Here is a 70598-nt window from a genome sequence, read left to right as displayed (position 1 = left end):
TTTGGTTAAAATCTCATTTATGGTTCATTTTTGGCTGCTTTTTTTCTTTTTTTTTTTAATTTCAATTTTTTTCAGCTTTTTTTTTTACTCAATTTTATTTAATTTTCATTTTCATTTAAATTCCAATTCCAATTTTAATTTTAATTTCATTTTAATGTTAATTTTAATCTTATTAATTTTCATTTTACTTGTATTTTTGTCTTTTTATTTTACTTATTTCCCTTCTGGTGTTATTTCTATTTTATGTTGCATTTTTATTTTTATATCTTACTCCTGATTTTAATTCTTTTACTTTTTATTTCTCTATTCTCTTTCATTTTACTTTTATTTCTGTCTTTTTATTTTCTTCTTTCATTTAATTTTTCTTTATTCCTTTTAAAAATTTCATTAATTTTTATTTTATTTTTACATCTGACTTCCTATTTCATTGTTCTTTTGATGCCACTTCTCTTTCTAATGTATATTATTTATTTTTATTTATTTTAATGTGATTTCAATTTTCATCTTATTTTGTTTATTATTTTATTTTATTTTATTTTATTTTATTTTATTTTATTTTATTTTATTTTATTTTATTTGGGAGTTTTGTTTTGTTTTCAAATTTTAGAGTTCCACATTTAAAACTTTGGGGTTCCAAATTTAAAACTTTGGGATTTCAACTTTAAAACTTTGGGATTTCAACTTTAAAACTTTGAGGTTCCAACTTTAAAATTTTAGGGTTCCAACCTTAAAACTTTGAGGTTCCAAATTTAAAATTTTAGGGTTCCAAATTTAAAACTTTGGGGTTCCAAATTTTAAACTTTGGGGTTCCAACTTTAAATTTTAGGGGTTCCAAATTTTAAACTTTGGGGTTCCAACTTTAAAACTTTGGGGTTCCAACTTTAAAATTTTAGGGTTCCAACCTTAAAACTTTGAGGTTCCAAATTTAAAATTTTAGGGTTCCAAATTTAAAACTTTGGGGTTCCAAATTTTAAACTTTGGGGTTCCAACTTTAAATTTTAGGGTTCCAAATTTAAAACTTTGAGGTTCCAACTTTAAAACTTTGGGGTTCCAACTTTAAAATTTTAGGGTTCCAAATTTAAAATTTCCCTGCTCCCAGAATCCTCACACCCAAAACCTCACACTCAGGATTTGCCTCAAAGCCCCCAAACCCCAGCACAGAGAACATCCCAAATTCCCTCTGCAGCTTTAATCCCAAAATTTGGGGATTTGTGCAAAAAGAACATTGAGAAAGTGAATGGGAAATGGAAATATTCCCATGAAAACGGGATCTGGAAGTTCCCAGGCAGATTTAGGGACAGCACAGGGTGGCTTTGGAGGGAAAATTGTAGATATTAAAAAAAAAAAAATTAGAAAATTATAAAAAACAGAAGGAAAATGATCCACCTGGATGTGGGGACAGGAAAACTCTTCACCACTTTGGCTTTGCAGGACATCAAACGCTTTTCCTTCTGTCGGGTGGAATTTGGACATTCCCTCCCCCTCCTTTGCCCTTTTTCTGGCTTCTGCAAGGTTTCCAGATTTTTTTATTTATTTATTTTTTTTTCCACGATGTAACCTTTTAAAAATTCTTCTCCCCTTAGGAATCTCGGGATGTTTCAGGTTTCCTTGGCCAATCCAGAGCCTTGTGGAGCTCAAGCTGTTCCTCTGAAGCCACAAAAGGCTCAAATGCAACCCAAGGAATTTGCTACCAGAAAAGGGTGGAAAGTTTCCCCCTCCTCTGGGATGATCCCTGCTGGATTCGGTGGCAAAAAAAAAGGGGAGGGAAATAAAAAAAGGGCAGGGAAATAAAAATGAGGAATAACTCAGCCTTCAGGGCCCAATAAAAACAGGGAATCTTAAAGGAAAGTGGAAAAAAGAAAATTGGAAAGGTTTATGGGTGTTTGAGGAAAGGTCAGATTTTAGTGGGTTTCCTCCCAAGGAGTTGGAATTTTAAAAGATTGATCAAGGGATGGTCCCTGCCTGGTTCTGCTGAGCAAAAAGTGGAATTTGTGGGGTGGAAGTGGTGACAAGTCCTGTGCATTTTTAATTTCCTGCAGTTCATTAATTTCTCTGTTGTTGGCTGGAGGTAAAGCTTGGCTCAGGTCAGTGGGGATGCTGGGTTGGGGTTCAGGATTCCCATAAATAATTGGAATTAGGAATCGATTTTCCAGGAGTGGCTCTTTGAGTTCGGTGGGGATGTGATGGAAAAATGGAACCACGTGCAACATTTCCTGATCCCAAAGATCCCTGGGGGGATTCCTCCTGCTCTGCATTCTCTCATTGTGTCCTCAGCAGAAAAACAATTCCAGTCTGACCCAAACCAAATCCAAAAATCCCATCTCACACGGAACCTGGAATGGTTCAGGTTGGAAGGGACCCCAAACTCATCCAGTCCCACACCTCCCACTGCCCAGGCTGCTCCAAGGGACACTTCCTTTGGGAATTCCAGCCCAGGAATCCTGGTGAGCTCAAACACATCCCGACATCCCCAACCTCAGCACGAGGAGAGGCAGGAGAGGGAATTCTGGGCTGCTAAAAATCTCCCTGGGGGGAAAATCCCCCCTCGGCCCCTTTTGGTGCCGCGATCCCGGCTCTGAGCTCCAGCTCTGCCCTGCTGGTTTTCCTGGGGAGCGACGGGGATCTGCACGTTCAGAAAAGCTCCCGATGCTCGTCTGGCAGCAGGCAGGGCTGGATCCAGCCTAGGAAAGTTCCTTTGTCTCCTCTTTCCATTTTTCTTGGAAGGGAAGGCGGCGGCCGAGGAGCGACGGGGATGGCAGGGAAATCAGGGAAGGGATTTTGTATCCTGTAATATCCCCTGAGGGCAGAGCTGCGATGGGAGCAAAACCCCGGGGAGGATTCCCCTCCAGGGCAGGGATCCACGCCAGGGTGGGAGAGGGATGGAGCAGTGGGGAGCAGGAATTCCCAGCGGGGATTCTGGTCCCCAGCTGGGACAGTGCACCCCAAATCTGGGATGGCAACACCCCAAATCTGGGACACCAATACCTCAAATCCTGGAGCAGTGACACCCCAAATCTTGGGACAATGGTATCCCAAATCCTGGAGCAATGGTGCCCCAAATCTGGGATGGCAACACCCCAAATCTGGGATTGCAGCACCCCAAATCTGGGATGGCAACACCCCAAATCTGGGACGGCAACACCCCAAATCTTGGAGCAGTGGCACCCCAAATCCTGGAGCAGTGGCACCCCAAATTCTGGGACAGTTACACCCCAAATCTGGGGCAGCAGCACCCCAAATCCTGGGGCAGTGTTACCCCAAATCCTGGGACAGTGGCACCCAAAATCGGAGACAGCAGCGCCCCAAATCTGGGACCGTGGTACCCCAAATACTGGAGCAATGGTACCCCAAATCCTGGAACAGCAGCGCCCCAAATCCTGGAGCAGTGACACCCCAAATCCTTGGAAAGTGGCACCCCAAATCCTGGAGCAGTGGTGCCTCAAATTCTGGGACAGTGACACCTTAAATCTGGGACTGCAGCACCCCAAATCCTGGGACAATGGTACCCCAAATCCATGGTATTCAGTTACTCCCTCAGATCCCCAACTGCAGGAGATTCCTGGACATTCCCAAGTTCATTTGGGCTAAAAATGATGGAACTGGAAGCCCAAGGAAGCGTTGACAGAGTGAGGAGAGAACAGAAAATCGGCCCTTTTTTTTCCCCCCCAGTGGAATTTTTTCGGAGGCAGCATCCCTTTGCCTGGCGAATCCTGACTCAGGAATTTTGCCTCCTTGAGGCTGGCAGGGCTGGCAGCGGGACAGAAACGTTTGCTCCAAGAAAACTTGGCAGAAAGCAGGATTTCCATTAAAAAAAAAAAAAAAAAAACCCCAACCCAAACAAGAAATCGAGTTAATCCCTTCATTTTCTCCGCAGCTTCTCCCTCCCGAGCCTGGGTGTGTTTGGGATCCCAGGTGCCTCCCAGCAATTAAGTGGAGTTAAAATTCCTCCCTGACCTTGGGTTTATCAGGCGCAGCGCTGGGGTTTGGCATCTGTCAGGCTGCTAAAAACAACATCAGCGTGCCGGGGCTGGCTCCAGAGCCCGGGGGCACGGCGGGCTGGGAGCAGGTGGGGCTGGGAACAATGGGGGAGGCTGGAGCTGGAAATGGGGAAACGCTGAAAATCCAGAGGAGGAGGAGGAGGGGGGGTTGGCAGGCAGCCACCCCAACAGGCATTCCCTGTCCTTTAGGCTCTGCCTTTGGAATTCCTCATCCTTGTGTGGATGAAGAGTTGGATCTTCTCCTTCTCCTTCTTTCTCCTTCTCCTTCTCCTTCTCCTTCTCCTTCTCCTTCTCCTTCTCCTTCTCCTTCTCCTTCTCCTTCTCCTTCTCCTTCTCCTTCTCCTTCTCCTTCTCCTTCTCCTTCTCCTTCTCCTTCTCCTTCTCCTTCTCCTTCTCCTTCTCCTTCTCCTTCTCCTTCTCCTTCTCCTCCTCCTCCTCCTCCTCCTCCTCCTCCTGAGAAATCCGTAGCTGGGGCAGCCACAGAATCATGGAAAGGTTTGGGATTGGAAGAGATCTTCCAGCTCATCCCATTCCACCTTCCATGGGACACTTTCCACTGCCCCAGGTCCTCCAAGCCATGTCCAGCCTGGCCTTGGAGACTTCCAGGAATCCAGATCCCTGCCAGGACCTCCCCACCCTGACAGGGAGGAAAATATCCATTATCCCAGGACACAAATCTTCACCCCAAATATTCCCCTGGTGCCATTTCTGATGGTGGCTGGGACTGGTTTGCCCATGGGGAAGTGGAAAAATGGGATTTTCCAGCTGCTTGTGGTCTATGCCCATGTCAATCCCAATGGGATGACATCAGGGATGAACATCTCAAGCTGAAATAATCTTTAGATCTGGAAAAAGTAAAAGAAACTGGGGCAGTGCCCTGGGATTTGGCTGTAAAATCCAGGAGTTGTTTTAGGTCTCTATGGCAGGTGGTAAGGGAAGAGGGCTTGGGACATCAGGAATAAATTAACAATTGCAAAATTGGCTGAGATTCCCAGAATCCATCAAAAATCCACCAAAACCTGGCGTTTTTTGGACTGTGTGTGTGGGAAATGTCCTCTGCTCATGTAAGGGAACTCTTCTCCCAAAACTCCACCAAACCCAGGTTAGGTGGGTTTGTAACTGAAAACCTCCTCTGGCCAAACTTTACATTTTCATTTCACGTAAAACTGGAAAATCTCCCTATTTTTATTGGGAATCAACAGTTCTGCCCCAGCTTGGAGCAGAGAGTTCTCCCTCAGTCCAAAGGGAGCAGGAACTCCAACCCAAACCTTGCAGAAATATCCCAGAAATGGCTTTTTTTGGCTGGATTGCTCCCTGAACCTGCTCCAAGCTGGCAGGGAGTGGGGAAGATCTGCTGGAGCAGGGAGAAGCTCTGGAAAATTTGGGTGGATTTGGCTTTTTTGGGATGGTGTGTGGAGGGAAAAGCGACTTTTCCACAGATCCAGCTGAATCTGGAGGCTCCTAAACCAACAGGCCAAGATGCCACTTAAGGAATTCTCAAATTCCTCCTTCTTTGGTGGATGATAATCCCAGAATTAAACTCCTTTCACTCCATGGAAGCAAAGCAAATATCTTGAAAAAAAAACGTTTGGTGCTGAAAGATTTCAATTCTCCAGCTCCAGCTGGTCCCAGAAAATATTTTTTTTTTTTTTAATTTTTTTTTTCCTTGATTTCTGTTCTTCCACAAAGCTTTTAAACAAAGTGATACAGGAGGAGAGGAGATGGTGCCAAGCCTTGTCCAAACAACCCCGAGCTGCTCCCGGCTGGATCCTGGAATTCTGTCCTGCTGGCTGATAATGAGCGTGATTCACACTCTGGCAGATCCTGTCAGCTCCACTCCAGCTCGTCTGTAATGCAATTCCCTCGGATTTTCACAGCAATCATTGAGAAATCTGCTGGGAAAAGAGGGATGGGAAGGCGAGAGAGGCTCGTGGATGTTGGAAATGCTGCAGGGTCGTTTTTTGGGGTCGTTTTTTGCCGCCTCGTTGATGAATCCTGATCCTTGAAATTGAAAATGAAAATTAAAGAAAATTGAGTAAAAAGCTGAAAAAATTGAAATGAAAAATTCAGTGAGGTTTAAAAAATAATACTAATGAATCGCAGGAATCACAGCTCTGCCCCCGTGGGTGTGAGGAACTGGGGAGCCCCAGGCTCAAAGTGGGGTCACAGTGGGACAGGAGCAGGTTTTGGGAAGGAATCCTTGAATCCACATCCTATCCCTCCAAATTGAATAAAACATTCCAAACTGCAGGGAAGATTTTGTCCCCTTTTCCCAATCCTGATTTTCCCTCCATTTCCTGCCACAACTGTCCCCAAGGGCAGCACTGGGATGCAGGAACGATGCCCTGGATGGACCAGGGAGGACAAATTTTCCTTGGATATGGATGTTAGGAAGAGTCAAACCCTGCAGGGATGGAGGAATCACAAAAATTGGCTTTTCCCAAAGTGTTGCTGCTGTGCTGTGATCCCGGTGACTCCAGCAGGAATTTTGCACCAGGGGCTTTGAAAATCCGGGGCTGGCTGGCACCAGGATCCCTCCTGCTTCCGGAAAAATGGGATTTGGAGGGCAGGGCTGGGAGGGGAGGGGATCCCTGGGCTGGTTGATAAAGGTCGCAGGATCCGGCTGCCTGCAGGAAATTGTTGTGCCCCAACTCCAGGAGTTAAGGCAGGGGAAGGAGAAATCCCTGGGAAAGAAAACAAAGGGAAAGATGAGAGTCCTGAGAAATCCAGACTCGTGCTGGGGCAGCCTGGATGGAAGGGAAATGCTGCTCAGAGCAGATTTGCTGAAGGGAAAAAGAAAGAGAAGGATTCTGTGCCTCTTCCCTCGAGCACTGAAGTGAAAAACATCCTAAAATACCTGGAATGTCACAAAATCCCACTGGGAATGGGATTCCTTTGAAAAGTTTCCTTTGAAAAGGTCAAAAAGCTGCAAGAATTGAGATGGATTTGGTCTGGGTGAGCTCAGTGTTCCCCAAAATTATTTTTTCCAGCTCACCCAGTTTTTCTCAGCGCTGCCCTCAGAACATTCCCCTCTCCAAATTCACTGGAATTTGCAGTGAAACAAAAAAAATCAATTTTTCCAGCACCTCACCTGAGACTGGGATGTGTTACTGGGATTAGCAAAGTGCTGAGTGGGCACTTTTGTTCTGGAAAAATCCCCTTTTTCCATGGGAATTTGGTTTCTAAGCAGGATTTGTTGGGAACATTGGATGGATGGATGGATGGATGGATGGATGGATGGATGGATGGATGATGGATGGATGGAGGGATGGATGGATGATGGATGGATGATGGATGGATGGATGGATGATGGATGGATGGATGGATGATGGATGGATGGATGGATGGATGGATGGATGGATGGATGATGGATGGATGGATGATGGATGGATGATGGATGGATGGATGGATGATGGATGGATGGATTGATGATGGATGGATGGATGGATGGATGGATGGATGGATGGATGGATAGATGGATGATGGATGGATGGATGGATGGATGATGGATGATGGGTGGATGGATGGATGGATGGATGGATGGATGGATGGATGATGGATGGATGGATGGATGGATTGATGGATGATGGATGGATGGATGGATGGATGATGGATGATGGATGATGGATGGATAGATGGATGATGGATGGATGGATGATGGATGGATGGATGGATTGATGGATGGATGGATGGATGGATGGATGGATGGATGGATGGAGGATGATGGATGGATGGATGGATAGATGGATGGATGGATGGATAGATGGATGATGGATGATGGATGATGGATGGATGGATGGATGGATGGATGGATGGATGGATAGATGGATGATGGATGGATGGATGGATGGATGATGGATGATGGGTGGATGGATGGATGGATGGATGGATGGATGGATGGATGATGGATGGATGGATGGATGGATTGATGGATGATGGATGGATGATGGATGGATGATGGATGATGGATGGAGGGATGATGGATGGATGGATGGATGGATGGATGATGGATGGATGATGGATGGATGGATGGATGGATGATGGATGGATGGATGGATGGATGGATGGATGGATGGATGATGGGTGGATGGATGGATGATGGGTGGATGGATGGATGGATGATGGATGGATGGATGGATGGATGGATGATGGATGGATGATGGATGGATGGATGGATGATGGATGGATGATGGATGGATGGATGATGGATGGATGGATGGATGGATGGATGGATGATGGATGGATGATGGATGGATGGATGGATGGATGGATGGATGGATGGATGATGGATGGATGATGGATGATGGATGATGGATGGATGATGGATGGATGATGGATGGATGATGGATGGATGGATGGATGATGGATGGATGATGGATGATGGATGGATGGATGATGGATGGATGATGGATGGATGATGGATGGATGATGGATGGATGGATGGATGGATGATGGATGGATGATGGATGATGGATGGATGGATGATGGATGGATGGATGGATGGATGATGGATGGATGGATGGATGGATGGATGGATGATGGATGGATGGATGGATGATGGATGGATGGATGGATGGATGATGGATGGATGATGGATGGATGATGGATGATGGATGGATGGATGGATGGATGATGGATGGATGATGGATGGATGGATGGATGGATGATGGATGGATGGATGGATGGATGATGGATGGATGATGGATGGATGATGGATGGATGATGGATGGATGGATGGATGGATGGATGGATGATGGATGGATGGATGATGGATGGATGGATGGATGGATGGATGATGGATGGATGGATGATGGATGGATGGATGGATGATGGATGGATGGATGGATGGATGGATGGATGGATGGATGATGGATGGATGATGGATGGATGGATGGATGGATGATGGATGGATGATGGATGGATGGATGGATGATGGATGGATGGATGGATGGATGATGGATGGATGATGGATGGATGATGGATGGATGATGGATGGATGGATGGATGATGGATGGATGGATGATGGATGGATGGATGGATGGATGGATGGATGGATGGATGGATGATGGATGGATGGATGATGGATGGATGGATGATGGATGGATGGATGGATGGATGGATGGATGATGGATGGATGGATGGATGGATGGATGGATGGATGATGGATGATGGATGGATGGATGGATGGATGGATGGATGATGGATGGATGGATGGATGGATGGATGGTGGATGGATGGATGATGGATGGATGGATGGATGATGGATGGATGGATGGATGGATGGATGGATGGATGATGGATGGATGATGGATGGATGGATGGATGGATGGATGGATGGATGGATGATGGATGGATGGATGATGGATGGATGATGGATGGATAGATGATGGATGGATGGATGGATGGATGGATGGATGGTGGATGGATGGTGGATGGATGGATGGATGATGGATGATGGATGGATAGATGGATGGATGGATGATGGATGAATGATGGATGGATGATGGATGGATGGATGATGGATGGATGATGGATGGATGGATGGATGATGGATGGATGGATGGATGGATGGATGGATGAATGATGGATGGATGGATGGATGATGGATGGATGGATGGATGGATGGATGATGGATGGATGATGGATGATGGATGGATGGATGATGGATGGATGATGGATGATGGATGGATGATGGATGGATGATGGATGATGGATGGATGGATGATGGATGATGGATGGATGGATGATGGATGGATGATGGATGGATGATGGATGGATGATGGATGGATGGATGATGGATGATGGATGGATGATGGATGGATGGATGGATGATGGATGGATGGATGATGGATGGATGGATGGATGGATGGATGGATGATGGATGGATGGATGGATGGATGGATGGATGGATGGATGATGGATGATGGATGGATGGATGGATGGATGGATGGATGGATAGATGGATGATGGACGGATGATGGATGGATGGATGATGGATGGATGGATGATGGATGGAGGGATGATGGACGGATGATGGATGGATGATGGATGGATGGATGATGGATGGATGGATGGATGGATGGATGGATGGATGGATGACCTTTCTGATCTGGCTCCTCTGCTTTCAGCAGCATTTCTTGGTATTTATGGCTTTTAAATCTCTGGTTCTTGACTGTAGGGAAAGGAGCTGTTGGGACACACTCCCAAAGGGAGATCACCCAAACCCAGGAGAGGAATCGAGGCCATGGTGAGGATCTGATGTCCTGACCTCTGCAGAGCTGCTGGGAAAAGGAGATTTTTAAGGGATCTAAAAAGCAGATTTTTAAGGGATTTGGGTCTGTAGGGCGGGTGCCAGCCCAGTTCCAGTGGACAAACCCCCTCCATCCATCCCAGCAGTGGCTTGGCAGTGGAGCTGGATCTCAGGCTGCTGGGAGTTCTGTCCTGGCTCCTAGGAGTTATTTTCCAATTTTACAAAGGAAATGAAAACATAAACTTTGGTCAGAGGAGGCGTTCTCACCTAAAAATCCCAGCTAACCCTCCTACTCTTGAAACCAAGTAACATCTTCAGGTTTCAGGTCTGGATCAGGGCTGTTTAGGGACAAAAATAAAATCCAAAATTGAGATCCAAAGTCCATTTTTGTCTCCAGGGCTCTGCCCAAGGAGGAGGTGGTGGTGGCTGCAGAGTCGCCCCCATGTAGCAGTCCCAGAGATGGGTTTTGTGCTGGTTTGTGGCTTTGTTTAAAAACATAAATTAAAAAAAAAAAAAAAAATAAAAAATAAAAGGAGAAAGGAGAAAGAAGGAAAATCCATTTTTAGCCCTTTAAGCACATCCTTAACCTCACACCAGCTCCGGAGGCTGCCCCGCAGCAGCGCTGGGGCTTTACTCATCAGGAAAGTAAACATGAGCTTTAGGGCTCTGAAACAGCTTCAATCCCAAAAAACCCGCCCTGGAGCACAGGGATAAACAGAGCTCCAGCGCTATCGCTTGTGCAGGGGGTGCGGGATCCTCCCCAGCCCGGGAAAGCGCCTGGGAGTTTGGCTGGGAGCAGCTGGAGCAGGGAGGGATTTGTTTGTCCTTATAAACAGCCCCCCATCTTCTGGGGGGGCCCCATCTCAGGGGTGGCTCCATCAGCAAGGTGGGTTTGGGAAATTCCCTGTGCCGACATCCTGATCCTCCGCAGCCGGCGCCGCTCCCCAAAATGGGTCACGATCAGTTCTGGCTGGGTGGGAGCCGGTCCCGAGGAGCTCTTGGGCTCCCAGTGGGGTTTTGTGCTGGCTGATGGTAGGGCTGGGTGATCCCGGAGGTGTTTCCCAGCTGGAATGATTCTGGGATTCTCCTCCGTGCCTCAAAGCCGCGCCGGGAGTTCGCGCCGTAGGAAGCAGGGAAGGTGTGTGCACATGTTTACATCCCAGAAAAACCCGGCCCTTGGGGGCTGGGATTGCAGAGGGGCCCTCTCCTCGTCTCTCTCTGGGGCTAAAGATAGTCCTGAGCGCAGCTGAGCCGTGAATCAGGAGGAAAAAATGTGGGTCAAAAAATGTGCGTTCGTCCTGAACGGAGGAGCAGGGAACGGGGAGGAACCAGGGCTGAGCCCAGCGCGCCCCTGAGCTGCTCCTGGTCCTGCTCCAGATTTGGGAAAGGCTCCCAAACCCCCGGGATTGGTGGATTGTGGGGCTGGGTCTCAGCGGGGTTAACTGGGGGCTGTTCCTTGGGGATGGAATTGGGGCTGGGAGCAGGGATGCGAGTGGTTAAACCCGGAATTCCCAACCTGTGGATGTGCGCTGGGTGACCACAGGCACGTGTCTGTGGACACACTGATGGTCACTCGTGTCCGTGGACACACTGATGGTCACTCGTGTCCATGGACACACTGAGGGACACACTGATGGTCACATGGATGGACACATTGATGGTCACTCGTGTCCTGCACACACTGATGGACACAAGTGCAAGTCCTTCTTTTAAATCCATTTTTTTCCTGTCCCGCTGTTGCAAAACCCACTCAGTTTTTCCTCGTCAAAGGAAAACCTGCCGCGGACTCGGAAGCAGCCAGAATCCCGAAGGACGGGGAGCTGGGAGCCCTGGGAATGTCCCTGGGAGCCCGGGGAATGTCCCTGTCCTGTCACAGCTCGCAGAGGAGTTGCTCTGGTTTTCCCTGCTGTGCTTTCCCCGTGTCTCTCCCAGGACTGGGTTTCCCTCTTAGAGGCAGCTCTGCTCCCGAAATGAGGAAGAGGATGAAGGCAGGGTGGCATTTCTGGAGGGCGGCATCACCCGGGACTCGCTGGCTCACAAAATCATGGGTGGGTTGGGTTGGAAGGGACTTTGAGCTCATGCCATGCCCTGAGCCATGGGCAGGGACTCATCCCACACTCCTCCAGGTTGTTCCAAGCCCCATCCAGCCTGGAATCACTCCCTGGAACCACAGCCGCCCATCTGCGAGGGACATTCGGTGCCGGATCAGCGCCTGAACCGCTTCACCCTCTCCCAAAACGCAACAACCACCGGCCGGGAATCCCATCCCTGCTCTCCCTCTGCCTCCGCCGCCGCTGGAAGGTCCCGCAGAGCTCGGAGGCTCAGGAGATAAATCCGGGATGTGCTGGGAGCCGTGACCTGCGGATCCTGGCCGCGGGAATTGCCGCGCTCCCGCTGTCCCGAGGATTCCCATCCTCCCCGAAGCCCGGCGCCAGGAAATAGTTAACCACTCCAGGATTTTGATTAGCAGAGCCTTAAAGTCAGTAAAAAAGACAGTCGGGGAGAACTCTCAGGAGCATGCTAATGAAGTGAAGTCATCCGCGCACACCAGAGGAGAATCCATGCCTGCTCCACGCCGGAGGATTCCCGGAGCCCGGCGCAGGTGGAGCGGGGACCCGCGGCTCGCCCGTGCCGACACCTTCGCTCCCCTCCCTTTGGATATTGCCACGCTTTCCCTGGGATTTTTTTATTTTTTTCCGCTTTACTGGAGCTTAATGATATTTCCAGCTCGGCGGGAGCTGCGGGAAGACTGGAGATAGTGCAGAGAGAGGCTTGGAAAGGCAGCTCCCGGCTCTGCGGGAAAGGTGAGGGCATTCTCTTGGAAATCCCTTTATTCTCTTGGAAAACCCTTTATTCTCTTGGAAAACCCCTTCTTCCCTTGGAAAACCCCTCGGGTTTCTCTCTGTTCTCTCTGTCTCCGGCGTTTGGGCTGTGGCACTGCTGGGGGTGGGGAAAAGGGGGAAGCAAACGGTGCTGGCTGTGCAGCTGGAAAGTTTGGGAGAGTTTGGGAGAGTTTGGGAAAGTTTGGGAAAGTCTGGGGGATGGAGATGTCCCGGCGAGTGGAGCCGTGTCCAGGTACAGAGCTGGAAATCCCGCTTGGAAAAACCCCGTGGGCGGTTTTTGGAGCATTAAAAAAAAGTCCTTCTCCTCTTGTGGGACTCTGCAAAGAAAGTGTGCAAAGGTTGGGTCCTTTCTCTTGGGTCCTGCCTTTGCTGTAAAAATCGGAGTTTTGGGAATAATTCAGAAACTTAGGACAGAGCAAAGTTTTAGTCAAGCTGAACCCAGTAACTCCAGCGTGGCCAAATCCACGGTTGGAGCTGATGAGTCGCTGGGGCTGTTTAATTTATGAAGTCCCCCCAGGAAAACATTGCAGTTTTGTTTATGGGAAATGCAGGAAAAATATGCAGACGAGGTTTTGCTCCTAAACAGCCGAGGTTAACCCGTTCAGGATGGTGATTCCAGGATTATTCCTGGGAAAAGCTGAGCACAGATGGTTTTCCAGCGGTTAGAAAGGAGCTGGTGACTCAGTGGCTGCTCTGGGTTTAGCACTGTGCGGATCCTCAGTCTGGCTGTTCACAAATTTTGTTTTCTGCCTCATGGAATTTGAATTTTTCCTTTTGGAGAAGTGTCCAAGCTTGTGGCACTGCGAGGATTTTGAGGCAGGCAGCTCGTGCAGCTCCTGGGTTTGGGAGATCTCCTGGAATACTCTGCATCTGTAAAAACCAAAATCTCCTGATTTTATCCATGTGGGGCTCACAGGATATCAGCATTTACTGGATTTTTGGGCCTAGGGACTCAGAGCAGCGCTGGTGACAGGAATACATTTTTAATCCTCTGTAGAAACATCGTTTCCTCATATCCCAAAAAGTGAGAGTTACTCTAAAAGCAACATCTCTGTCCCAAAGCAGAGCCCTGCAAACCCCATCTCTGGAAAACATCTCAATGTTCTCCTCTGTGCCTGTGGTTCACCTTCCTGGGAAGTTTATCCCTTTTCAGGATCCCTTAATTTCCCCTCAAGGGAAGGCACTTTGTCCATGTGCATTAAAAATTAGGGTGACATCTCTGCAACCCTGTGGTGACAAGCCCAGGGGACTGAATTTGGGGAAGGGATTTTTCACTGTCAGGGTGAGGAGACCCTGGCACAGTTTTTCCAATCCCTGGCAGGATTGGGCTTGGAGCACCCTGGGACTGTGGAAGGCGTCCAAGGTGGGACTGGATAATCTTCAGTGTCCCTTCTTGGGGTGATCCTGGCATTCCCCAAATCCAGGATTCTCCTGGTATGTCCTGCCTGGTCAGGGCTTGTGGCTGTACCAAACTGCCCAAGGAATGAGCTCAAATTCCCAATTCCTGCTTTTTTCACGTGGGTAGGATCTGATCTCCCCACTCAGCAGCGGGTCCAGATGTGGCCAGCTGTGGGTGGCAGAGCCTGACCACTGGGTGAGCTCTGGCTGCCTGGAGGGAGAAGGGAGCATGTCCAGGAGCTGGAATGCTGGAATGCTGGAATGCTGGAATGCTGGAATGCTGGAATGCTGGAATGCTGCTCTCCCCAACCAGCACATGGATTCTGTCCATCTCCCAATCCCCATTTCAGCTGGAGCTGCTCCAGACCCTTCTGGTTGTGCATCCCATGCAAACACCCCGGTCACTCCTTGTGCTGATTGCAGGGGCTCTGCAGGACTCTGAAACCCAAAAAAAATCCTCCAGGGGGGGCTTCAAGCCCTCTTGGAATGTGCCCCATCCCTTTTGGCTGGCGGTGCTTGGAGCAGAAAGGTGTTAAAGGGCGCGTGGCCACTACTAAGCAACAGTTACCAACAACCTCAGGCAAATAAAATGCGGGAGATGATGGAAACAGGGAGCAGCAGCCTCTTCCCGGGGTGAGTCAGGAGCTGCTCCCTGCTCCTTCCTCGATGACAGCATCACACATCCAGCCCTTGGAGGCTCCAGGTCCTGGCGTATTTATGGTGCTTTCACATCAGGAAAATTCCTCTGGCTGCCGGCAGAGCGGGAGTGAGGAGCTGGGCTTTGCACGTTCCCGTCCTCTGGGCTGGGTTTTCAGGGTTGGAATGGGATGTTCCTGCTGCCATGGGTTCTTCTCCTGGGAATTTTGGGGTCCTTGGAGGTCATGGAGCCTTGACTTTGCACCAGGTGTGGAAGGAAGGGTGTTATCCCAGTGGTGCTTGATACAGATTCTCAAGGATTGGATTGCTCTGGGATAATTTTGGGGAGGCTCTGGCACAGGTTTTCCACAGAAGTTGTGGCTGCTCCATCCCTGAAAGTGTCCTAGGCCAGACTGGAGCCACCTGGGCTAGTGGAAGGATCCCTGCCCATGGCAGGGGTGGGATGGGATGAGCTTTAAGGTCCCTTCCCACCCAAACCATTCCAGGATTCTGTTCCACAGAATTGCCCCCATAGGACTGAGTATTCCCAGGAAATATCCCTAAGCATTCCCAGGGAAATTCCTCAGCTCCATCCAAAGGTGGGAAACCAGGAATCACTTTTGGAGGTGCCCATCCTGCTGCTGATTCCCATTCCAGGGAATACCAAGCGAACACAAAACTGACATTTACTGAAAACTTTAAAAAATCAGGGATTTTATCCAGCAGCAGCAGCAGCAGGGCCATCCTGGGAAAGCTGCATTTTCCACGTGCAGGTGGATTTATTTCAGCTCTGGGCTGCCATTCCCCAGCTCCATGTAAAAAAAAAATCCATGGATGTTTGTCCATCTGTCCCAGCCCAGAGGTTCTCTCTGGATCTCCTGGCATGTTGTGCTCCCAGAATCTCCCAGGATTTGGGGACAGCAAAGAAAAGTTGCTGCAAGAAAAGTGTCTGGCTTCCCAGTGATCCCAGCTGTGGAAAATGCTGGGATTTGGGATGGTGGAGGGGGCCTGGCTCCTGCAGTGGTGTGGCTGTGACCTTCCATGACCCCTGTGCCCTCTCCAAGATGGAAATTTTGGGCTGTGCAGGGTGAGCAGAGCCCAGCTCCTGCAGGAGAGGCACAGAAAATCTGCAGAAAATCAGGAAGTGGGGGTGAGCAGGAGGTGCAGCTGCTTTTCCCACACATCCCACACAGGGCAGTTCCTCCTCGCCCTGGGAATTGCTTCCACCCCTGGTGCATTCCCATAATTTCTCCTGTGGATGCTCCCTCACCTTCCCAGCCTCCCTCATCCCAAAAGCTGCTGAGGATTCCCTGGAATTTCTGGCTGCCACCTCCAGTTTTTCCTGGGCAGGCCACACCTGTGAAAAGGATGGAGATCTTTATCCAGGTGCCTCTGGAGCTGCTGTCCCTTTGTCCCCATCCTCTGGCATCACCCAGGGGGCCTGGCTGGGAGGGGACATCCCTGGCACTGCCTCTTGCAGAGATTCCAGATTTCCCTTGGAAGGATTTGGAGTGGGAGCCAGATCCAGCACAGGGATTTGGTGCAGAGAGTGACCCCAGCACCAGATTTGCTCCTCTGGGAAGTCAGGAAGAGGGGATGCAAAGCCCTTGGAAGCTCCTGGGTTTGTGGGAATTTCCAGCCTGGGACGTGCAAAATTCAGATCCTGCAGAATTCCAGCCTGGGAAGTGCAAAATTCCAGATCCACAGAATTCCAGATCCTACAGAATTCCAGCCTGGGACATGCAGAATTCCAGATACTGCAGAATTTCAGATCCTGTATGATTCCAACCTGAGAAGTGCAAAATTTCAGATCCTGCAGAATTCCAGATCCTGCAGAATTCCAGCCTGGGACGTGCAGAATTCCAGATCCTGCAGAATTCCAGTTTGGGGAGTGCAGAATTCCAGATCCTACAGAATTCCAGATCCTGCAGAATTCCAGTTTGGGGAGTGCAGAATTCCAGATCCTACAGAATTCCAGATCCTGTGGAATTCCAGCCTGAGAAGTGCAAAATTCCAGCTCCTGCAGAATTCCAGCTCCGTGCTGGATGGGATCATCTCACAGGATGGATCTCTGCTTCCCTCTAGGATTTTTTCCCCTCTGCCTGACACCCGCGTGGGTCCCATCTTTGCATCCCGAACACAATTCCTGTGTCTGCATCCCTGGGACCTTTCCCAAATCATCCTGACTTCCCTCCTCACTTCCAGGCTCCAGGGAAAAATGCACTTTCGAGAGATGGAGTTCCATCCCACGCCTTGATTAAAAGGCGAGGCTTTAATTGAGTTTATCCCAATTAAAGTGCAGGACAGGGCTTGGGATCACGGCGGCGCCGCTCTCCTTGATTCCCAAAGGATTCCCTGGGGGGAAACACGATCCAGGGAGGCTCCCGAGCGGGTTTCGGACGGCAGCCGGCGATTTGGGACGAGCAGCTGAAATCCTGGAGTACAACACCGCCACCTGTTTGCCACACACGAGCGTACAGCGGGAAAAATCCCGGCGGGATGCTGGATGGATCCCGGCGGGATGAAGGATGGATCCCGGCTGGATGGATCCCGCTGGATGCTGGATGGATCCCGGCTGGATGGATCCCGCTGGATGGATCCCGCTGGATGGATCCCGGCTGGATGGATCCCGCTGGATTCTGGATGGATCCCGCTGGATGGATCCCGGCGGGATGAAGGATGGATCCCGCTGGATGGATCCCGGCTGGATGCTGGATGGATCCTGGCTGGATGCTGGATGGATCCTGGCTGGATGGATCCCGGCTGGATTCTGGATGGATCCCACGGGATGCTGGATGGATCCCGCTGGATAGATCCCGCTGGATGGATCCCGGCTGGATGGATCCTGGCTGGATGCTGGATGGATCCCGCTGGATGTGGATGGATCCCGGCTGTATGCGGCCCCAGGGGATGTTTCCCAGCGGGAAGAACCCAACAGGATACAGCCCACCGGGAAAAATCCCTCTGGGCAGCCCCAAATCGGGATGAGTCTCAGCAGGGTGCAAATATTGGGATATATTCCTTTGGGATGCAGCTCCCTCTGGGTGCATCCCGTGGAACAAGACTCCACCAGGCTGAATCCCACCAGGATTTATCCCACCAGGATTTATCCCATCAGGATGTATCCCATCAGGATTTATCCCATCAGGATATTCCATCAGGATAAATCCCACCAGGCTGTATCCCACCAAGAAATAACCCACCAGGCTGAATCCATCAGGATTTATCCCACCAAGAAATATCCCACCAGGCTGAATCCATCAGGATGTATCCCATCAGGGCTTATCCCACCAGGATTTATCCCATCAGGATGTATCCCATCAGGGTTTATCCCATCAGGATTTATCCCATCAGGGTTTATCCCATCAGGGCTTATCCCACCAGGATTTATCCCACCAGGATTTATCCCATCAGGATTTATCCCATCAGGGTTTATCCCATCAGGGCTTATCCCACCAGGATTTATCCCATCAGGTTTTATCCCATCAGGATTTATCCCATCAGGTTTTATCCCATCAGGGTTTATCCCACCAGGGTTTATCCCACCAGGATTTATCCCATCAGGATTTATCCCATCAGGATTTATCCCTCCAGGATTTATCCCATCAGGATTTATCCCATCAGGTTTTATCCCATCAGGATTTATCCCACCAGGATTTATCCCATCAGGATTTATCCCATCAGGATATCCCACCAGGATGTATCCCATCAGGATTTATCCCATCAGGGTTTATCCCACCAGGATTTATCCCATCAGGATTTATCCCATCAGGATGCAGCCCCATCAGGGAGCCCCATATCAGGATGCAGCCCATTGGAAAGTCCCACATCAGGTGAATCCCACCAGGATAGAACCCACTGGGATGTTTCCCAGCAGGCTGCATTCCATGGGCCAGCTCTCCATCAACCAGGATGAACACCCAAAATTCAGGATCACCCTCGTGTTGTGTGGAATCCCTGAGAGCCCTTAGAGCCTCCAGATCAAATCCCAGAATTATTTGGGTTGGAGGATCTCAAAGCTCATCCCATCCCACCCCTGCCATGGCAGGGACACCTTCCACTGTCCCAGGTTTCTCCAAATTCCATCCAAACTGCCCTTGGGCACTCCAGGGATCCAGGGGCAGCCACAGCTGCTCTGGGCACCAGGAATTCCTTCCCAAAATCCCACCAACCTTACCTCAGGCAGTAGGAATCCATTCCCTGTGTCCTATTGCAACAGGCTCTGCTAAAAGTTGGGATCTTTGGGATAAAGATAAAATTATTGAATATTGAACTGTGGCAATTCCCTCCAGGCTGGGTTCATCCTCCTCCCCCCAGAGCTCACAGTGCACGTGCAGGATATCCCAACCCTTGGGACAACCCCCTGCTCCCCCCATTTCCATGGATAACGTGCTCATGGATTAAGTGTCAGGCCTTTGTTTGGGAGAAGCCTTCAGGAAAATGACTCCACGAGAGCTCTGTGCCTTTCAGTCTGTCAGGATTTGAAACATTTGGATTCTGTGGATGAGTTTGGACATTTAATGGGCAGCCCTTGAATGGAAAGCTCTGGCTGCTGCTGCAGGGGGGGATTGTGCCCACTCCCCCTCTGGAAAAGGGGAACGAGCCAGCTGTCCATTAATGGGGATTTATGGCACAAATCTGCCACTGTTTGGTCGGGACAAACGGCCCTGGGTGGGATTTAAAGCAGCCCTGGGGCTGGGGCTGCTCCCAGCTGCTCCCAGAGGGCTGAGTTCCCTCTCCAGGGGAGCCAGGAACCGCGGGGATTGGGCTGGGAAGCAGAAATAGGGCCTCAGTTTCCCTCCATCAGTTGGGAATGCTGGGTCTGGCACATCCCTGGCCTCAGTTTCCCCTTCCAGAAAGTGGAAAATATTGCTTCTGGCACATCCCTGGCCTGTTTTCCTATCCAAAAAATGGGAATGCTGCCTCTGGCACATCCCTGGCCTCAGTTTCCCCTTCCAAAAAATGGAAAATATTGCTTCTGGCACATCCCTGGCCTGTTTTCCTATCCAAAAAATGGGAATGCTGCCTCTGGTACATCCCTGGCCTCAGTTTTCCCATCCATCAGTTGGGAATGCTGGGTCTGGTACATCCCTGGCCTCAGTTACCCCTTCCACAAAATGGGAATGCTGCCTCTGGCACATCCCTGGCCTGCTTTCTATCCAAAAAATGGGAAATACTGCCTCTGGTACATCCCTGGCCTGTTTTTCTATCCAAAAAATGGGAGTGCTGCCTCTGGCACATCCCTGGCCTCAGTTTCCCCATCCAAAACATGGGAAATGTCGCCTCTGGCACATCCCTGGCCTGTTTTTCTATCCAAAAAATGGGAATGCTGCCTCTGGTACATCCTTGACCTGTTTTTCTATCCAAAAAATGGGAAATATTGGCTCTGGCACATCCCTGGCCTGTTTTTCTATCAAAAAAATGGGAAATGGCTCTGGCACATCCCTGGCCTCGTGCCTCAGTTTCCCCATTTGGGAATGCTGAGCTCGTGCCCATCCAGGCTGACAAATCCCTGGCCTCAGTTTCCCCTTGCAAAAAATGGGAAATGTTGCCTCTGGCACATCCTTGGCCTCATTTTTCCTATCCAAAAAATGGGAATGCTGCCTCTGGCACATCCCTGGCCTGTTTTTCTATCCAAAAAATGGGAATACTGCCTCTGGCACATCCCTGGCCTCAGTTTTCCCATCCATCAGTTGGAAATGCTGGGTCTGGTACATCCCTGGCCTCAGTTTCCCTATCCAAAAAATGGGAAATATTGGCTCTAGCACATCCCTGGCCTGTTTTTCTATCCACAAAATGGGAATGCTGCCTCTGGTACATCCCTGGCCTGTTTTTCTATCCAAAAAATGGGAGTGCTGCCTCTGGCACATCCCTGGCCTCAGTTTCCCCATCCAAAAAATGGGAAATGGCTCTGGCACATCCCTGGCCTCGTGCCTCAGTTTCCCCATTTGGGAATGCTGAGCTCGTGCCCATCCAGGCTGGCACATCCCTGGCCTCAGTTTCCCCATCCAAAACATGGGAAATGTTGCCTCTGGCACATCCTTGGCCTCATTTTTCCTATCCAAAAAATGGGAATGCTGCCTCTGGCACATCCCTGGCCTGTTTTTCTATCCAAAAAATGGGAATGCTGCCTCTGGCACATCCCTGGCCTCAGTTTTCCCATCCATCAGTTGGGAATGCTGGGTCTGGTGCACCCTTGACCCGTTTTTCTATCCAAAAAATGGGAAATATTGGCTCTGGCACACCCCTGGCCTCAGTTTGCCCACCCAAAAACCGGGAATGCTGGGCTCATGCCCATCCAGGCTGGCACAGCCAGCACTGACCCACTTCCCCCCAGCAGCACTTTCTGCCCCACTGCCCTCGCCCAGCCCCTTTCTGTTTGCCCACACACACACTGGGAACGTTTGTGGAGCCCCAAAACCCCCTGGGGGAGCCCAGAGCCCTTTCCCCACTGGGTTTTTGCCAGGTTTGGCTTTGCCCCCTTTCCCCCCGTCCCTCTGGTGGCTCTGGGGGCAGGGAGCAGAAAGGTGACATTGTTCCACCCTGGGAGCAGCAGCAGCAGCAGCATCCCAGCTCCTCTGTGGCTGCCTCAGTCCTGGCTGTTTGCATATGTTAAAAATATTTAGTCCAGAGCTAAAAAAAATATTATCCCCGAGCTTTTGGGGCCAGCTGAGCATAATGGCACCTATGTGTCCGTGGGGCACACAGGGCTCCTCTCTGCCTCAGGGATGCTGGGAGGGGTCCCAGACTCTTCTCCCTCTCGGAGAAAGGTTTGGGAAGAGCTTTGGGGTGTGCAGGGCAGGGGAGGGTGAAAGGAACAGAGTCATAAAGAGTCATAAAAAAGTCACAAAAAGTCATTGAAAGTCATTAAAAAGTCATAAAAAGTGGGGTGAGTGCTGTGCTGTCAGCTGAGAATGGCCCTGCTCCCCAAATCTGTGGATACAAGGTTTGGAATCCGTGGATTTGGGGAGGGCTGAGACCTCCCCAGCTCCTTCCACCTCTTCTCACCCAGGCTGGAGATGCCCAGAACTTCTGGGAATGGGGAGAAGCTTCCAGCTGAGCTCCACAGGAAGAATTCCAAGGCTGAGAGTGTGGGAGGGAAAACATTTCCCTGCACGATCTGGCTGTGGGGAGCAGCAGAAAGGAGCTGGGGTTTGTTCTGGCGGCAGCAGGAAGACAACAGAACCGTTTCCTCCGCTTTTTTTCCCCCTCACATATTTATTTTTCAAGCGGGAAAAGGAGCTGGAGGAGGGCGTGGAGGTGAAATAATCCCGGCTGGAGAGCGTGAAGGGATCATTGTGCCCCGTCCTCGGGCTTTTTTTTGGAGGTTTTTTCCCCCCTTTTGCGAGGGTTGTGTGGACACTGCTGCCATTCATGGCTCGGCTGGGGGTGTGGAACGGGAATAATTCCCGCACAATGTGGAGCAGGAAAACCAGCCCGGCTGTCTGAGGTGGATGGAGCTGGATGTATGGAAGTGTGAGAGCATCAATGCGGCCATTTATGAGCACAGCTTTTTTTTTTTTGCTTTTTTTTTTCCCCCCCCCCCTCCTCTCCCTGAATAAACTCCACAGCTCCGAGGGAAAATGTAAATGTTCGGGAGCCCTCGAGAGAGAATTTCAGGAAAAAATAAGGAATGCTTTCAGTGCTGGCGCTGAAATCCAGGATTATTTCCCTCCTTTTCCTGCAGCTCTCCCTGTCCCGAATTAAAGGGAATTCCTCCAGCCCGGGTGCCCGGGCAGTGAAAGGTTCCATCCATCCCCGGGCTCTGCTTCCCACGGCAGCATTCCCAGAGGGAAAACTGGGAATAATGGCTGGGGAAGGATGCTCCGGCATCACCGCGGCACTGGGATTTCCAGCCTGGAGCAGCCAGAAAGAATAAAAAATAATGGGGAAGATGGGAATTCCCATCCCGGGCTGGATGGGCTCGGAGAAACCCGGGATACAGGAAAGTGGAATGGGATGAGATTCCCAGCCCAGACCATCCTGGAATTCCAGAAATCAAAAATCAAAAATCGACCAGTCACCATCAACCACCAACCATCATAAATAATACATAATAAATCAAAATAAAAATCATGTATAATAAATCATAAATCATGTAAATAATCATAAATCAAAATAAAATAATAACTCATAAATAAAAATAATGCATCATAAATCATAAATCATAGATCAAAAGAAAAATCATATATCAGAAATCATAAATCAAAAATCAACAATCCACCATCAACCATCAGCCATCAGCCATCATAAATAATACATAATAAATCAAAATAAAAATCATGTATCATAATCATAAATAATAAATCATAAATAATAAATCAAAATAAAATAATAACTCATAAATAAAAATAATGCATCATAAATCATAAATCATAGATCATAGATCAAAAGAAAAAATCATATATCAGAAATCATAAATCAAAAATCAGCAATCAAAGATCAAAAATCATAAATCATAAATCAGAATACAAATAATAAATAATAAATCAAAATAATCTATAATAAATAATAAATAATAAATCATGTATCATAAATCATAAAACATGAATTAAAATAAAAGTCATATATCATATATGATGTATCATATATCATATATAAAAATCAAAAATCAAAAATCAAAATAATATATAATATATATTATAATAATATATAATATATAATTCCAAAAAAGTCCATGGAAATGCCAAAAAAATCAGGGCAAAAAAAAAATCCTTTTAGGGGGGGAAACCACAATTCCTTGGGAATTCTGAGGCCTCCAGAGCATGTGGGGGGTTCTCTGAGTGAAAGTTTTCAGGAATATTTTTTGGTGAGGTGATTCCTGCAGGGCTGGATAGATTTATTTTTAATATATATATTTTATATATATACCCCATGTACTGTATATATCATATATATAAACCCCATATATTATATAAATATTTATTATTTTAATATATTTCCAAGGATTTCCAAGGATTTCCAAGGGTTTCCAAATATTTCCAAGGGTTTCCAAGGGTTTCCAAGGATTTCCAAGGATTTCCAAGGATTCCCAAGGATTCCCAAGGATTCCCAAGGTTTTCCAAGGATTTCCAAGGATTCCCAAGGGTTTCCAAGGATTCCCAAGGATTTCCAGGGATTCCCAAGGGTTTCCAAGGGTTCCCAAGGATTCCCAAGGATTCCCAAGGGTTTCCAAGGGTTTCCAATGATTTCCAAGGATTCCAAGGATTTCCAAGGGTTTCCAAGGGTTTCAAAGTGTTTCCAAGGATTTCCAAGGATTTCCAAGGATTCCAAGGGTTTCCAAGGGTTTCCAAGGATTTCCAAGGATTCCCAAGGATTTCCAAGGGTTTCCAAGGATTCCCAAGGATTTCCAAGGATTTCCAAGGATTCCAAGGATTTCCAAGGATTCCCAAGGATTCCCAAGGATTTCCAAGGGTTCCAAGGATTCCCAAGGATTCCCAAGGATTCCCAAGGGTTTCCAAGGGTTTCCAAGGATTTCCAAGGATTCCAAGGATTCCCAAGGATTCCCAAGGATTCCCAAGGATCCAAGGATTTCCAAGGGTTTCCAAGGGTTTCCAAGGGTTTCCAAGGATTTCCAAGGATTCCCAAGGGTTTCCAAGGTTTTCCAAGGGTTTCCAAGAATTCCCAAGGATTCCCAAGGATTCCAAGGATTCCAAGGATTCCCAAGGATTCCAAGGGTTTCCAAGGATTCCCAAGGATTCCCAAGGATTCCCAAGGATTCCAAGGGTTTCCAAGGATTCCAAGGGTTTCCAAGGATTCCCAAGGATTCCAAGGGTTTCCAAGGATTCCCAAGGATTCCCAAGGATTCCAAGGGTTTCCAAGGATTCCCAAGGATTTCCAAGGATTTCCAAGGATTCCAAGGATTTCCAAGGATTCCCAAGGATTTCCAAGGATTCCAAGGATTTCCAAGGATTCCAAGGATTTCCAAGGATTCCCAAGGATTTCCAAGGATTCCAAGGGTTTCCAAGGGTTTCCAAGGATTTCCAAGGATTCCCAAGGGTTTCCAAGGTTTTCCAAGGGTTTCCAAGAATTCCCAAGGATTCCCAAGGATTCCAAGGATTCCAAGGATTCCCAAGGATTCCAAGGATTTCCAAGGATTCCCAAGGATTCCCAAGGATTCCCAAGGATTCCAAGGGTTTCCAAGGATTCCAAGGGTTTCCAAGGATTCCCAAGGATTCCAAGGGTTTCCAAGGATTCCCAAGGATTCCAAGGGTTTCCAAGGATTCCAAGGGTTTCCAAGGATTCCCAAGGATTTCCAAGGATTTCCAAGGATTCCAAGGATTTCCAAGGATTCCCAAGGATTTCCAAGGATTCCAAGGATTTCCAAGGATTCCCAAGGATTTCCAAGGATTCCAAGGATTTCCAAGGATTCCAAGGATTTCCAAGGATTCCAAGGATTTCCAAGGATTTCTGCAGGCACTCTGGACACAGGGATCTGCTCTTCCAGGGGGTGGGTGGGCTCCAGGCCAGGGGTTTGATTGCTGGGATTGAAGGAGAGCTCTCCATGCTGGGGAGCCACAGGAACACTCAGGGGAGCTCTGGGAATATTCCAGGAATACTCAGGGAATCCCAGGAATACTCAGGGGAGCTCTGGGAATACTCCAGGGAATCCCAGGAATACTCTGGGGAGCTCTGGGAATACTCAGGGAATCCCAGGAATACTCCAGGGAATTCCAGAAATACCAAGAGAGAATCCCAGGATTACTCAGGGGATCTCCAGGAATATTCCAGGGAGCTCTGGGAGCACTCCAGGGAATTCCAGGAATACTCAGGGGACTCTGGGAATACTCCAGGGAACCCCAAGAATACTCAGAGGAGCTCCAGGAATATTCCAAGGAATCCCAAGGATACTCCAGGGAGCTCTGGGAATATTCAGGGGAGTTCCAGGAATACTCCAGGGAGCTTTGGAGCTCCAGGGAGCTCCGGGAATACTCCAGGAAATCCCAAGAATATTCAGGGGATCTCCAGGAGTATTCCAGGGAATCCCAGGAATACTCAGGGGATCTCCAGGAATACTCCAGGGAGCTCCAGGGATACTCAGGGAATCCCAAGAATAGTCAAGGGATCTTCAGTAATGCTCAAGAGGAATCCCAGGAATACTCAGGAATCCCAGGAATACTCAGGGGAGCTCTGGGAATATTCCAAGGAGCTCTGGGAATACTCAGGGGATCTCCAGGAATGATCCAGGGAGCTCTGGGAATGCTCCAGGGATCTCCAGGAATGCTCCAGTAATATTCCAGTGGTCTGAACCCCGGGATGAAGGCACTGGGAGCCACAGGAACACTCAGGGGAGCTCTGGGAATACTCCAGGAATACTCCAGGGAATCCCAGGAATACTCAGGGGATCTCTGGGAATACTCAGTGGAATTGCAGGAATACTCAGGGGAGCTCCAGGAATATTCCAGGGGGTTCTGAGAATACTCAGGGGAGCTCTGGGAATATTCCAGAGAGCTCTGGGAATACTCAGAGAATGCTCCAGGGAATCCCAGGAATGCTCAGGAGAGTTTCAGGAATAATCCAGGGATCTGAACCCCGGGATGAAGGCACTGGGAGTTTTGGGAAATGTGCCAAGCCCGGAGTCAAACATCCCATTATTTCAGAATTAATTCACCAATTTACCCCGAGCAGAGATCTGGGGAGGGGGAGCCCCCCAATCCCGGGGAAGGAGAATTCCGGGATCTGCCCCAGCGGCGGCTCTGGATCCCGGAGCTGCTCTGGGATCAGACCCAGCCCGGCTGCGCCCCCGCCCCGGAGGCGCTCCCGAGGGGCTGGAAATGCGACCCGGGATCTGATAGTCGGGAGCAGCTCCTTTAATTAAGGCTCTGGCCGGGGTGGTTGCAGAGGTGGGGGGTGTCCCCGGGGGTTTTGGCACAGCCCGGCTCTGGCACCCTGGGCAGCTCCAGGCTCACTTTTCCTCCTGTGCCACACTGGAATGAATTTTTGGCCCCTTCTATCCACGTTTCCCCCTTTGTGTCCCCTGTTTTTACCCTTTTCTACCCTTTTCTATCATCCCCCCTCCATCCTGTACCTTTTATCCCACTTCCTTTCCCCCTTTCTGTACCATTTCCCTCTTTTCTATTCCCTTTTTCCCCTTTCTTTCATTTCTCTTTCCCCCTTTGTACCCCCCTTCCCTCCCTTTCTGTGTCTTTTATTTCCCTTCCCATTCTTTTCCCTATCCCCATTTCCCCATCCCCCCTTTCCTCCTTTGCTCTTCCCCCTTTCTATCCCCATTTGCCCCTTTCTATCCCTTTTCCCCCTTTCCTATCCTTTCCTTTTCCCTCCCTCTCTCCCCTTTCCTGTATCCTTTTTATTCCCTTTCCATCACTTTTTTCTTTTTCCTTTCCTGTCCTTTTTCCCTTTCTATCCCATTTGCCCTTTCTAGCCCTCTTCATTCCTTTTCCCCTTATATTCCCTTTTTCCTCCTTTTCCTCCTTCCCTATCCCTTTTTCCACCCCTTTCCATCCTTCCCTCCCTTCCCCTTTCTATCCTTTTCCTCCTTTCCCTTTCCCTCCCTCTCTACCCCTTTTTTCACAGCTGTCCTTTCCCCCTTTCCCTCTTCTCCCTCTCTATCCTTTTCCCTTTCCCTTCTCCCTTCCCATCACTTTTTTCTCTCCATTTTCCCCTTTCCCTTTTCCCTCCCTCCCTTCCCTTCCTCACCCCCTCCACCCTTTCCCCTTTCCCTTTTCTACCTGTTTTTCTTTCCCTTTCCCTTTTCCCCTTTCCCACCCTTTCTATTATTACCTAGCTTTTCTTTCTTTTCTCTCTCCCTTTCTACCCTTTCCCCCTTTCCCCTTCCACTTTTCCAACCTTTTTTTCTCTTCCTTTCCCCTTTTCCCCTTCCCCCTTCCCACCTGTTTTTTTATCTCTCTTTCCCTTTTCCACCTTCCTACACTTTTCCCCTTTCCTTTTTTTTACCTTGTTTTTCTTTCCTTTTCCCTTCCCCTTCTCTTTCTACCCCTTTCCCCTTTTCCTCCCATTTTGTCTCTCCCTTTCCCCTTTCCCACCCTTTCCCCCTTTCCCACCTATTTTTTCTCTCCTTTCCCTTTCCCCCTTTCCCATTTCCCACCCATTTTTTCTCTCCTTTCCCTTTCTCCCTTTCCCATTTCCCACTCATTTTTTCTTCCCCTTTCCCTTTCCCTTCCCCTTTCCCTTTCCCTTTCCCTTTCCCTTTCCCTTTCCCTTTCCCTTTCCCTTTCCCTTTCCCTTTCCCTTTCCCCCCTATTTTTTCTCTCCTTTCCATTTCCCCCCTTTCCCCCCTTCCCATTTCCCACCCGTTTTTCCTCTCCTTTCCCTTTTCCCTTTTCCCTTTTCCCTTTTCCTTTTCCCTTTTCCCTTTTCCCTTTTCCCTTTTCCCTTTTCCCTTTTCCCTTTTCCCTTTTCCCCTTTCCTACCTTTTCCCCCTTTCTCCATCCCATTTCCCGCCCATTTTTTCTCTCCTTTCCCTTTCTCCCTTTCCCCATTCCCCCTTTTCCCATATCCCACCCATTTTTTCTTCTCCTTTCCCTTTCCCTTTCCCTTTCCCTTTCCCTTTCCCTTTCCCTTTCCCTTTCCCTTTCCCTTTCCCTTTCCCTTTCCCTTTCCCACCTATTTTTTCTCTCATTTCCCTTTCCCCCTTTTCCCTTTTCCCATTTCCCACCCGTTTTTCCTCTCCTTTCCCTTTCTCCCTTTTCCCTTGTCCCTTTCCCCCTTTCCCCCTTTCCCACTTTCCCACCCGTTTTTTCTCTCCTTTCCCTTTCCCTTTCCCTTTCCCATTTCCCACCCGTTTTTCCTCTCCTTTCCCTTTTCCCATTTCCCCTTCCCCTTTCCCCGGTCCCCCCTCTGGCTGCCGGATCGTTCCCGCTCTCCTGCGCTCCTCTCCTCTCCCGTATCCCAACTTCTGTGCGCTACTGGCTGGTGCCGCTCGAGGGGCGTGAGCAGCTCCGTGCCTGTGGTCAGTGATGAAGACTTTCTGCTCTTTTCATCCCCACAGCACGGAGCCACCGCTCAGGGCCAGCCGGCAGCTCCCGATTCCCGACTTTCGCCTTTTCCAGCGCTTTTTCCAGGAGAGCGCAGCCTTCCCCTCCCGCCGGCTTATGATGAGGTGAGTAAATTCCCTTTTCCAGCGCCGCTTTGCTGCCTGATGTCATAAAAGTGGGAATTTTTTCCTCGGGGGAAGCCTGGGGGGAAGCAGAATGTGCTGTTTGCTTTTGGGGCTCACTCCAGCGCTCCCCCAAGGTTTGTCCCCCTCGCCATTCCCGGCTGGAATCTCCTGCATTTCCCCTGCAGACACAACTTTCCCCCCTCCTTTCCCCCCTCTCTGGCTCATTCAATGACTCAACGAGGTTTGTCAGAGTTAAAAAATGATGCTCTTCGCTCGAGCTATTCGGGATATTTGTGTCATCATCCCAGAACTTCCAGAGGGGAATCGTTGCCATTCCCGTTCCTCCCTCCCGAGGCCGAAGCCGCCCCCGGGCCCCTTTGGGGGCTGCTCCTGCTCCCGAACCCCCCCGGCTGCTCTTGCTGCTGTCACCGCCCTCCACGGGGAAAGTGTCGCCTGTGTCGCGACAGAGCCACCCCCTGGCAGGGCAGGAGTTAATCCAACCCCCCCCTCCCTCCACCCTCGACTTTCAGCTGCAAAAAATATGAAGTGAGGATGGATCCGCTCATCTGCTGAGCAGAGAAGTCGCTTTGATGTCGGTCCTGCTGTCGGTCCTTCCTCTCCTCCTTCCCCTCCTTCCCCCCCTTAACCCTTCTGCCGGTGCCTGCCTGGAATCGCGACCCGGCAATTCCGTGTGCGTGGCAGGGGGACACGCGGGGAGGCTGGAATTTTAATTTTTTTTAAATTTAATTTTCATTTGCGCCCCATCGCCACCCCATTGCCGGGATGCGCATCCATCCCCCCGGCGGCGCTGCGGGGCCGGGGGGGACCCGGGGGGTGGCGAGCGCGTTGTCACCTGTGGTGGCCCGGGAGGGCTGAGCCCGGGGGTGTTGGGTGTTGTCGGGATGGGATTTTTCCTTGGGGAGGGATTTTAGGGGGTTTAAACCCCGATTTTCCGCCGCTGGAGAAAAGCGCCGCTGCCGCTTTAAGGCAGAAGTGTCCCTTTAAGTGACTTTCCATTTGCTGCGCTGGAGAGCCGAGAATTCGGTTTCCCAGATTTCCTCTGAATTGTGTGCAGGAGGCAGAGGGAGTTAAAAATTACTCGGGGAACCTTCAGGGAAAAAAAAGAGGGGGAGAAATGAGATTATGGGGGGAAATTATGTGTAGGGGACAAACTGAGATTTGTAGGGTGGGGGGCAAGATTTAGGGATGAAAAAAAAGAGATTTAGGGCTGAAAATAAAGGAGATTTAGGGAAGAAAAACAAAATATCTGCTACTGTTTCCCTTTGGCTTCCTGATGTTATTCCTAAATCTCTGTCTGGGGAGGAGAGAAATGGGGAATACAGGGAGCTGGGAGGATGCAGCACCGGGCAGCCAGGGGTTAACAGCCCTCACCAGCTGGGGAGCATCATAAACTGCAGCCCTTCCCCACCAAATCATTTCGCACTTTCTTTTCCTGATGTTTGCACGAGGAAGAGCGAAAAAAAAAAAAAAAAAAAAATTAAAAAGAGGAAAAAGAAGGGGAAGGGGGTGGGGGGAAGCCCCTAAATAAATGACGGGGCTGGAAGGGGCTGGGAAGGCTCTGGTTCCTCAATTAGCCGGGAATTGCCTTCTCCCGAGCAGCGTGTTCGAGCTCTGGATTTGTGGAGCTCTCTCCAAGTGCCAAGTCTGGTTGTGCGGGACTTTGGAGGGGTAGGTGGAGGAATCCGAGCGCTCGGCTCCCTTAACTCCTTCGGAGCCGAGAGGATTTGGGCAGGAGGGAGTTCGGGAGAGGCGGCTCCAGAGGCTGGGAATTCACCGGAGCTGCTGCAGGAATGCCGGAGAGCGGGATGGGCTGAGCTCGTTTGTCACCGTCATTAACCGGGGACACCCGGGACTGGGGTCACAGAGGGATTTTGGGGGTGTGCAGAAGGTCAGGGGCTTGGAAAGAGAAGCTCAGGGAATTTGGGGATGTGCAGGTCAGGGGTTATCCATGATCCTTGAATATGGGAAGGGAAGCTGAGGGATTTTGGGGATGAGCAGGTCAAGGGGTATCCATGATCCTTGTGCTTGAAATGAAAAGTTCAGAGATTTTGGGACTGTGCAGAAGGTCAGGGGTTATCCATGATCCTTGTGCATGGAAGAGGGAGTTCAGGGATTTTGGGCATTTACAGAGGTCAGGGGTTATCCATGATCTTTGTGCATGGAGGAGAAGCTCAGGGATTTTGGGGATGTGCAGGTCAAGGAGTATCCATGATCCTCGTGCATGGAAGAGGGAGTTCAAGGATTTTGGGGATGTGCAGAAAATCAGGGGATATCCATGATCCTTGAATATGGGAAGGGAAACTCAGGGATTTTGGGGATGAGCAAGTCAAGGAGTATCCATGATCCTCGTGCATGGAAGAGGCAGTTCAGGGATTTTGGGGATGTGCAGAAGGTCAGGGGTTATCCATGATCCTTGTGCCTGGAAAGGAAAGCTCAGGGATTTTGGGAATGAGCAGAGGATCAGGGAATATCCATGATCCTCATGCTTGGGGGAAGATCAGGGATTTTGGGAATGAGCAGGTCAGGGGTTATCCATGATCCTTGTGCCTGGGAAGGGGAGCTGGGGATTGTTCACATCCATGTGATCCACATCCCAGCCATTGGTAAATGAGGAATGATGATGGCAGGAATTGCTTTGGGCAATTCCCAGTTTGAATTCCCACTCCCTGTCTGTCCCAAGGAAGGCTCCTGGAAAGGGGAGCTGGATGGGGAATGGCCAGTGCTGCTCCTGGTCACTCAGCTCGTGTGGATGTGGATTCCTGGGAAGTCTGAGCCCGTCTGTTATCCCAAACACAGCAGGGACTGGTGCCTGTGGAGAGGGAGCAGCCTGGAGGGGTTGTTTGTGGTTTCCCCCTGAATCCCAGCTCTGGAATGTGGGAATTCCCACAGGGCTCAACACCCACAGCTCCAACAAGTCCTTGAGCAGAATTCCCTGTGACACCAGGAATCTGTCCCCACATCCCAGAGGGGCTGGAAAAGCAACATCCAAGGCCAGGGGTGGTGGTGCAGAGCCAGGATTCTGGGGAGCAGGGGCAGCAGAGAGGCTGGGAGAGGGTTTGGATCATGTGAGGATTGCCTGGCCTGGATTTCCCAGGACAGCAGCCACCAGGGCTGGGTTTCCCTTTGGAGCCTCTCCTGAGGGTGCTGGGATCTGCTGCCTCAGGCTTGGGAATGGAGAACCTGAAGTATCCCATTCCTATCCAGGAAAGCCACCCAGATTTATCCCAGCTCCAGCTGCAGAGGGAATATCCACCCCAGAGCTTTGGATGCAGCCAGTGCTGAGTGCCCACACCAGGACAGACAGACCCAGTGTGGGCTGAGCTCTGCTCATCCCCCTTCTCCAGGCTGCTGCTCCACGGGGATGGAATCCAGCAGGGCCTGTCCCCTGTGTTTTCCTTTGGGCTGGAATCTGTTTTCTTTGGGTTTGATTGTTGGTTCCTGGTCAGCCAGGACAGCAGTGCAGCACTGGGAGTGCCCAGAGCTCTGCTCCTGTGCCAGCCCCTCCTGGCACCTGCTCCTTCCCTTCTCCCGCCTCTCCCAGCCCTGTGCCCCGTGTGTGGGGGCAGGAAGGGGCTGGCTGTGCATGTGTCCCCAGCCAAAAGCAGCTCCTCCATTCTCCAGAGCCTCCTGGAAAATGCATCACCAATTTTCCCTTTCCAAACCCTCCCTCTTTTTGGGTTGAATCTGCTGCTTTTTAATTAAAGGGAGCTGCCTGTCCTCCCTCCCTCTGCTGTGGGTGTGTGGAGCTGCCAGGATAAATGGGATGGCAGGAATTACTTAAGGAATTATTTAGGGAATTATTTAGGGAATTATTTAAGGAATTATTTAAGGAATTATTTAAGGAATTAATTAAGCCCCTTCCAGTCATGTTTAGTGAACATCTGCCCATCCCTGGGATCCAACCAGGCTGGAACTGCACCCAGGGCTTCCCTGGGACTTCCTGCTCCCAAAACACCTCCCTGGGATGGAATTCCTGCAGGAATTTCAGGGAATCATGGGATCACAGCATGGTTTGGGTGGGCAGAGGTTGGGAATGTGTGGAAGTGCCCAGCTGAGCCTGGGTGCAGGGATGGATCAGCTGGGGATTTCTAACTGGAGCATCCATGGCAGGGAGAAGGTTGGAGGGGAAACTGGGGCAGCACAGGTTCAGATCCAGCTGTTCTCCCAGCCCTTTTCCATCTTTCCTGGATCCTTTTGGCTCCCTGGCCCTCCAGCCAGCCTTGGCCAGCTGTCCTCAGGCTGGACTCTCAGTGTTTTTTCCTCTAAACCAGGGAATTTGGCTTCCCTGAATGTTGTCCTGAGCTTTGCCAGAGTTTATTCCTCCCTCACCCATTGGTGATGGATCAAATGATGAAGCCAGAGTGGGATTTCCACAGAGATCCCAATTCCCACGGCGATTACCAGGGATAAACACAAATCCCTGCCATGCCCTGGCTTGGAGCAATTCCTGACCTCCCCCAGAGCCAGGACTCATCCCTGGAGTTTGGAGAAGGGCTGGAAGGAGCTGGAGCATCCCTGTGAGCCACACCAATTCCCACACCATGGCATTGCTCCCATCCCTCTGGGATGATTTTCCCTCCTGGCATTTCCCTCCTGTGCCGTGTTTCCCATTTCCTCTGCGTCCCAAGGAGGGCTCAGAGCTGCTCCAGTGCCTGAGGGACACAAAGAGCTGCTGTTCCAGCTCTGGCTGCTCCCAGCACAGCGGGGTTTTCCTTGGCCAGACTCCAGAGGCAGAAGGTGACAGAGGATTCCCACATTTTCCTGGAGACAGTGCCCAGCTCAGTGCTGCTGCTGGGCCCATCCTGGGTGCTGGAGCTGCTGGGAAGGGGATGGGAGGTGGGAGATGTGGAAGTGGGGTCTGTGTGTGCTCACTCTGCCTCATCCACCCCCTTGGGAATTACAAAAATCCTGCATTTAAGGCTGGAGCATTGATACAGAAAATTTGGGGATTTTTGTCCATCTCTGTTAGAATGAATTCATTCATTCCTCCAGCATTTAGGAGGAATAAATCTTTTTTCCACAAAACTGTCCCCTCAGCTGTAGCAGAGCAGCAAGTGGTGCTTCCCAATGGCATTCCCAGGAACTCCAGGGGGTTATTCCATGGGTAAAATCCTTCTGAGCAGGAAGGAATTCTAATTGAAGAATTGCAGGCAAGGAGTTGTGAATAAGGAATTCTGAGTGAGGAATTGCAGGCAAGGAATTCTGAGCAGGGAATTTCCAGCAAGGAATTCTGAGCAGGGAATTTCCAGAAAGGAATTGTGAGTAAGGAATTCTGAGCAAGGAATTTCCAGAAAGGAGTTGTGAATAAGGAATTCTGAGTGAGGAATTGCAGGCAAGGAATTGTGAGTAGGGAATTTCCAGCAAGGAATTGTGAGTAGGGAATTGCCAGCAAGGAATTTTCAGAAAGGAATTTTGAGTGGGGAATTCTGAGCAAGGAATTTCCAGCCAGGAATTGTGAGTAAGGAGCAGAGAGTGAGGTGAGTGTTCCCAGGAGAATCAGGAGGGATCCCTTCCTCCAGCTCCCTGCTTTTCCCTCTCCAGTGTGTTTTTGGAAGCAGCACGAGCAGTGCTGGGGATACCAGGAGTATCCATGAAAAATATCCAAGGACAAAGTGCCCAGGTGGCAGCTGAGCCAGAGCAGGGAGCCCAGGGCTTGTCATTGCCAGGGGAGCTGGGAGGGATCCTGCCTGGAGCTTAAATCCAGTTTTAGTGCAGGAACTGGGAGCCTCCAGCTGGGATCCCTGTGGAGGGGAGATTCCTGGAGGAAACATCACTGCCACGACCCTGGCTCCAAGGGAGGGCTGGGGGAGCAGGGATGAGGAATTTGGGAAATCTGTGCTGAAATCCCTGTGCTGAGGAGAGCCCAGAGCAGCCTCTGGCCACCAGCATCACATCCCTGCTTCCATCCAGCTGCAGGATGAGACCAGGAATCTCAATTTATCCCATCCTCCCATCCCAGAGCAGCTCCCCAGTCCAGGCAGTCCCTGCTGCCAGCTGCTTGCTGCAATCCCTCCTCTTCCCTCCCTGGATGATCCCTGGGCTGGGACAGCAGCAGGAGGCAGGGGCAGGTTCCTCTGGAAAATCTCCTTTTCCAGCAGGGAGGATTCCTTGCTGGGGCTGGGAATGGGGGCCAGGGAAGGTTTCCCAACTCAGAGTTCACCCCGAGGTCCTTGGGAGGGTTACAGGCTCCAGTCCAGGCTCATCCCCAGGGATTTTTCACTGGAAGATCCCTCCCCTGGTGTCAGGGTGTCACTGCCAGCACTGGAGCCATCCAGGGAATTTTGGCACAGCAGGAGCTTCCCTGGGCACCAGGCATGGCCCCAGCCCTGGGAGGGCTTGGATTGTGGGAATATCCTCTGGGATGGCTTCAGGGTGGGGCTGGATACAGCCTGGGGGCAGGAATGGCTGGATCCACATCCCAGAGAGTGCTGGGTTTGGGAATGCACATCCCAGAGAGTGCTGGGTGTGGGGGATGAAATCCCAATGGGAGCTGGATGTGGGGGATGAAATCCCAATGGGAACTGGATATGGGGGATGAAATCCCAATGGGAACTGGATGTGGGGGATGAAATCCCAATGGGAACTGGATATGGGGGATGAAATCCCAATGGGAACTGGATGTTGGGAATGCACATCCCAGAGAGTGCTGGGTTTGGGGGATGAAATCCCAATAGGAACTGGATGTGGGGGATGAAATCCCAATGAGAACTGGATATGGGGGATGAAATCCCAATGGGAACTGGATATGGGGGATGAAATCCCAATGGGAACTGGATATGGGGGATGAAATCCCAATGGGAGCTGGATGTGGGGAATGAAATCCCAATGAATGCTGGATATGGGGGATGAAATCCCAATGAGAACTGGATATGGGGCATGAAATCCCAATGGGAACTGGATGTGGGGGATGAAATCCCAATAGGAACTGGATGCTGGGGATGCACATCCCAATGGGAACTGGATGTGAAGGATTAAGATCACAATGGATGTTTGGGATGCACATCCCAATAAATGCTGGATGTGGGGGATGAAATCCCAATGGGAACTGGATGTTGGGGATTCACATCCCAATAGGAGCTGGACATGAGGGATGAAATCCCAATGGGAACTGATGTGAGGGATGCATATCCCAATGGGAGCTGGATTTTGGGGATGAAATCCCAGTAGGAACTGGATGCTGGGAATGCACATCCCAATGAGAACTGGAATATAGGGGATGAAATCCCAATGGGAATTGGATGTGAGGGATGAAATCCCAATGGGAATTTGATGTGGGGGATGAAATGCCAATGGGAATTGGATGTAGGGGATGCACATCCCAGTAGCTACTAGATGTTTGGGATGCACATCCCAATGGGAGCTGGATTTTGGGGATGAAATCCCAATGAGAACAGGATGCTGGGGATGCAATCCCAATGAGAACTGGAATACAGGGGATGAAATCCCAATGGGAACTGATGTGGGGGATGAAATCCCAATAGGAACTGGATGTTAGGGATGAAATCCCAATGGGAACTGGATTGTTAGAGATGAAATCCCAATGTCAACTGATGTGGGGGATGAAATCCCAATGGGAATTGGAGGTTAGGGATGAAATCCCAATGAGAACTGATGTGGGAGATGAAATCCCAATGGGAACTGATTGTTAGAGATGAAATCCCAATAGGAACTGATTGTTAGAGATGAAATCCCAATAGGACCTGGATGCTGGGATGCACATCCCAGCCCAGCCACACCCGTGAGAGGTGCAGAGCTGAGCCTCCCCTCTGGTTTTCCCACAGGGCTGGATCTCCCTGCAGCAGCAGCAGCAGCAGCTGGTCCCAGCAGCCAGGAGTGCTCAGAGGGAGGGATTTTATCTCCCCTTCCCTGCCTGCATTTCCTTTGGTCCCCACTCCTGCTCTCCAGGAGGAAGCTGCAGCTCTTTGAAGTGAACCTCGGGGGGTTCAGGGCTGGGTCACCCCACACCCAGGGACTGTGGCCACCGAGGGGTGCCCAGGCACTGCTCACACCCCATTTGGGGGAGGAAAATGGGATTTAGTGCCTGGAGGAGCCCAGATGTGGCTGGGTGGGATTTGGGTGTCCTGCTGCTGTTGGGAACATCTGGCCTTGCTGCCAGATGTGTCCTGGGGCACTGGAAACGGGTCATGTCCTGATTCCAGAGGTTTGGGATGAGCTTTTCAGGGCTGGGCCCGTCTGGCTCATTGTGAAACTGCTTTGTGCCCGGGGGCTGTGGCTGCCTGCCCTGAAATTCACCCCAAGAGGCACCTTCATCTTTTGGAGCTGCAGAAACGATGGGACCAGCCCTGAGGAGTCATCACTGGGAGTCATGGGAATGTGGAGGGGTTTGGGACACTTCCCAAACGAGTCCCACTCCATGGAATGTGGGACAGGCAGGGCAGGGACAGGAGAGCCCCATGGGCGTGTTTGGAGCCAGTTTGTTCATTTTATTCCATTAAAAAATCAGGATGAGGTTGTAGCAGCCCCAGAGAGTTTTTGGGGAGAGCATCCCCCTGCTTCCAGAGCTGGGAACATTCCCAAAATCCCTAAATTCTGGAACATCTTCCCATCAGAGCTGCCCCCAAAGAGCTCCCCAGGATGTCCCAGAAGGGGCAGCTTGGAGCCATCTCCAGCATCCCTGGGACATCATTCCATGTGATCCAGGAGCTCCTTTTTCCCACATTTCCAGCATCCCTGGGACATCATTCCCACCTGAGCCAGATCTCCCCTTCTCCCACAGTTCCAGCATTCCTGGGAAGTCATTCCCACCTCAGCCAGCAGCTCCCTTCTCCACAGATCCAGCATCCCTGGGAATTCATTCCCACTTGAGCCAGGTGCTTCTTTCTCCCACATTTCCAGCATCCCTGGGAATTCATTCCCACCTGAGCCAGGTGTCCCCTTCTCCCACATTTCCAGCATCCCTGGGACATCATTCCATGTGATCCAGAAGCTCCTTTTTCCCACATTTCCAGCATCCCAGGGAATTCATTCCCACCTGAGCCAGGTGTCCCCTTCTCCCACATTTCCAGCATCCCTGGGACATCATTCCATGTGATCCAGGAGCTCCTTTTTCCCACATTTCCAGCATCCCTGGGACATCATTCCATGTGATCCAGAAGCTCCTTTTTCCCACATTTCCAGCATCCCTGGGACATCATTCCATGTGATCCAGAAGCTCCTTTTTCCCACATTTCCAGCATCCCTGGGACATCATTCCCACCTCAGCCAGGTGTCCCTTCTCCCTGGAAGCCACCTGGGAGCATCAGGAGCCCTCTGGCCTCTGCAGCCTTTGGGATTTGTGTCCCAGGGAATTCTGCACGTGCAGAATCTGCCCCAGAGCATCCCCAAGCCCTGCCAAGGTGTTTGGATTTTGGGATCCCAAATTCCTGATTGATTCCCACACCAAGGGCTGGTGATCCCCTCACCCCTGCCTTGCTCCCTGCCAAAATTCCCTCCCTGCTGGAAGGATGCTGGACACATCCACGAGCCCACATTGCTCCTTCTGGATTCCAGTCCTGGGTTTAAAGCTCCAGGTGGTTTTTCAGCCCAGAAAATCCCGATTTTTCCCTCCCTCCCAGCTCTGTCTGGGGCTGAACTTTTGCCCTGCAGACAGAGCTGGATTTAATTGTGCCCCATAAAGCAGCTCCAGCTCTTCCCTCCAGGAAGGTTCAGGAGGAAGATGGAAAATAGGCCCTTAATGCCCTAAGAATTCATCTCTCTTCCCCCATCTTCCCTTCCATGAACTTTTAAGCTCATCCAAAACACTCCATCCATTGATGGCAGGGCTGGGATGCTGCAGCTTTGCCAGGAGGGCAGGATTTCCATGCACTTCTAAGTGGAAGCAAATGGTTTTAAAGGAAATTAAATTTACAGCTCTATAAAAAAAAAAAAAAAAAAAAAAAAAAAAAGGCATTTTATTGCTTTGCTTTGCCTGTCAGTTGGTAGAGGCAGGGGATAAAGGAAAGCTCAGAGGCAAAGAGGAGCAAAGCCATGGATCACCAGGTGGATGGGTCTGGAAAATGCTGGAAGTGATGCTTGGGATGCTTCATGTGGGCTGGGGATCCAGACACAGCAACAGCTCTGGGTTTATTTATGGGGGGAAACAGCAAATCCCTAGGATTTATCAATTAATCTCTTCTCGTTAATTAATCTCTTCTCATTAATTAATCTCTTCCCAGCCCAGGCTGAATCCCAAATCTCAAATCTGAGAGTGAATCCCAGCCCAAATCTGCTCCTGAATCCCAACCCAAATCCCAAATCTGCTCCTGAATCCCAACCTAAATCTCAGACCTGGGAGTGAATCCCAACCAAAATTCCAAATTTATTCCTGAGTCCCAGCCCAAATCCCAAATCTGGGAGTGAATTCCAGCCCAAATCCCAAATCTATTTCTGATTCCCAGCCCAAATCCCAAATCCAGGCTGAATCCCAGCCCAAATCCCAAATCTGGGAGTGAATTCCAGCCCAAATCCCAAATCTATTCCTGAATCCCAGCCCAAATCCCAAATCTGGGAGTGAATCCCAGCCCAAATCCCAAATCTCTCCTGGTTCCCAGCCCAAATCCCAAATCCAGGCTGAATCCCAGCCCAAATCCAAATCTGAGAATGAATCCCAGCCCAAATCCCAAATCCAGGCTGAATCCCAGCCTAAATCTCAAATCTAGGAGTGAATTCCAGCCCAAATCCCAAATCTACTCCTGATTCCCAGCCCAAATCCCAAATCCAGGCTGAATCCCAACCCAAATCCCAAATCTGGGAGTGAATTCCAGCCCAAATCCCAAATCTATTCCTGAATCCCAGCCCAAATCCCAAATCTGGGAGTGAATCCCAGCCCAAATCCCAAATCTGGGAGTGAATCCCAGCCCAAATCCCAAATCTCTCCCGATTCCCAGCCCAAATCCCACGTCCATGCCTGGCCCCAAGCCCCAGGAGGGATTGCAGCCGGCAGGAACGGAGCAGTGGCGCTGGGTACCCACTGGGGCCAGCGGGAATGGGAGGGAGGGGAGGGGCTGGTGCCTTCCTGTCGCACCAGGAGAATCCCCTGGGATGCACCTGGATCCCCGTGGGGCAGGGGAAGGTGACAGGCGGTGACAGGCGGTGACAGGCGGTGACAGGCGGTGACAGGCAGTGACAGCAGCCCCTGAGCCGCCCCTCAGGACTGCAGGAGCGTCCCTGGGGGCGCTGGGGGACGCGGGGGGCTCAGGGCTGGGCAGCCCCAGCAGCAGCTGGGTGACTGTCCCGCTGTCCCCGGGCCCGGGGGGTGCTGGGGGGGCTCTGGAGGGAAGCAGGAACTCCCCCAGCTCCTGCATCCCAGCTGTGTCAATAGAGGAACAAAGGGGCTCTTTCTGCTGCTCTTTTTGTGCAGGGGACAGTGGCACTGGCACTGGGACAGTGGGACTGGGGTGCAAGGAGGGGATCCAGGCTCTGTTTGTATCATTGTATCCGTTATTAATTTATTATTAAATATATCTGGTTATTCCATATTATGGGAGGTTTATTCATATGGGAGCACATATATATATAGATATATATATATATATTCAGCATCCCTGAAGTGTCCCAAGCTGGGCTGGAGCCTGGGACAGGGGAAGTGGAATGAAGTGAATGAAATGAGAGTGGAATGAGATGAAATTGAAGGTCCCTTCCCTCCTGTGATTCCATGATATTTATTAATAAATGTGGATTTCCTGCGGGGGCTTTGCTGAGAGCTGAAGGAAGGGAAGAGCTGTGTCTGCAGCCAGGATTTTTCCCAAATCTCATCCTTGCTGCCACCAGGACTGGGGGCTGGGATGAGTGTGGCTCTCAGAGAGGGAGTGATGTCCTGACCCCCTTGGCAGGCTGGAGAGAAACCATTACTGAGTGGTTTTCACCTTTTTTTTTTTATTTTATTTTTAACTGTTGCTGTTGGGATGAATTCCTGGCTCTGCTGGTACCTCCCACATTGTCTCCATCCCCACCTCTGACAGGAGCGTGTGACACACCCAGGACAGTCTGAGGGACACCACGGGGACAATGCCAGGCTCTGCTGCTCCTCTCCCTCCCTGCAGGAGCTCCTGGGGAGTTTTGCAGCTCCCCGTGACCTCACCCAGCATCTCCCGTGGCTCCTGCAGGGCTCTGCGAGCCCTGGAAACCTCCCGTGCCCCGGGGGCGGGAGCTGAGCCCAGCCCAGGTGCAGCAGCCTCGGGGGTTCCTGTGCTGCTCTTCCTCCTGCTCAGAGCCCCGGGAATCCTCCCAGCCCCTCTGTCAGCTGCGAAAACAAGAGCAGCCCCTTCCCGCTGGGGGAGTGTCCAGCCCCTCCAGCACAGCCCAGCCCTGCAGCAGGACCGAGGGTCCCAGCACTGGGAGCACTGGGAGCACTGGGAAGCTCAGCTTTGGCTGCTCAGCCTTGTTTCCAGCTCCCAGATATTCCGGGATGGAAGGGATGGAGTGGGAGGGTTGAGCCGTGCATCCCTGCGTTTTAAAGGGAGCAGCTCACAGGGCACCCGAGTCCTGGTGGGAACATGAAGCTTCTCCCGTTTTTTCTCCCCAAAATCTGTTCCCGCATTTTAAACCATAAATTTCGGGTTCTCGTCGCTGCTCTTGGCACTGCTGTGACCCTGGAGCCATCCTGGAGATCCCAAATCCTGTCTGAGCTTTCCACCAGCCAGGGAGATATGGGCATGTGCTCCAGGGATGTGGGAAAAGTGGGAATGAGCTCCAGGGATGTGGGAAATGTGGGAATAGGCTCCAGGAATGTGGGAAATGTGGGAATGTGCTCCAGGGATGTGGGGATGTGCTCCAGGAATGTGGGAAATGTGGGGATGAGCTCCAGAAATGTGGGAATGAGCTCCAGGGATGTGGGAAATGTGGGGATGTGCTCCAGGAATGTGGGAATGTGCTCCAGGGATGTGGGAAATCTGGGAATGAGCTCCAGGAGTGTGGGGAATGTGGGAATGGGCTCCAGGAATGTGGGAATGTGCTCCAGGGATGTGGGAAAAGTGGGAATGAGCTCCAGGGATATGGGAAATGTGGGGATGTGCTCCAGGAATGTGGGAAATGTGGGAATGTGCTCCAGGAATGTGGGGAATGTGGGAATGTGCTCCAGGGATGTGGGAAATCTGGGAATGAGCTCCAGGAATGTGGGAAATGTGGGGATGTGCTCCTCCCTTCTGGATAAACCCGCAGATCTGTTGGGAATCTCAGGAAGTTTTGCTCCATCCTGAACCCCAGGATGTGGCAGCAGGCTCTGTGTGCACCTGCCTGTGCCGGACTGGGAACAACTGGGATTTGTCCCCCTGGATCCCCATTTTCTGCACGGCCAAGGCTGGATTTGGTGGTGGCACCGTCCCCTGGTGACATCCCTGCTGTGACATCCATCCCTGTTCCACGGGATGCTCAGTGCTCTGAGGATGAGGCAGGCAGGGAGGGGATGAAGCAGAGCCCAGCAGAGCTGTTCCCATTCCCACCTGGCCTTGGGAAGCAGCTGATTGATTGATTGATTGATTGATTGATTGATTGATTGATTGATTGGAACATCCATGGGGATATAAATCAGCAGCTCTTCCATGTCCTCTCCACTCCTGCTCACGCACAGATCCATGGAAATTCCCACGGATTCCCACTCACAGATCCATGGAAATCTCAGGGACAATCATTCCTGCCTGCTCCAGAGCCTCTCCAGCAGGAGAAGGGGAGTCCCAGGGAGACGGGAATATTTGTTCCTCAAAAAAAAAAACAAACCCTCCCTGCATGGAGCAGAGATGGATTTTGGCAGCTGGATGCTCTGCCCTTGACCCAAGGCTCACTTTTTGGGGGACAAACCTGTTGTGGAGTTTCAATTCCCGGGATTTCTCCTCGGCTCCCGGCGCTCAGCCGCTCGTCGGCAGAGGAAAACAATGCCCTGCAATTAAAGAGCATCTTAATTGCAGCGCTACACGCGGCTCTTCCGCCGCTTTCTAAGTTTGGGGCGGTAATTACAGCAGCAGGGAGAGGCAGCAGCTGCGGGCCCGCCGAGCCAAGCCCTGCCTTCCAGGGATTCTTGGGTCTGACCGTCCCAGCCCTGGCCTGAAGCCTGGCACGGGATAAAAGGGAAAAGCAACCCAGGCTCGGCAACCCCCTGCAGCCCCCGCCGGGCTCCCGGGCCGGTTTGTTCCTCTTTTTCCTCTTTTTCCCTCTTTTTTTTTTTTTTTTTTTTTTTTTTTTTTTAGATTTTTAGTTTTTTTCGCAAAGCAGCTTGGAAAAAAAATAAAAACCCCAAAACCAACCCAACCATCCCGGGGAGGTCCTGTCCCGGTCAATCCACGCGAGTCTCAGTTTGGAAACAGCGGCCAGGAAGATTAAAGGGTGCCTGGAAAGCGGGGCTGGGTGTCAGGATGCTGGGAGGGGACAGCCAGGGGGGTTTATCCTCCTGCTGTCTGTCTGTCTGTCCTGCTGTGTGTCCCTTTCCCTCGGGCTTGTCGCGTTGGTTTATTCGGGATCACCCCGCAGCATCCCCAGGATTGCTCCAGTGTCATTTCGTGCCCGGAGGAGATGGAAGTGCGGGCAGGGCACACACCCACACTCAAAGTTTTCCCTGATTTTTGGTTTTTTTTTCACCCCGTGGCTTTGAGGAATTCCGGGACAAACGCCACTTTCTGTGGCGAGAGGAGGATGTGCTGGGAGCTGTGCTTTTGGTGTCGCAGATCCCGAATGTTTTTCCATGGCACAGACGGGTTTGTGTGGGATCACCTGGGCAGGAAGCAGCGGGGAAAAGCGATACCCCGTGGGGAGCCCCTTCTCCAACACCCCCTTCTCCCAAATCCAGCAGCAGCCGGGCTTTTAATGGAAGAAGCAGCTCCTTTACAGCAGCTCCTGCTCCATGTGGGAAAATTATTACTTGCAACGTTTGGCTGGAAAAGGATGAGAGATGCACAAAGTTATTCCTTATCCCGGGATGAAGATCCCACATGGCTTTTCCCTGCAAAAAAATCCCTTCCCGGTGCTTTAAATCTCCAGGTGAAGGAAAGAATGCTCTTGGTCTGTGAATTCACAGGGAAAATATGTGGGGTTTGGTGGCATTGCTGAAGGGCTGAGGGAAAGGAATCCTTTCCGGTGTCCATGGGATTAGGTATTGTCTGGGATTCTTTCTGTGGACAGGGAAAATATTCCTGGGATGAGACAGGGAGTGATGTCCTGACCCCCTTCCCTCTCCTCCCGACCTTGGCAGGCTGGAGAGAAACCATTAATGAGCGGTTTTCACCTTTTTTTTTCTAATGTTTATTTTTTTTTAATTGTCGCTGTTGGGAAGAATTCCGTTTTCCAGCCAAGATATAAAAATATCCCTTTTTCTCCAGACTCCCAGAGGGTTGAGTTGTTTCATTCCTCCTTCAGTGGCTGAAGATGAGGAAAGGGATGAGTCACACGGATCCCACTCCCTGGTGGTGCTGCTCACCCCAGACTGGGGGAAATTCCCAGATTTCTCAGTTCCCAGCACCTTTTCCCATTCAGCATCCTTTCCTCACACCTCTGAGACAGCACTGTAAAATCTCCCTGCTCTGCCTGAAAACCACATCCCAAAGCAGAAGGGAAATTCCCAATCCTTGCTTTGCATCCCTAAAGAGGAACATTGTCCTGGAGCACCAGCACAGCAGGAGCAGGCTTGGGCTCCAAGAGCTTTTCCAGCTCATTCAGCAAAAGGAAAATATTGACAGGATGCTATTCTTCAACCCTCGGCTCGTTTTTATTTTTGCCTGATGAAAGAAAAACCCAGCAGCGCGAGGAAGGGGATTTTGTCACTCGGAGTGTCTCTGGAGAAAACATTCCTGGGAGCAAACAGAGCCTGGGTTTGTCTGGGCTGTGAATATTGGCATTATCCGGGCTGGGCAGCAGAAAAGCAGGAAAGGCAGCAGGAAAGAGGCGCAGAGGGATGGAGCCCAGGGATGTGTCCGTGTCCCACATCTGCCACCCAGCAGCTGGAGCAGCAGGAAGGGCTGGAAATCCCCCGGCGGGATGGTTTCCATCCCCGGCCCTTTGAAGTTCCAGGCATGTGCCGGGCTCGTGTTCGGCACCTGAGAACCTGAGCCGGGTGCGGGGCTGGGGAGGGGATGGGAGAGAGATGGGGAGAGAGAGATGGGAAAGAAATGGGGAAAGAGATGGGAAAGAAATGGGGAGAGATGAGAAGAGAGATGGGAAGAGGGATGGGGAAAGAAATGGGAAGAGGGATGGGGAAAGAGATGGGAGAGAGATGGGGAAAGAAATGGGGAGATGGGAAAGAGATGGAGAAAGAGATGGGAAAGAAATGGGGAAAGAGATGAAAAACGAGCCGGGACTGAGCGGCTCCTCGCCACCCCGAACCCGGGCTGAACCCATCCCGCTTTTTCGTGGCCTTTCCACGGCTTTTCCGTGGCTTTTTCGTGGCCTTTCCACGGCTTTTTCGTGGCTTTTCCGTGGCCTTTCCACGGCTTTGGCACGGCTGGCACTGCCCGGGGCTGGAGCTGCTCCCTGGATCCCGCCCGGCTGCTGCAGCGGCATCCTTGAAGTTGTCCATGAATGTGTCTCTGTTCCCCAGACTTTTTATAGCTCCGGGCGTTTTTCTTGGCCCCGGGAGCTGCTGCTCCCGTGGAGAACAGAGAGCATCGCTCAGCTCCGGCCGCTGCGGCCAGCGGGGGCTGCGGCAGGACAGGTTTTTTGGGATTCTGCTTCCCAAAATTCAGTTTTCCCCCCTGTGGCTCTGCCCTGGCGCTGGTTTGGTTTGTAGCTCAGATGTGGCAGAGCACAGGGAGTGTCCTGGTTTGATTATCCATCCTTTTCCTCAACTTTTCCCTGCGTGGCACATCCCTGCTGCCTTCCAAGGGCCGTGGATTCCAGGCAGACACCGTGGGAGGTGATGGCAAATTTGGCTGCAGGCAGCAGCTCCAGTGCAGGAAGCCAAACCAGGTCAAATCCCGACGGCTCCACTCCCATCTCCACGGGTGCAGCTCCCCTCGGGATGTGGTACCCACTGGAGCGTCCCAGCCCCAAGCTGGGAGAGGGAGCCCGAAGGAAAGGAGACCCCAAAACTCCATCCCTGCTCTGTGGGATTCCCTAAGAACTTTCTGCACCCCCTTCGGCACCCTGTCACCCCCAGGGGACACAGGCAGCACCCAAGGGACGTCCCAGCCACGTCCCAGCGGGGATCCCCCAAATCTGCCCATCCCCGCTGCCAGCGCGGGGCATCCTCCAAATCTGGGTTCAGCTCAACCCCTCCTTTGTTCCCAGAGCCCAGGGGAGCAGTGGGGCTCTGCGGGGGCAGGCCGGGGTTAAAGCCTGGGGTTAAACCTGGGTTTAAGTCCAGCCCAGCAGGGGACAGGATTTCAGCAAAGCCCCCCCACCCCGGCTCTGCTGAAATCGGATCCGGCCCCCACCAAGCGAGGGTTTGTCCTCGCAGCATTTTCGGGATGTTTCGCATTCGGGAGACACCCGAGGAATGTGAGCTGGGGAGGGCGAGCGGGGGGGACAGAGCCCCCGTTCGGGGCAGGATCTGCTCGGACCCTGCTGAGAACGCGCTCGTTCCCTGAAAAGAGCGACCGCGGCTTCTCCCCGCGGGATCGATACCCCCGAGCATCTGAACCCGCAGCCGAGCGTTCTTCGGGAGAAGCAGCGGCTCTCACCATCCTCATCCTCATCCCCATCCCCATCCTCATCCTCCTCCCTGAGCCCCTCGCCCAAAGTCGGCATCGCTCGGGCCTCTCCTTTCAGACACCTTTGCTTCCCTCTGCAGGAAAACTCCATCCATTACAAGTTGGCCTCTCTGAATCCCGTTATCCCCAAAAACGGGACCCCAGCAGGGATGGAAGTGCAGCCGGGGGGGCCCCAAGTTCATGTCTGCTCAGCGTGGCCTGCCAGAGCCACCAGCTGCTTTTATCTCCATCACTTGACTATTATACTTAATCAGGAAAAGGGGGATATTATATTTTTATTTGAAATCCACTTTTCTTTTATAGAGAGCAAATTATAATCACTTTTAATTGAAAAAAAGAATAAAAAAAAAAGGAAAAAAGAAAGGCTGATAATATTCTGCACCAAATTTCTGGCAGAGAATAATTAACAGTGCAATAAATCCCCAAAGGAAATGCTCATTAATCTTGTCTTTCCGAGGCAAATTTCAGAGGAGAACTGATTGAAAACATTGCTAATAATTATAGGAAAGTTGACAGCTTAAAAGCCCCCAAATCTGGCAGCAGTCTCCTCCTATCAGATCCTGTGGGAACTGGGTCAGGCTGGACAGGAGCAGCCAGGACAGCGCTGGGATGGATGGGGGTCCCTGGGTCTGCAGGGATGGGTCTGGCTGTGGCTGCTGCCGGGGCTCTGGGGTGACAGGAGCACCCAAAGCACGTGGGTGGGCTCAGAGCATCCGTGCTGGGGCTGCTGGTTTGTGCTGGGATGGTCCTTGTGCCATCTGTGGTCCTTGGATCCTGTTTTTCCCGTGGTCCTTGTGCCATTCATGGTCCTTGTGCCACCAAGAATTCTTGTGTTTCACATGGCCCTTGTGCCATTCATGGTCCTTGTGTTTCCTGTGCTTGTGCTTCCTGTGGTCCTCCTGCTTCTCATGTTCCTTGGATCCTGTTCTTCCCATTGCACTTGTGTTTCACATGTTCCTTGTGCCATCCATGATCCTTGTGCCACCAAGAATCCTTGTGTTTCCTGTGGTCCTTGTGCCACCTATGGATTTTCTTCTTCCCATTGCTCTTCTGTTTCCCGTGGTCCTTGTGCCATTCATGGTCCTTGTGCCACCAAGAATTCTTGTTCTTCCCGTGGTCCTTGTGCCACCTATGGATCTTGTTTGTCCCGTTGTTCTTCTGCTTCCCATGGTCCTTGTGCCATTCATGGTCCTTGTGTTTCCCATGCTTGTGCTTCCCATGGTCCCCCTCCTTCTCATGGTCCTTGGATCTTGTTCTTCCCATTGCTCTTGTGCCACCCAGAATCCTTGTGCTTCACGTGGTCCTTGTGCCACCCACTGTCCCTGTGCTTCCTGTGCTTTTGCTCCCCGTGGTCCCTGTGTCATCCTTGGTCCTTGTTCTTCCCATGATCCTTGTGGCATTTATGGATCTTGTTCTTCCCATGGTCCTTGTGCCACCTGTGGTCTTTGTGCCACCAAGAATCCTTGTGCCATCCATGGTCCTTGTGCTTCTTGTGGTCCTTGTGCTTCCCATGATCCTTGTGCCATCCATGGATCTTGTTCTTCCCATGGTTCTTGTCCTTCTAATGTCCCTTGTGCCACCCATGGTCCTTGTGCCACCCAGAATCCTTGTGCTTCCCACTGTACTTGTGCTTCCCACGGTCCTTGTGCCACCCACTGTCCTTGTTCTTCCTGTGTTTTGCTCCCCGGGGTCCCTTTGTCACCCTTGCTCCTTGTCCTTCCCGTGGTCCATCCAAGCCCCAGTGAGATCCTGCCTCTCCATCAGCCCAATCCCAGCTGTGTCCAGGTCTCTGGGCCTCCACATCCCTTCATCCAGAGCACTTTGGGATTTCCCTGCCCTGGCCCTGCTGGGAGCTGCTGATCCCTCTGTGCTGCCCGTGGCCCCAGGACCAGGATGAGACCTGCAGGGAAGTGTTTCCCTCTGCCCCTCTCCCACTCCAGGGGCTCACAGCATCCAAAGGAATTCCTGGATTTGCCATCCCACCCATCCCCCGACCCCAGCTGACACCTGGGATGTTTAATTGCAGGGAGCCAATTAATTTCTGTCAGTGATCAGTGTGTGTGTGCCTGAAGGCAGAACCACCCCCAGCCCTGACCCAAGGAGAGCAGCAGGGCTGCCAGAAGGACAAGGAGCTAAACGAGGCTTGGGTGAAAATCCTGGGATGTGCTGATGGCTCTCAGGTTTCCTGTCCCCATTTGACCAGGGCTGGGAGCTTGGAGCAGACCCAGGAGGAAGGAAACGTGAGATTGGCCTGGCAGTGCTGTCATTGCCTGGGATTTTTGGCTTTTTTCTCCCTTTTTTTGGGGTCATGGGAGGCTGGGAGGGAAATGCAGAGCAGGGGCTGATCCTGGGATGGTGGGCAGGGAATCACAGGGGGAACACAGGGCACTGGTGATGCCCTGGGGTAGCTGGGGGTGTGGGTGGATCCATGATCCCCATCTCCAGCAGCACAGGATCATTTCTCCCCTCAGCATCCTGAGCACAGGGGCTTCCAAATTTTCCTTGCATTCAAAACAAAAGTCAACCAGAGAGAGGAAACCTCTCCCTTCTGACTTGAGCAAAATTCCCTCTTGGGTAAGGAATGTGCCCAGGTGAGGCAGCCCTGGGGATGGGGACACTTCCCATCAGGAATGTTTCATACCTGTGCAAGGCCCAGGGAAAGGGGGCACTTCAATCCCAATTTCATTCCAGTCCTGGGCTCATCTCAGAGCCAGGGCAGCCTCAGGCACGGTGCCCTTGTCCAAATAAGCAGGAGATTTTGGGAAAAGCTTGAGCAGAGGATGTGGTGCCTCCTGCTCTGCCTGTGCCCAGCACCCTGAGGGATCCCAGCTTTACCAGGGAATCCTGGAATGGTTTGGGACAGATCTTTAAGCTCATCTCATTCCCCTGTCCCAGGCTGCTCCATCCAGCCTGGCCTGGGACACTCCCAGGGATGGAGGATCAGCCACAGCTTCTCTGGGAATTCCATCCCAGTCCCTCCCCACCCCCTCTAGCCAATAATTCCCAATATCCCATATAAACCTCCTTTTTTCCAGTTTAAATCCATTCCCCACCCTGCCTCTCCATGTAAAACCCCTTCCTTCCCCAACCTGCTGTCTGAGGAGTTCATTTGGATTTTTTTGGGTATTTTTGCCGGGGCTCCACCTGCTCCAGGCAGGTTCTGCCATCTCAGGGTCCCCTCCCAGCTGCTCTTTGTCACCCAGAGCCATCATTTCCATGAGGCAGCTGCTCTGCCCCTGGCTGCCCCTTTTATCTGGGCTCTGTTAAATGATCTCAAATATGTGATATGATAAAGACAAACAAACACCCGCTCAATTTAGTCCACCCTAATGCCAGACTCTACTTTTACCCAAGTAATTAAGATTAATGCAGTTGATAATTTAGGAAGTATTCTTAAATGTACCCTTCTGGCAGCATCTAACATGTAATTTTACCTTCGAAGATTTATCGGAGCACTTAGGTAACAGATAGGTCCTTAGCAAACAGGAGCATTTAGAAGGAAAATGAAAGATTAATATTCCTTAAATAAATGGCAGAAGAAGTCAGGCTTTATTCCAGCCCCACAAAGATGCTGCTGTCAGCCCCAGCCCCGCTGCTGATCCCCAGGGAGATTAAAGGCAGCACAGCCTGGGGCTGGGCAGCTCTCAGATGTCCAGTGCCTCTGGATTTTTGGGGATGAAGGGCATGGAAACATGGAAACACGAGGGTTTGGGGAGCTGCCTCTCACTGGGAAGCAGCACAGGAGGATGCAGCTCCTGGCTCTGCCCTTGCGTGGATCCAACCTGGATTTCCCTGGGATGCAGCTCCCAGCCCTGCCTGGCACATCCCAGCTGCTTCTCCCACTCGGTGGCGGGTGAGGAAAGCAGAGCTGAGCCCTGGGAGAGCCTCCCCTCTCCCTGTTCCGGGCATCCCATTCCCTTGGGAGAGCGCTCTGGGGCTGATGGGGTGGGATAATGGGGTGGGATAACGGGGTGGGACAATGGGGTGGGATAATGGGGATGGGATATTGGGATGGGATAACGGGGTGGGACAACGGGGTGGGACAATGGGGTGGGATAATGGGTTGGGACAATGGGGTGGGAAAATTCGATGGGACAATGGGGTGGGATAAGGGGGTGGGATAACGGGGTGGGACAATGGAATGGGATAACGGGGTGGGATAATGGAATGGGACAATGGGGTGGGATAACGGGATGGGATATTGGGATGGGATATTGGGTTGGGACTGGAGTGAGAGCTTGGAGCTGACACCCAGCTCCAAGACCAGGGAATCGCCAGCTCCCCCCAAACCACCCACCCCCGGCCTCCAGCTGGGGCTGGGCCCTGTCTGGTGTCTCCTCCTCCCCATCCCCGCCACCTCCGCTGTGTGATCCCAGAGCTGCCGCCTCCTCCGGGAGTGCCGCGGGGCTGGGAGGGCACCCCGGGCATGGAGCCGAGACAGGGGCTTGTGACAGCAGCAGGTGACACCCCTGCGGCCCGCGGGGTGTCCTGAGAGCTGCCGGGCTCAGCCCCTCCTCCTCCTCCTCCTCCTCCTCCCCCTCTGTGACGGTACATGACAAGCTGAGGAAGGATCAGGACTCTTTGCAAAATCTGGATCCTCACCAGTCTGGAAATTCAGAGCTGCTCAGATCCAGCAGATCAATTTTGGATCATTGTGAGCAAGAAAGAAACTTTCTGAGCAACCTTCAGACTTCCCCAGGCCAGAAAAATCCACAGGAAATCACTTCTTGTCCCAACACAGCCAGACCAGAACATCCACATGTCCCTTTGCACTGTGTGTGTCCCTCTGTGTGTCTGCATCCCCAAAACCCTTCCCAGCCTCTCTTCCAAGGTCCTTTTCAGGCTCTCAGCACCAAGATTTGGCTCTGGGGGCAGGGAGGGTTGGCAGCTCCCTGTGCCCAGAGCGTGCCCAGGGCTGGGGTTTGGGCTTTGGCCACCCTCAATCCCCTTTCCTCCTCCTCCATTTCCTGGCCATGGATAGGATGAACCCCAAATCAGTGGGATGCAGGGGTGGAGCAGAGAGGGAGATGAGATCCCATCTCCTCAATTTCCTCATTCCCACAGGCACCCAGCTGGGGGTGGCCAGGGTGGGAATTTTGGGGTGGAATCCCCCCTTTTTGGCACTGAGCCCTCCCCACACGCTGCAGCACCACAGCCAAACCAAACACAGATTCCTGACATATTTTTCTCTTTCCTTTGCAGCCAAGAAATTCATTTTTCATGGGAGGTGAAAGTGAGTCCCGGCAGTAGCTGAGCACGGAGGGTGCCAAGGTAGGGGCCAGTGGCAGCAGGGGCTCAGATGTATTTTTGGCAGCCAGAATCCCTCCTCCCCATCCCAAATGGGCTCTGGGGATGCCTCTGGCTGCAGGGACACTCAGGGACCTTCCCTGGCCCTGCAGCTGCTCAGGGGCAGGAGGGAGGGAGTTTAAAGGGGCTGGAGAAGTTCCCAAGGGAAGGGATTTTTCCCAGCTCCAGACAGAGCCATGCTGGGTCAGATCAGTCTGTCTGGGTGGGATTTCAGTCCTTCAGGCAGGGGTTAAAAGCTTCTTTTTGGGGACAGAGTGTGTTCAGAGTCAGCCTCGTGCCACGGGGAGCCACCGAATGCCCTCAGGGAATCCCAGAATTGTTTGGGTTGGGAGGGACCCTAAAGCTCTTCCACCCCTGCCATGGCAGGGACACCTTCCACCATCCCAGGCTGCTCCAAGCCCTGTCCAGCCTGGCCTGGGACATTCCAGGGATCCAGGGGCAGCCACAGCTTCTCTGGGCACCTGTGCCAGGGAACAATTCCTGCCCAATATCCATCCATCCCTGTGTCCTGTCCCTCCATCCCTTGTCCCCAGTCCCTCTCCAGCTCTCCTGGAGGCTCTGGAATGCTGCCCCCGCCCATCTCCCTCCCACCAGCACAGCGAGGGCATTGCCCTGCCAGCTGCCACCCAGCTGGCATCCCGAGTTTTTCCAGCCACCCCCTCCCACGCCTGTCCCTGATCCCTGAGCTGAGCTGCCACACTCCCGACTGTGCTCCATGGAGCAGGGAATATCCTGAGCTGGGAGGGACCCAGAGGATGCTGATCCAACCCCAGCCCTGCACAGACACCCCAACAATCCCACCCTGGGCGTCCCTGGGAGGGTTTTCCAAACTCAGCTGGAGCTCTGTGCCCGTTCCCTGGGGAGCCTCTGGGGGAAGAGCCTTTCCCTAAAATTCCATGGCGCAGCTCCAGGCTGCGCTGGGCGCTGTCCCCGTCCCGGGCTGGGTTGTAGCAGCCCCTGCTCCCACCTGGAGCGCCGAGCCCTGCAGGTGCCAGCCGTGGCAGGGCTGCCCTGGGCACTGCCCAGAGGCGCAGCAGGAACAGTCCCTGCCCGACAATCGGCGCCCAGGAGCGATAGGCGGGGGCAGCGTTATCGGGCTGATTTCCAGATGGAGCTGAGTCACCGGCTCGCCAAGGTCAGCCAGGGGAGAGGCCGAGCCCAGCGCTGAGCCCGGCTTTGCCAGGCCCCGCCGGGGCCGTGCCCACCCTGTGCCCGCCATGGGGAGCAGGAATTCCCCGTGCCCGAGCCTTTCCTTTGGGGAATTTTTGTCTTTTCCCTGTTCTGCGCTCTGGTTCCACCTGAGCAGGGCTTTACCCTGGGGGGATGCTTCCCCTGTCCCTGCTTGTGGTGATGTCCCCTCCCCACCCTGGATGTCCCCTCCCCACCCTGGTGGCCGCTCTAGGGGAGCTGCTGGTGGCATCCCATCTTTTCTCCCATGGGATTTGCACGCTGCAGGGGGATTGGGACGCTCGGGGGTGCTCAGGGACCCCCAGCTCAGCCCTGCCCCGTGGGCACAGCGAGCTCCGGAGCTGCTTTGGCTGCGCTGCCGGGGCTGGTGAATCACAACCCGTCTGGCACGTCGGGCTCCCGGCAGGACGGGACCTGCCCTGCCTCGCCAGCCAGGCTGCTGCCACCCTGCTGGCCTGTCCCCGAGCCTCAGAGGGGCTGCAGGACGCTCCAAACCCCCAGCACGGCTCACAGAATTGGGTGGGGATGGCTCTCCCTGCAGCAATAATCGCAGCGGGTTTTTAAAAAGCCAAACTCCCTCTGTTCCATCCCTTTCCACCTCCTCTGCCAGGAGCTGGAATGGCAAAATCCAAGAAGTGATGCCAGTGGTAACCTCAGCCTGGCGCTGAGGGCAGGCTGGGGTGTGAAAGCCAAAAAGAACAGCCCAAATTTTCGTTTTTTCCCGGGTTTCCCACCCCACGGGGGTTGAACTGTGCTCGTGCCAGATCCGTAACCCCTCGGGGGATGGATGCAGGAGCTGCCTGGGGAATATCACTTTAAATCAGCGCGCCCAGCCCTCCTTATCCATCGCCCCATCGGAGCCGCATGAGAGCCCGGATTTCCCTGCTCCCAGGGCTGCTGGGCCACCTCGGAGCGATGCCCCGTGGCCACAGCCCAGGAGGGACCCCCAGGCAGGGACAGGGACCCCCAGGCAGGGACAGGGACCCCCCAAGCCCTGTCAGGGGGATTTTGGCGAGCAAACCCCGTGTTTACACCTCGCCCTCGTATCTCTGCACCATCTGTGATTTGCATGGAGTAAATTCACACCCATTTCATGCCCAGGCTGTGCCACCGCCGGCAGGATCCCATCGGCAGTGACACAGCCCTGCTGTCCCCATGTCCCCATCCCTCTGCCAGCACAGGATGTTTGTGTCTCCTGGCACTCGGCATCCCCTGCCATGCAAATCCTGCAGCTTTCCAGCCACACCGACGAGCCTTTCCCTCGCAAAAAAAAAAAAAAAAAAAAAAAAAAGGCTCCTTTATGTGGCTGAAAAGCCCGACTGTGATAATGTAGCGAGCGCTGGCCTTGGGTATTTTATCTTGGCAAGGAGCCTTTGCAAATTTAAACAGCAGCGAGCGGGCTCTGGAGTTGTGGCTGGCTGAGGCATAAGTGGGGCATTGTTTTCCCAGCAGAGCCCTTTGTGCCAAAGGGCCGCGTGTGAGCTTTGGCTCACGCTCGGCTCCGACCCTATCGGCCCCGGATCCGTTTCACTCGGCAGGGTGTGAAATTGGGGAGGAATTCAGGCTCGAAGCACGGAGGGAACAGCCGGCAGCGCTGCTGCGTCCCTGCAGGATCTGCCGCTCTCCATCCGAAATATTGTTAATGCAGCATTGGGGGGGCTCATCCCGGCAGGTTCCAGGTGGGGATGGGGAGATGAGGTCCTGGGGAGGTGCAAGGTGTTCCTCTTTTCTTTGGAAAATCTGTGCTCAGGGCACTCCTGGGCAGGATGGGTGAACCCAGAGGGGTTGGGATTTGTGGGAATTCCACCCAGAAGGAGAGGAATAAACTGAATTTCCTGCTCCTCACCCCCTCCCAGCAGTGCCGTGCCTTGACCCGCTGCAGCAGACGGTGAAGAAACATTTCCAGTGAGGGAGGAGAAAAAAAACCCTCACTGTTTCCAGCAGACTTCTCTTAAAAAAAGGGACTCTTTAAAGCAAAATTTTACCCTTCTTTTTATTAAAACCTTCTCCATATAAAATCCTGGTGGCGCCTTTTAAAAGGCTGCACTCAACTTGTGCTCCGTGCCCAACGCCCCGAGGTCTGGGTTGTAAAATCAGCTGCGAAATTCGGGACTCAGCTCTCCTGTTTTTGCCTTTCCTTAATAACATCTAAAATGTCCAGGGCAATTCGCGGGGAGGGCGGTGAAGTCCTTTCTCCAAGGATTTTATAGCCAGGAGGGGCAGCTCCAGGGAAAGGAAAGTGGTGGAGCAAAAACCTTTTCCCTCCAGCAGCGGGGATCTGGGGACACGGGAACATGAGGACACGGGGACATGGGGACACAGAGCCCTTCCCAGGATGCCTCTCCCAGCCCATCCCGACAGCCCTTCCCACTAATCCGTAGGTGGAGCTCTTCTGTCATCTTTTTCTGCTTATGTTGCTAAGAAGTAACCCAGAAATAGCTTTCCCGGGGAGGGAAAAAAAAAAAAAAAAAAAAAAAAGCGCTTCCTCAGCAGCTTTGGCCAGAGGTGAACTGCTCTGAGCATCCTTTGAAGAGCCCGAACCGCAGGGCTTCACCCCGGGGGGGGTTGCGATGCCCCTTCCTCCCATTGCAGTGCAAGAAAAGGGGCCAAAACCTCTCCCGAGTGACATCAGCCTTTCCCCTCTTGTCTCCCGTGGCCTGCAGGTGTGAAAGGATGCGGCAGAGCCCCTCTGCCCGCCCCGGGGCCCGTCGGCGGGGGACCATGCCCGTGAGCGGGGCACGGCAGCTCGCAGCGCCTCTGTAGCCGTGCCCCCTGCTCGGTATCATGACTGGAGAGGCCCAGCATGTTTACACCATCGGCGACGCTGAGGCCGGCCCCAAAGAGCCCGACAAGGATTCTGGCCGTGAAGGCAGCGGGGATAAGGATGGGAGGGCGCTGGGCGGGGAGGGGACACCCCCCTTCGCTAAGGACAAGGAGCAGCACAGCCAGCGGGAAGCCGTGATCCGGCCGCAGCAAGCGGGGAAGATCGACTTCAAATCGCTGCCCAAGCCCAAGCTCGGCAATGACAGCGCCTGGGGAGAGGTCAAGGGCAGCGCGCTGTCCCCGCCGGGCAAGGGGCGAGCCCGGGAGCGCGGCCGGCGCTCGGGGAAGGGCGAGCGGGGCCAGCAGCAGCTCTACCGGCTCAGCATCGCCGGCACCCGGCCCAGCCCCACCATCGGCATCGCCTACCCCCAGCAGAAGGTGACACCCCCCAAGAAAGCCGAGGTGGCCCCCGCGGCCAGCGGCTACGGCTTCCCCGTGGCCGGCATCGCCCAGCGCGACGCCGAGCTGCGGCAGCAAGAGCTCAGCAGCTTCGGCCGCTGCTCCAGCGGTTTTACCTCACAGCCCGGGCCCCCCCTCGGCCCCAAGGGGCAGCCCCCCGCCGCCGGCATCCCCCTCAAGAGCCCCGGCACCCATGGGCAGCTACATTATTTGGAGTTCCAGGCAAACCGGGCCGAGCCCTGGCCTTCCCCGGAGAAGAGCTTCGCAGGTGCTACCTACGGGATCTCGGTGCAGAAGCCAGGCTCTTTCTCCGAGGGCGGCAAAGGGGCTGTGCACGGCCTGGGGGCTCTGCCGTGCCAGCTGCCCTTCCAGCTGGGCAAGGAGCCGTTCCGCAGCAGCGCGGGCGGCCAGGACTTCCTGGATGTGGGAATGGCCACCAGCGCCCAGCTGGCTCCTGCTGCCTTCTCCTTCCACTCGTCCCCTCAAAAGTGGCCGGAGGAGCTGAGTGGGGGCTCCTACGAGAGTTTGTCCCCCGAGGGGAGGCTGTACGGGCTGCCCGCCCCCCCGGCGCCCTTCCTGCGCCCGCCGCCGCCAGCCCTGCACCACGGCCCCTTGTCCTGCTGCAAGGGCGGGGCCGAGCATCCCGCCGACCCCTCCGGTGCTGTCCCGTCGTCTGGTGCTATGGACCAAAACACAAGCACTTTCCAAGAGAACCAAGCTGTTTTCCCGTCTAGTTTACACTCGCCTCCCGTGCCGCAGCCGGTGGGGAAGAGGCCAGGCTCGGCCAAGGACGGTGTGCCCAGCGCTCGGCTGCTGGCGCAGAGCAGCCCCCTGAGGAGGACGGTGCCACCGAGCTCCCTGTCCCAAGTGCACTTTCAGAGCAAGGCCTGTTGCAGCTCCCCCGCGGGAGCCGTGCCCTTCGAGACGAGCGTTCCCACTGCGGCACCCACCCACCCCAGGCTTGTGCAAGCTTGGGAAGGTGCCACGAAGGCGTTTTCTCCCATGGACCAGAATTCAGCACCTTATTCAAACCCTGTTGGAAACCAGTTCTCATTCGAGTGCCAGTCTGGCCCCGAGCAGAGGCAGCACAGGCAGAAAAATGCCAGGCTGCCTTGGCAGCAGATGCACCTCCCTTCTGCAATGCCCGCTGCCAACAGGCTGGAGCTGTCGAGACACATCAGCAGCCAGAAGCTCCCCTTCCCCCCGGGCACGTCGGACTGGCAGGGCACTGGGAAAGCCCAGAAAGGGTCCCCCATGAGCAATTCTCCAGGGTACCACAGCAAAAAGCTGTTATCGGGAGAGAGCCTCCAGAGGGGAGATCCCAGCGTGACGGGAGCTTTCTCCTTTGACAGTGGGAAGGAGCCAGGGTCTCCCGCCTGCGACTCGAGAGGCAAAGCCCTGTTCTACAGTATGGCTCAAGCAGCTCCTCCTGCCTCAAGGAGCTCGTCAGGCTCAGGGCTGGTCCTGCCACCGTCAGCTTTGGTGGCTGCCTCCCCTTGCGAGTCCCCTCTGCCGTCCCCTGTCCCCAACCCCACGTGTGGCAGCACCTGCTCGTCGCTGTCCCCCCTGTCCAGCAGCCCCCTCAACCCCGCCTTCGAGGACAGCCAGATGTCCGGAGCGCTGACCCCCTCGCCCTTCTTCCAGCACCCCTGCCACGCCAAGGATGCCAGCAAAGCCTTCCACCCCTCCGAGGTTCTGAGTCCCAGCTCGCTTCATTACCACCCCCCAGACTCTGTCAAGTCCTTCAGCTTCCCCGCGGATGCTCTGAAAGACGACAGCCTGCTGAAGTGTGCCCCTGCCAGCCCGTTCCACAAACCCGGCGGGGACGTGGCCGAAGGATGCTCAGAGGGGCCGGACGGGGAGCAGCCTCCACCCCCCTACTCCTCCCACCACCTGCTGGCCACCTCCCTGAGCAGCGCCAGCCTGGACCAGCTGGACGTGCTGCTGACCTGCAGGCAGTGTGACCAGAACTACAGCAACCTGTCCTCCTTCCTGCAGCACCGCCAGTTCTGCGCCTCCCACCCCGCAGAGCCCAGGGACGCTCCCCGCGCGGCCGAGGGGCGCAAAGCGCTGCCCCCAGAGCCCCCCAAACCGCCCAGCCTGGCGCTCTCTCCCGACCCCCAGGGACTGTTGGTGTTGAACAAGAGTGATGACTTCTTGCTGGACGGGGAAGGCAAGAGTGAAGGCAAGGAGGATGCTCTGAAGGGCGGCCTCTTCCACGGCCTGGCCGGCAGCTCCCTCCCGCTCAGCGCCTCCGACCTGGACATGGACGATGCCAAGCTGGACAGCCTGATCACCGAGGCCCTCAACGGCCTGGGGTACCAGTCGGACACCCCCGAGATCGACAGCAGCTTCATCGACGTGTTCGCTGACGAGGAGCTGCCGGGCGTGAAGGCGGCGGGCGGGGGCATGGCGCACAAGGAGAGCAAATGCAAGCAGGCAGCGGAGGAGAGGGCAGCGGGAGAGGCCACGGCCCTTTGTGAAGACGGGGAGCAGGAGAAGAGAGGGGCAGGAAAGCAGCACCTTCACAAGGGGAGGGTGGCACGGAGGGTGGCACCGCGGGATCCCGCGGCAGAAGGGGCAGAGAGGACGGCCAGGCCGAGGGCAGGCAGGAAGAGCAGCATCCCGCCAGCCACCCCCTGCAGCCAAAAACATCCCAGGAAACTCAGCCCGATGCAGGGCGAGGTGGGGCCAGGCAGTGCCACCAAGAGCCCCAAGCCGCCGCGCTTCTCCATGAAGGACGTGAAGAAGCGGAAGCCCCGGAGCGGGACGTGGAGCAAGGAGCTCATCCACAAGATCGTGCAGCAGAAGAACAAGCTGCACAAACTGCAGGTGAAGAGCAGCAGGCAGGCCCAGCTCCCCCAGGCCACCGAGAGGCCGCTGGCAGCCAGCACGGAGGGCGGGCTGCGGGAATACGACTACGTGTCCGACTCGGAGGAGGAGGGGGCAGAGCGCAGCAAGCCCCGGGGCAGGAGGAAGCGTGGCACGGGATTCATGGGGAGGAGCAAGTACAGCTTCAGCAAGAAGCGCCTGGGAAGGAGTGAGAGAGCCAGAGAGAAAGACCCAGCCTGGAGCTACAGCCAGGAGAGGGAGGAGGGGGATGTCCCGAGTCGGGAGGATGCTGAGAAAGAGGATTGTGCTGCCAGAGCCCGAAGGTGGAGCAGCCACTCATCTGCTGGCAGCAACCACAGCGTGCCCAGAGAGATGGGCACGAGCCCAGCCAAGGGTGGCACCCAGAGGAGGAGGCGCTCGGGCAGCCCAGCCCGTGTGCCAAGGACTCCCCCCAGCCCTCGCCAGGACAGCAGCCCAAAGACGAGCCCGGAGAGCACAGAGGACACTCCCAGGGGGAGCAGGAGGTTTGACTCAGCCAAAGCTTTGCTGGCAGGCTCCAGGCCGAGTACAGAACCAGATGTTGCTGCCATGGACTGTGCCAAGGAGGAGCCGTCACCACAGCCCCAGGAAAGGCAAATGCCCAGCACGGCCACCCCAGGCAGGAGCCCTGCCAGCTTCTCCTCTAAGGAGGGGGTGGAAGAGCCCAGAGGAGCAGCAAAGCTCCCAGATGAACCCACCCTGCAGGCTCAGGGCTCTGCTGAGCTCACCATGGACCACCAGAGGCACCAGTTCAACCCTTTCCCAAGCGAAGGGCTGAAGTACCAGACAGAGGAGGTGATTGCTCCAGCCCACAGCGGTCACAAATCCAGTCCTGGCCGTGGGAATGCCACCAGCTCAGAAGCAGAAATCACAGAAATCAAGTACACAAAGGGACAGGGGCTGTGTGACAGCCAGAAGGATTATCCCACACCAGCTCCCACCTTCGGGGGGGATGCAGTGGGAATGATGCTCGCTGCCAAGGCCCCTGACCCATATGTCAGCAGCGACAACACATTTTTTGACCCCAAAGGCCTTCCAGGTCACTACAACGATGACAACCTGTTCCCAAAGCCGCCAGCCCTGGGCTCGTCCCACATGGACGCCGTGTACCTGTGCCGGGACGACATCAGCTCCTTCCAGCAGAAACACGCCAGCATCTCCCCTTTTGCCACGGAAATGCCGCAGGGCAAAGCGTCCTCCCCTCTCAGCTTTGACTCCTCGTCCATTTTCGGGGAGCTGCCCGTGTCCGAGTTCGATCCCTACGAGAGCAAGGACGGGTACGTGGCAGCGTTCCCCTGCCCCGCCAGCGCCGCCCGCAAGGCGCTGCCCTTCGAGCAGCCCTACCCGCCCTTCCTGCCCGAGAAAGACTGGTCCCTGATGGAGGAGCTGCCAGAAGACATGGCTCAGTTCCACAGCCTCTCCGTGGAGAAGCCGCCAGCCAAGAAATTCCCCGAGGAAGGAGCCGTGCCCAGCTCCCAGCTGCCGCTGCCGCTGCCTGACAGGATGGCCGATTACGGCGTGGCTTTCATGAGCAGCATCTCAGACGACGAGCTGGAGATCAAGCGCTTGGTCACGGAGCTGGAGAGCCAACTGCAAACCAAGCTGGACCCCGAGGCGCCCCTCAGCCTGCAGAAACACGAGCCAGACGTGGCCGTGCGGCCGCGAGCGCAGGGCGCCGAGCGCTTCCCAGCGCTGCCGGCGCAGCCAGAGGCAGCCCAGGAGAAAGGGCTGTTCCTGGCAGGTGAGCTGGGCAGAGAGAGCCTGTGTGCTGGGGAGAGGCTGGCAGGGGACAAGGCGGACGTGGTGACCACCCCTGAGGACTACGAGAGACCCAGGGAGCCCTGGCTGGAGCTGGGCTCGCTGGAAACGGGGATGTGCGTCCCAGCCCCGCTGGCCACAAACCATTTCTGCTCCAAAGAGAACAGTGGAACTGCAGCCTCTGAGGAAAGAGACCTCAGGAAGATGGAAAATGGGTCTTCTTCCAAAAGTCTGCCTGGCTCAAGCACAACTGAGCAAACAGAGGCTCCCATCTACAGCGACCCTGTGACAAAAAGCCCCCCTGTTGTCACCAACTCCGTGTTCCCTGAGACCTTGGATGCAGCAGAAGCAACCAAAGACCCCCTGCCATCCCTGCCACGCCATTGTGGTGCCAAGGACTTCCCTGTGCTGGGGAAAGCAGACACTGATCTTGCACAGCTGGAGAAGTTCGATGCCAATCTTTCCAACCCTAAGCCTCAATTCGGTTTCCAGCAGGGTCCCACCCCAGCCTTGGATCTCGCCTTTTCACCTCACGTCAAAGAGGTCCCAGATACAGAAGAAAAACCCTTAAGCAGGACTGAGCCCCCCAAAACAGTGAAAAATGCTGTGGATCTGCAGGGGAGTGGTGCTGGGCCTGTGCTGGTGGAGGAAACGGAGGCGAGGAAGAGTCCCGACACCTGCGAACGCCCTGGGTGCAGTGACAAAGCCAGCAAGCCCAAAGTGCTGCTGTTTGAGATGCTGAGCGTGCCCAAGGAGAGCGGCCACCCCTCCCAGGAGGTGCTGGTGGCACCCCAGGAGTCCTCTGCCAACCCTCTGCAGCAGCTGCAGCTCTTCGTTGCCCGCACGGTGAAGAGCAACGAGGAGGAGCTGTTGATGCCGTGCTTCCCCGGGCTGCTGGCCCCCAGCCACGGCCAGGCGGAGCACAGGGAGCAGAGCAGTGCCTTGGAAGGGGGAGACCAGCCCCAAGAGGAAGGGGAGACTGGGAATATCGCTGCTGCAGGGAAAGAGGGGCTTTCTCCCAGTGGATGCGAGCAGCTGGAGTCGTTGGATGCAGAGGGTTCTCACCGTGCAAAACAATCCGCACCGGCAAAGCCGGAGCTGCAAAATAATGTAACAGAGCTGCAGCACTTAGCAAATGAAGCCCCGGAGCCGAGGGACATCGATATCCCTGCAGATGGTGTTTCCCAGGAGCGCAATGACCTCTCACCACCCAGCAGCACCGCGCTGACCTCGCCGCCAGGGCAGGCGGGGAAAGCTGATCAGCTCAGGGAAGAGCAGGAGGGAGATAACGGCACCGCGACCTTGGCATTTAGGAAACATGAGCAATCCCGCCCCAGCCGTGGTTTGATGGAGGAGGAAGCGCTGGGCAGAGAGGAGGGAGAGAGGCTGGAGAGGAGTGGGGTGGGGAAGGGGGCACAGTGCCTGGGCAGTGCTCCCACGAGTCCTGTCAGCCCCCTGGGTCCCTCTGAGGGGGATCTCCACCAGGATCACAGCTTGGGGATGGAGATGAAAGCCAGCACAGTCAGTGTGGATGCTCCCAGAGAAGGGAATGGCAAACTGTCCCTCAATGGCTGTCACTACCAGGGCGAATCTCCAGCCAGCCTGCTCTTGCCAGCCAAATATTCCGACCTCAAATGCTTGCAGGGCAGTGGGGACGAGAGGGGAGAGGCCCCCAGCTTGGGCACTCAGCTCTCGGGTGAGAAGAAACGCGGCTCCTCCCTGCCTGCAGCACCGAGTTCATTTGTCACAAAGAGCTGTTCTCCCGAGGCCAGCAGCCATCACACCCACCACACCATGAGCCCAGCAGAGCAGGGGAGGTGGGAAAGGGCTCCCACCGTCCCTCCCTCGCTGCATCACCGCGGGGCTGTGCCCATGGAAGCGGCTGAGGAACATCCTCATCCCCTCCCTGATGGAGTTTTGGGTAGCTACGAACCCCCTGGAAGAGAGGGGACAGTGAGACCCTGCACTCTGCTGCATGGTGAGGGTCTGGTGGGCTCTGCCTTGGGCATGGGTGGTCCCCAGGAAGCTCCTGGGAAGGACAGTTCTCTGCCCTGCTCACCACCTTGCCACCAAAAGGCTGTTGGGAAAGAGGTGCCCGAAAACACCGGTGCTGTGCTGCCAAATTTTAAAGAAAAGCAAGGATGTGCCACCACAGACACAGTCGTTAACTCCACCCTTCCAGAAACCCAGGATTATCCAACCCAGCCCACAGCAGATCTTCTGCCCATGGAAGAAAGGGAGGTCAACCTGAACCAAGAGAACAAGCTTGGAAACTGCTCCCATGTCAGGAATAAGCATCAGAGTGAGCCAGAGGCTTTGTCCAATGGATTTGCTGTTCAGGACATGTCAGCTGCCATCAGCAGAGGTCTTACAAGGGCTGGAGACCTTGATCCTGCTGAATTAAACGGCCACGAGTTTTCAGGGGCAGCAGAGGTGACACTTGGTGCTTCCAAAACCACAGAGAGTGAAGGAAAGAGTTTGAAAGGGGAGAAATCCAAAAGCCACGGGACTGCAGGAGCTGGGGGTTGTGTGCTAACCAGCGTGGGCCAGGGAGAGGACTACACACCCAGCAGAACTCCAGACCCATCCCCAAACGAACTCCACAAAGCAAAGAAGCCCAGTGGGCTCCCGGTGACCTGTGACATTTGCTCGGCCACTTTCCGGTCCAAGCCCGGCCTGACCAGGCACAAAGCTGTCAAGCACCAGGTGAAGAATGGTGGTTTGCCACAGCCCAGCAAGACTCCCAGGTCCCCTCTGGCTCCTGCACACGAGACAGCAAAAGCAGCCCAAAAGGTGCCCAGGAGGAGCCTGAAGGCGCCAGTCAAAGACAAAACCCGCAGCTCACAGGTGCCGACCTCCAGCGCTGAACACATTCCCAAAACGCTCCCAGAGCTGGAGAAAGAGCCCAGCTCACAGATGCAGGAGGTGGTGAGCAGAGTGCTCAGCGACCTCAGCGTGATCTCCTTGGAGGTGTCCCAGGAGCTGCAGCGCACACGGGTCCTGCAGAGGGCGAGGGGGATGAGGGGGTCCGGAGAGGCAGCGACCGGCAAGCTGGATTTGGGATGGCAGGGCAGGAAAGGAGAAAAGGGCAGAAGGAGCCACAGCAAAGGTCTTGGAGAGGAGAACAGCAGCTCTGAGAAGCAGCTCAACAGGAAAGTCAGGCGAAGGAAGGCGAAGGTGTTTCCCAGGAGGAATGAGCTGGAGAAGAACACGGGTCCTGCTGCCCTCGGCTCCAGCCTGCCCAGGATCCTGGAGGGCTTGCACGAGCCAGATGGCTGCATCCCCACGGAGCAGCGAAACAGCACCAGCACAGCCCAGCTCTCCCAAAAAAACAAAGAGTCCTCTTGTGCAGAAGACCTGGGCAGCAGGACGGGGTCTCTAAAGGAGATGGGGAGCAAGGAGACAGCCACGGGCACGGCCACGTGTGCTGGGGAGGTGGAGGATCTGGGTGCAGGGGAGGGCACACAGGCTGGCAAGAAATGGATTAACAGGTTTGTGAAGCAAGTGGCAAAGGGATGGGGCAAGGTGGGCACAGAGCAGCATCGCGGTGCTGATGGCACAGAGGATGTGAATGCTGGGACAGGAGACAGTCCTGCGGCAGGCAGTGACAGCAGGAACTGGAGCAGCGCCCTGCAGCGTCCCACAGCTCCTGCCGAAGGGGCTCTGCTGCTGGAGAACCACGATTTGGGAACCTCCCAGAATGGTTCTGGGCGTGGTGCTCCGCAGACCCCGGCGAGCGCCAGCCCTCCTCCCGCAGAGCCGCAGCCGTGGGGGACGGCAGAGGCGGCTCCAGGCAGGGAGCACGGTGAAAGCACGGCCGGCTCAGAGCTCCAGGGCTTTTTTGACGACGACTCCACGTTCTCCCAGCTGTTCCCCAGGGACGAGCAGGGCGCCCGCAGGAAGTGCAGGCGGGTGTACGGCAAGCGCAGCAAGAAACCCAAACCTGCCCCCGAGGGCAGCCTGCAGCCAGCGGGGGCCATCGACCTCCTCACCATCCGCCTGGCCTCCGACCTCAGCGACACCGGCTCCCCCTGTGTCACCAGCGAGGAGCCTTGCGACTACCAGACCATCTCCGTGGACGACGCCCTGATGCTGAACATGTGTCACGGCAGCAAGGCAAGGAGCGGAGATGCTGCTCCCGACGGATCTAACAGCATCGAGCTGAGGCTGGACCAGGAGGTGACCGACCAGGGGAAGGAGGACATTGACCTGGAGGACAACATGCTGACATTCCTGTGCCAAAACAGCCACGCGGACAACGTGCCCGGCCTGAACATCTGGGGCAGTCTGGAGAAGGAGGGGGAAAGCCTCTCTGCCGAGGACATGTTTGAGCCTCTGATGGACCTTGAGGATGAGCACTCGCTCCAAAAAGCGAGCTCTGAACCCCCCGACCTGGCAGAGGAGTCCTGCAGTGCCAAGGATAACGGGGACTCGGACTCGCCCGAATTCCACACCATCGACATCGAGATGCTGAATGCAAAGCTGAAAATGAGAGACGTGTGCTTCTTCAGCCCTCGCGAGGATCTGCCTGGCCACGGCGAGCAGAGTTTGAAGCCAAAGCCGGGCAAGCACAGGAGCAAGCTGGAAGACGGGAAACTGGGGAAAAGCCGCGGGGAGATAACGATCAAAACCAAAGACAAGCAGTACAAATGCAAAGTGTGCTTCCAGTGGTTCCTGACCCTGGGCGAGCTGGACTTCCACAAGCTCTCCCACAACCCCTGCCCTCCTCCCACCTGCTACATGTGCGTCCAGCGCAAGTTCAGCTCGCGGGAGCAGCTGCGGGACCACCTGCGGGAGAAGCACGGGCGGAACAAGGCGGGGCTGTGGGCGTGCGGGATGTGCCTGAAGGAGATCTCGGACGTGTGGATGTACAACGAGCACCTGCGCGAGCACGCCACGCAGTTCGCTCGCAAGGGCCAGGCGCAGAAGTCGGTGATGGGGCTGCCCGGCTGCTTCGGCGAGGACAGCGCTGCCGTCACCCGCTTCCTCAACACCATCATGTGTCGGAAACGCGGCAGGTCCTCCCGGCACGGTGACCCCAGTGGGCGGAACGGGGTCAGCGCGGAGAGCAAGAGCCCCAGGGAGGTGCCCCCTGAGGAGAAGGTGATGAGAGACCCCGCGGAAAGCAACGCCAAAGTGAAGCCACCTGCGGCCAGCTCCTCCAAAGCATCCTCCAGCCCGTCTCCAGAGCGCACAGCAAGAGGTGAAAACGCCCCAAAATCTGTCCCCATGCACCCAGACTGCAAGGATCCCTCCCGGGACTGCCATCACTGCGGCAAACAGTTCCCCAAACCCTTCAAGCTCCAGCGGCACCTGGTCGTGCACAGCTTGCAGAAGATTTACCTGTGCCACAAGTGCCCCATGTTCTACCAGGAGACCAAGGAGCTGCGGAGCCACCTGAGCCAGGAGCACGGCGTGCTGGAGGAGCAGGAGATCAAGCACACCACGCTGTACGCCTGCGAGCTCTGCGCCGACGTCATGCACGTCATCAAGAAATCCTTCATCTGCAGCATGTGCAACTACACCTTCTCCAAGAAGGAGCAGTACGACCGGCACATGGAGAAGCACCTGGCGGGCAGCAGCAAGACTTTCAAATTCCGAGGGGTCATGAGGCCTGGAGCCGCCTGCAGGGAGGGCAGGGAGAAGGTGAAGGAGGACGGGTCTCTCCGGGAGGGAATGCCACCCAGCAAGAAGAGGAGGGTGGCTCACCACGGCAGCTCGATCCCACGCAGGTCACCGCTCCAGCTGCACCCCACAATCGACCTTCAGGTGGTAGAAGCTGGAAGCCCCAGCCTGGAGGTTCCCACTGACTCCTTCCCAACAGCACCTGGTGAGCTGGGAGAGCCCCAACCCTCCGGGAAAGCAGAAGTCCTGGTGGGTGACTTCTCGGAGCTCCTGGCTGAGATGGAGAAGTCCCCATTTGATCCCCTGCCACCACCGCCCTGCCTGTCCCCACCTCTGCCACCGGCTGCTGCGGGCAGCCCCGAGCTCGGCCACATCGCTGGGCTGTCCATGGAGGAGCTGGAGAAAGGAGCCTTCGATGGGAAACCACTTCCTTTCTTGGACTCGCCCGAGTTTGCCATGGAGCTCGCTGGCTTGGCTTGTCACCAGGCCACCAACCAAAAACTGTCCCCTCCCCTCCTGACCCAGAAACGTGGCTGTGCCGATGCCCATAAAAAAACAAGCACAGGCAGCAAGGATGAGTACAGGGCCTGTGTCCTGGAGAATCCCGACGCCGTGGATGAGATCCCTTTCCTCCAGCTTGCCAAGAAGGTCTCAGAGCTTCCATCCCCTAAAGCAGAGTCCCCACAAGCCACAGAGACCCACAAATGGGGCAGCCCCAGCGCCAGTGGTGCCTCTGCCTGGGAAGGTGCAGCTGAGCCCACACCTCCAGAAGGTGCCCACCATCCCCTGCCCCCAAGGGACAAGAGAGCATCACCCACCCCCAGCAGAGCTGCCAAAGACCCAGCGCCGCCAAAGAGGGGCAGTGAGGCTGCTCCCGGTGCGGGCAGCACCGAGGAGGGTCAGCAGCCCGTCTCAGGGAAGGAGAAATCCGTGCCTGAGCCCAAGGACAGTAGCACTAACGCCAGGGACCAAGGCGGCAACCCAGGCAGGTCCGGCGGCCACCAGCCCAGGGGCGAGGTGGGCAGCGGCACCGCGAGGCACGGCCGTGCAGAGCCGGGCAGAGCCTCCGGCAAGCTTCACCCCAAGAGGAGGAAAGAGCACAAATCCCTGAGCCACAGGGGCAGCTCTGGCTCCCGGGAGAACATGGAGGGAGACGGGAAGAAGAAGAAAACCCGGCCACCGTGCCCGGCGAGGAGCGAGAGCGCGGCTGAGCTGAAACGCGGCGGCTGGAGCGGCGCCCAGGGTCCCGCCCTGTCCCCTGGCAGGAGGGACACGCTCTGCAGCAAGCTGGGAGCCAAGCCCAGAGCCGGCCCCCAGCTGAAGAAGATGGTCCTGGACCCTTACCAGAGGAAAGGGGAGCTGCGCCACGCCAACGGGGACGTGAAGCGCAGGAAGGCCATCCTGGGCAAGAGCCTCCAGCAGGTGCTGGCCAAGGGGCCGCTGCCCGCCCCGCGAGGCTCCTGGCACGGCCCCCGTGGCACCAAGGCGGCCAAGGCGGCCAGCCCGGCCAGCTACCGCAGCGCCGAGTCCCAGAACAACCTGCTCAGCCAACTCTTCGGGCAGAAGTTAACCAGCTTTAAAATTCCTTTAAGAAGAGATACTTCAGAGTAATTTATGGAAGTGACTTATGGTGATCCTCAGCTGCTTTCATGGGGTTTGCAAGGGAAAAATTATCAAAGCATTAAATTCGTTTGTGTAGCATGATTTCTCTGTCTAGCTTAAATGAACTTGCACTGCAGCCTCTGTGAAATAGTTTGCTTTGTGTCTACTAATCTACTTTAATTCACCTGATTTATCATGCAAATGCTAGAACTTTGATGTTGCTGATGATTTTCATGAACTGAAATTGTAATCGCTTTGGGCAGACTGAATCGTCGAGAGCAATTGCTTTATTGCAGAAGTGCTGAGGTTATAAGGATACTTGCAAATCTCAGACCCTTTTGAGTCTGTGTCTGTGTTATCTTTGTACAAAGTACTTGAAGAGATGAACTTCATTCCCTAGACGTCTTATTCATAAGGTGCAGTACACTGTAGAATGCAAAAAAAAAAAAAAATTTTTTTTTTTTTGAAGATTTTGCACAAATAATCCCGTACAATTCATTTAATTGGGAGCTGGCCTAAGCGATGATACAATTAAAAAATTAAATTAAGACCCAAGTGTCCTATATTTTGACAGCCATCCCTACGGATTTTGTTTCTACATCGTCAAGAGAAGAACGACCCAGCTCTGGGGTTCTGGGGCTGTCAGAGCCCTCCAGAGGATGCTGCCACTCTTTGACCACTGTAGACGATGGGGCTGGAGGAGAAGCGTCCCCGTGAGCAAACTGCACCTTGACACTTGTGACAAACTCTGATTTTTTTAGGGTTTTTTTGTTGGTTTTTTTTTTAATGTGTGTGCGTGTGCGTGTGTGGTTTTTTTTTTTTTTTCTTTTTGTTTGTGGGGGGTTTGGTTTTTTTTTGTGCAACGAGAAAACTGTGCCAATTTTACCGCAGCCAAAACTGGTACTGTCCAAGTGCCCTCAACGGTATCACTCTAAACTCTCTTACTGTATTGATGTAGTGGCTCTGTAGGTATCCGCTTGTACTATGCAGTTACTGGTGCTATTCTTCATTTGTAATGTGAAAACAGACTTCCTTGATTTAAAAAAAAAAATGGAATTGGTAGGAAGAAGCCATTACCTGTCAAAAAAAAAAAAAACCAGAGCAGGAAGAGAGAATTTAAAAAAAAAAAAAAGCCAACTCGAGGGGAAAAACATTCAGCTTTAGGGAGAAAAATTAACTTTAGGGAAGAAATCCAACTTGGAGGGAAAATACAACTTGGGGGGGAAAATACAACTTTGGTTTAAAAAAAAGAACTTTAGGGAAAAAAATTCCTCTATGCTGGTACTCCATAGTGTCGAAAAGGTTACGTCACATTAAACGAGCACGTTCTACAACCGAACTCTTGGATCCAGAAAGAAATCTCAGGTGCAAATGAGGACATGGAAAGATTTTATTGAAATACTCCCAAGTCAAGGAGGTGAAGTAATGCACTGATGTGATATGAACAGTCAGAGTACTTTGCGTCTGTCCTGCAATGATTTTTTTGTTTTGTTTTAGAGTTAAAAGGAAAAAAAAATAAGAGGCTTTATTCTGTTAATATGTATCTTTACAATTCTTTGTATTGTATAAAAAACTATTGTAGGTAATTTACCTTGGGTGCAATGTGTTCTGTCAAAAGTTTTTATTTTGATATTTTGTCCAGAGAAGCAGAGAGAGAGCAGGAAACGCCGTTTTATGATGTTGTCCGTGTGCTTTTAAAGTGCCTCTTTAATATTGTGAAATAAAGTATGAGATAAAAATATGGGGTGGTACTGTAAAGTCATCCATGATTAATCTTTTCAAATATATTCCAATATTTTCACAGAAGTTCCCTGTCTGCGTGATGTTTGTGGGATGTTTGAGGTGTCCTCTAAAGGGGCTGAGGAGGACCTTGGTGCCACTGCTGTCACCTCAATGGTTTGTAAAATGTTGGAGTTTCCCCACAGTGAGATCCTCTTCCTCACTGATCTTCTCCAAGTGCTGCTCATGGCAGGAGAGCCTTGTCCTCACGGGAAAACCCAAGGTGGTGATGGTGGTGGTGGTGGTGGTGGCCTGGTTTGGTGGTCATCAGCTGGGGATGGTGATGGCACAGTTAGATCATCAGGAATTGGCGATTGTCATAGGCAAATTTGGTCATTACCAACTGGCAATGGCAACAGACTCATCTGATCATCACTTGGTGATGGAGGA

General features: G+C 53.4%; 1 protein-coding gene and 1 long non-coding RNA gene across 2 annotated transcripts; both read left to right on the top strand.

Moving 5' to 3' along the window:
- The first annotated feature begins 12710 nt into the window (after positions 1-12710).
- Positions 12711-52389, top strand: LOC130257809 (uncharacterized). Its single transcript, XR_008841386.1, has 3 exons — positions 12711-13052; positions 29095-29205; positions 52059-52389. It is a non-coding gene; the product is annotated as an uncharacterized LOC130257809 (long non-coding RNA).
- A 3746-nt stretch (positions 52390-56135) lies between these two features.
- Positions 56136-70235, top strand: ZNF469 (zinc finger protein 469). The gene has a single exon (XM_056500993.1). The coding sequence runs from the start codon at positions 56136-56138 to the stop codon at positions 68436-68438; it is 12303 nt and encodes a 4100-aa protein (XP_056356968.1). The 3' UTR covers positions 68439-70235.
- The last annotated feature ends 363 nt before the right edge of the window (positions 70236-70598 follow it).

The sequence above is a fragment of the Oenanthe melanoleuca genome, chromosome 11, assembly GCF_029582105.1.
Source record: "Oenanthe melanoleuca isolate GR-GAL-2019-014 chromosome 11, OMel1.0, whole genome shotgun sequence".
NCBI classification, from domain to species: Eukaryota; Metazoa; Chordata; class Aves; order Passeriformes; family Muscicapidae; genus Oenanthe; species Oenanthe melanoleuca.
Note: the sequence above shows the minus strand (reverse complement) of the source record. Positions and strands in the feature narration are given on the sequence as shown.

Bases quoted from the DNA above. Each gene is read 5' to 3' on its own strand.
- ZNF469 (XM_056500993.1), top strand. From the start codon at position 56,136: ATGACTGGAGAGGCCCAGCATGTTTACACCATCGGCGACGCTGAGGCC.